Source organism: Ascidia mentula, chromosome 9 (assembly GCF_947561715.1).
Source record: "Ascidia mentula chromosome 9, kaAscMent1.1, whole genome shotgun sequence".
Lineage (NCBI taxonomy): Eukaryota > Metazoa > Chordata > Ascidiacea > Phlebobranchia > Ascidiidae > Ascidia > Ascidia mentula.
In genome coordinates, this window is record NC_138574.1 from 9813321 (window position 1) to 9884988 (window position 71668).

Here is a 71668-nt window from a genome sequence, read left to right on the forward strand (position 1 = left end):
ATTTAAAAAAATCCTATGTCCCGGAAAGGTTTCAAATGTTCGCCTATACAAAAGACCTTGTCGCCAAGGTATAAGCGGGCAATGACCTCTATTTCGTCACAGTCGGTGACCTGCGGTTAAATCCATTTCGCTGGGAAATTTGGAATGAGTTGGTATTTTAACTTATACCACGTTCATCAGCAGGCTCCAGGCCATCCCTGTGCAAAATTTAAAAAAATCCTATGGCCCGGAAAGGTTTCAAATGTTTGCCTATACAAGAGACCCTGTCGCCAAGCTGTACGCGGGCAATGGGCTCTATGCCGTCACAGTCGGTGACCTGCAGTTAAGTTCATTTCGCTGGGAAATTTGAAATGAGTTGGTATTTTAACTTATACCACGTTCATCAGCAGGCTCCAGGCCATCCCTGTGCAAAATTTAAAAAAATCCTATGGACCGGAAAGGTTTCAAATGTTTGCCTATACAAGAGACCCTGTCGCCAAGCTGTACGCGGGCAATGGGCTCTATGCCGTCACAGTCGGTGACCTGCAGTTAAGTTCATTTCGCTGGGAAATTTGAAATGAGTTGGTATTTTAACTTATACCACGTTCATCAGCAGGCCTCAGGCAAGCCCTGTGCAAAATTTAAAAAAATCCTATGTCCCGGAAAGGTTTCAAATGTTCGCCTATACAAGAGACCTTGTCGCCAAGGTATAATCGGGCAACGACCTCTATTTCGTCACAGTCGTTGACCTGCGGTTGAATCCATTTCGCTGGGAAATTTGAAATGAGTTGGTATTTTAACTTCTACCACGTTCATCAGCAGGCTCCAGGCAAGCCCTGTGCACAATTTAAAAAAATCCTATGTCCCGGAAAGGTTTCAAATGTTCGCCTATATCAAGCGACTACACCACTATCTGCCTGATACATGACCGCATCAAATTTACAAGTTTTGTGACCTTAAAGTATATCTTATGTGAACGAATATTGTCAGATTCGATAGCATAGGTATGCTAAAGTTACATTTGATGTTTTTCGATAGTCAATGTGTTCTAATTTGGGTATGTAGTTGCGATTTGTTTTTGATGAATCCCTTGAAGTGGTGTTCATTCATGCGTGAATTATATTTCGTTGAAACAAAAAAATATTTCGCCGAAATGACAGTAGTGAAATGCATGTTGCAAATACACATGTGGATGCGAGCTAATGTCCAATGACAGGTAGACAATACGTTTTGGTGCGTTAATAAACATGAGTAATATGATGCAACATCTTTAAAGTTAATATTCTTAGTTTGCTACCTTAAATTTTTAAATATAACTGTTAGTCTAATAGTTATTTTTATGTGCCGATTTGATTTGAACTGAGCAGCGGTCATGGGATAAACAGTAGCACGTGGGACTGCACCATGGGAATTACCCACGATATCTCCGAATATGAGCTACATGTGCATAATGTCCAATATAACCCAAGTAACTGCGTTTAATAGACCTGTTTATTTTTTAAACCCATATATTTCGGTGTGAAAATGCCATTGTAGTTTTCAATTACGCTTCATTTAGAAAGCAAGTGTTGCGCCATTTGTAATCACGCTCGATGAAGCTGAGTGGATCCTCGCGAAGACTTTGGTGGTTGGGCGTCGAGTTCCTTGGGCTTAGTGAACAATTTAGAGTTTATGATCCTCGACCCTTAGGCCCGAGACTTGGGGCCGAAATTTTTAAATCTCTCTTCTTCTGGCTTAGAAATAATTCAATCTTCCAATTAATATTTACAATTTTATTCTTACCAAGTGCCAATATAGAGACAACGGCAGGCAACGTTAACTTCATTTTTTTTCACATAGCAGTTTACGTGGCAACCGTTAAAAAAATAGAATGCCAGGCACTTACAAGCGAACGATGTTCAGAGAGGAAATGTCCGCGCCGGTCAGTCGTGTAGAACAATGTTGTACAACATACATTGAAGGCAAAGCAAACTTGCGTTGGCATGTTCAGACATGGGCCAATGCCAGCGAAGACCATACACTGGAAATTACACACAACACAACGACCAATTTGGCTTTAGTGACATAACAATATGACCTTTATGCATTAATTAGTTTTGTTAATTATGATTCGTTGCAATACATTTCAATCTTTCACAATAGTGCCAATTTAACTTGCTATTTCCAACAAATTTTAACTTTTTACGTTAAACGCAGCAGTTGAAAACATACACAGTCAAAGGAAGTAGTAGAAGCAGATGTATATTGTAGAAACTAATGGCATTCTTGCATATCTAATCTAAACACGTAACTTCAACACAACAAAAACATCATGTTTGTCTTCTAAGAAAAAAATAATCTATGAACGTACGCATCAGCGATCTTATCATAAACTTTCAACAAAAACGTTTGTAATCCCTGGGACACAGCACAAAAACGTAAACACCCTGATCATATTCAAAACAGCAACTAAAGTTCTTCTATTGAGAGCAGCAACAATAATTAAGACACACTATTCCAGGGCTTCCCAAACTGGGGGTCGCGTAGCCAACTTCAGGGGTCGCAGAGAGTACAACAATTTTACACCAAATAGTGCATATTATACTATTGTACTTTTCAGACGTTTAATTCGAAACGCAGTTATTAAAACTGGTGCAATTGTGCAAAACATTATACTTAACTGAACTGTGAGTAAATAGGCCTAGCCCTAGTACTAAATAATGGGACTTCGTTATCTCAATAAGTGTTTGCTTTTTTGTTTTGTTTCCAGAAGGATACCTACGTGTCAAGTAGTAGGCTTCGAGTACCGGTAGCTTGTTTTTAGTTTTCGTTCGAAATAAGCCCTTCAATAAATATAACAAATCTACATTTCGCACTGGGTCGCAGAAAATTTTAGGAGATTAAAAGGGGTCGCGCGCGAAAAAGTTTGGGAAGCCCTGCACTATTCAACTAATTCAATCTAAACGCTTTGTATCCCAGCAGCTTTTCCGTCCGCCCTGACATCGGAACCAGCCCACAGACCCCCTTCATCATTATCAGAGTCGCTTTTCCATATTTGACGATTGGTGATAATCTGGCCACGACCAAAGATGGACCGCTTGAAACTGCACACAGGGCCGACTACGTCATGGCCAAGCAGCTTTAAGGCTGAAATAACGTCAGGGTGTATTCCTGTTTCAAGGTTCACCCTTCCAACAGCGCCCAGGTGACCAGAGCCCACCAACAACCGAGGGGCATCCAATGCTTCCTGAGGGTCCATGCCGTATTCCAACATATTCAGAAGGACCTTGGTAAACACACACAAAATAGTAACAGATTTAAATAATGGTCTACATGCTCTACATTCTATAACGCAAATATAGGAGGATAAATTACGCTAGAGATAAACGAAAATCAATCTGAAGACAGCCCTTTGGTCTGTCACTACATCGTTTTTTCAAGGTTAAAAGTATCTCCAGGAAGGCGATCGTTCCATTCGCCCCTACAGCCAGTCGCCCAGTGAAAAAAAAACTATATTTACAAATGTCATAATTCCAACAATCTGCTGAAGTAGCAGAATAAAACTGGCCAAAACGATTGTTATAAATCGTACTCAACACAAAATACGTCACCATTAACAAATTTGTTGCATAACAGAAATTACCTGCACATGACCTTGGGGCTGCATAAAGCCACCCATTACTCCATATGACATCACAGCCTCACCAGTCTTTGATTCCGTGACCATAGCAGGTATGATCGTGTGGTATGGTCTCTTGCCCGGCTCAACCACATTCGGGTGACCAGGCTTGAGACTAAAATTGTAACCCCTGTTTTGTAAACAAAACCCACATCCTTCTGGCACAATTGCCGTCCCAAAACCCAAGTAATTGCTGTTAATGAAGGAACAGAAGTTGCCATCTTTGTCAGCAGTTGTGAAATAAACGGTGTCACCATGCGAAGCGCCCGCTTGTTCTTCAGTTGTGAAACACATATTAATTGATGGTTTGAGGTTTTGTACTTTTAGATACATGCATATCAATGGAACTTACAGATGGACTGTGACATATGGTAAAAGCTTTTTTAATGGGGTTTACCAAACAGACAGTTTAGGAACTTGCAGTGTTAGTTGTCAAGCATTATGTGCAAATAATGGGATTAAAACCCACAGTTGTTTAAACACTTTAGGACTTTACCAATTTGTTGATGGTCAAGAGCTTGCCTAAGATTGATTTTCTTGGCTAAGATTTGGCCATACTTCTCATCCAATATTCGGTGGAGGGGAGGGTGTGAAAATTCCATATCTCCACAATACTTCAATGCATCGTTAAAGCTTAGCCTATTTGAGGAAGGCATTTTACAAAATACAATGACCCAAAGCAGAGATAGTTGACAAACCAGAAATTAATTACCTGATGGCTTCAACCAAGATATGCAGATACTCTGAACTGTTGTGTGAAATTGTAGAAAAATCAAAATTTTTCAAAATGTTCAGAGCTTCCAAAGCAACCATACCTTGGCCATTTGGAGGTATCTCCCATAGACGATAACCTGACCATCATGATACACAATTGTTACATTGTACTCATTGCTAAATCATGCCTCAATTTAAATTATATATTCAAGTATAAATATAGTGTATGGTGCAAATAGACTAACCTTTGTATTCAATACTAATGGGGTCAACAATAGTTGCTATGTGACTTTCAAGATCTTTGTTACTAATTACTCCACCCAAATTCTGTACTGTTTTTACAATAGCATCTGCAACCCAACCCTTGTAAAAGCCATCTTTTCCATGCTTAGCAATTGACCTCAACACATTGGCTAATGTTGGGTTTCGAAAAGTATTACCAAGCTGAGGGGCTTGAAATGCAGAAGTGAATCCATCTGTAACAATTTCAAATATTGCAAAAACATGACAAAGTGTGTAGATTACATTTACGTATTATGAAGCAACAAGCCCCTAATTTATTATTAAAAGATTTAAAAAATATTTTCTTAAAACAATTCTGCTGGCATAACTTACAGGCTTGTTGCTTCAAAATACATACCAATTGCAGTAATTTTCTGCCGCAGAGAAAAACAAGCCCAAACGAGGGCCAGATTCTTGTACAGTTAATGGGCAAGTCTACATTACATTTCTAGCAGAATAAAATCAAACTTTCAAACATAGTCATACTTTTTTGTCCACCTTTAATCAGCAATTCTTTTCCATGAGGATTTTTTTTCTCATCGAGTAAAAGATGGGAGTCAGATTCCCAGGCCTGTTGTGTTATCGGACTGATCATTTTAAACCCATCTTCTGCCAAACTAATTGCTGGTTCCAGTATTTCTTGCAATGATAATTTTCCACTGCCAAACTTTTCAACACAATCTACCCATCTGCATTCAAAACATATTACAGCTGTTTGTATACCAAAAAGCATCTCACTTAAAAAATGACCTTCATCAATATATCTTCTGGCAGAAACAGTTTATTTCTTCATTATTCTTATAATTTTACTAAACACGTTTTTATCACAAGAAAGCACTATTACCCAGAACAGGCTCCTGGGACTGTTACCAATAAGGGGCTTCTAAGTGGAGGCTTGTTTTCTTCATCAAAACCCATAGCATTTAAAGCATCAAGTGTTAATTCCTGTGGTGCTCGACCACTGGCATTAAGTCCTTGGATCTTCTTTGTCTTCTTATCATAGAAAAGGCAAAAAACATCTCCACCCAATCCTGTTGAGAACATAATAAATTTAGCAAAGAACATTTGCACATTTTGTACACCTGTAGTATATATCAAACTGTACTTAGAAAGCAACTCATACTTATACAAGTCCCTATGAACAACTTAAAAACACGTTTTTGTTAACATACCAGACAGGAGCAAACAATGCATTTTATCATTTACATATGATGCTGTAGAAATTATAGCTATTACAATAAAAAAACACTTTGTTACCTGTGGAACATGGTTCCATAACATTAAGCACAGCAGCAACTGCCACTGCACTATCAGCAGCATTCCCACCACGTTCTAATATTTTGACTCCAATTTCAGTTGCTAAAGTCTGGCTGGATGCCACGCACCCTTTCCGACATTGCAGCATGGTTTTAGAAGCAAAAGCACTCATTTTTAAGTCTGACAATATGCTAAATACACAATAAACTTGCATGATTTAAAAATTGCATTGATTGCACAACTATTGGGAAATTCAATTCTGCACTTCTAAAATACCATTGTGAGCATTGTGGGCATAGGCGTTATAGTGGATAAAGACCGAGTTAAAAACTATTTCAGCTCAATAATTTGGCAAGTAGTGGTTATAGCCATTTTGGCAACACTGTACCTGGTGTAGCCATAGTTTTATGATGTTAGAAGCAAGTTTTGTTTCTATAATCTTTATAAGCTATGTCATATGGTTTTCCCTCGTTGCAATATTGCACGTACTGTGCAAGGCTTTGCTCAGGGTTGCCCTTCCATGCTCACAGAAGAGAAGTTAATATTTAATCTAGTCCCTGTATCTGTATATCCTATGTTTGTTTCTTAAGCTTTTGAAATGATGTACTGTGTGGGTAGGAATATAGCTTCACCCCCACAAACATCTTGTTCACTTTCACCTTTTATCTTCAAGTTAATTACAGAACTACAGCTAAGGATAAAGTAACTAAGTCGGCAGCAGCAGAGCTCTAATAGTTTTGGAACCACAATGGGGATTTCCCGATACAAACCGTATGTTTCGACCAGCCATAGAAATAGACTTTGGTCTCGACCTGACTGCTTAACGTTACCAAAGGTGCCAACGTAATACATTTAAGTTTTTGAAACATGAATTGTAGATTTGTATGATGTTAAATTGTTTATTTTCCCTCGACAACGATATCAAATGTGTTGTTTTTGATTTGTTTTCTTAGGACAGTGTGATAGGAAGAGCAATTCTAAAATGAATTAAATGAACCCATTTGAATTGTTTTGAGGATTTTTCCAGTAGGGAATCGGACCAGCCGAAATGTTTTCCTTTCTCGAATTGGTTTTGCAATAGGCATTTTTATAAAAATTGACGCTGAATAACAGTAAGGTGTCATGTATTTCAAACCAACAGTTCAATGCGGCGTACATGTTAATAAAATCACTTGTTACATAAATTGACACTGAAAGGAAAACGGACAAAGCACAGATAAGCAAAAAAAGACAAGAATGGGCTGGAAAAGGTAGTATTGGTGCCCACTTAGTGAAAACCGGGTCATTATACACAGCAAATTTTGTAACTAAATCAGAAATAAATAAATGACAACATAGCAGTCAAAATAAAGAAAAAGATACACGAAATAAAGCTTTGGCGGTCTTTATTATAGCAGCAGAGAAGTGATTTTGCATGAAAGGTTTCGTTAAATAAAAATGGAAGTGTTGACTTGCCCATCTACGCACTGGGCTTCGGCTTTCGCTTGAAACAGCTGTTGAACGAGCACCGATTTCTCATGTTCCAATTGAGATATTTTCTCGCTCTGGCGCGCCACCTCCTGGATAAACGATATTTTATGTAAAAAAACAATTCTAACCAGCTATTTATTGCTATCACAAAAGTTATCCAAACACGAGGTCGGTAATAATTGACATTACTTTGAAAAAATAACGATATTTTCCTGCACACAACATGCAATATTCTTACCCTAGTCAGAATGTGGTTTTGTTCTCTTAAGGCCGACAATACAACCGGATTTTCATTGGGAGTGCGACTCGGACTTTTTTCTTTTTCCTACAAGAAAGCAATGGTTGGTGAACAAACATACTAGATAGTAAGGGCATCCACTTTTATTGAAACGTATTTTTTTATTGGTAGGCGTTTTTAACACATTATTACAACAAAGACGTATTACTGTAAGAATTACATAAACGGTTGAAAAGTGTTCCAGGGATAGGCAGAGTATACGCAAAGATAATAAGAGGAAAATAATTTACCTTTGCTCCTGGCTCAGAAATTTCTTTGACAAGCTTCGTTAGCTCGGATATCTTAGTAAGCAGGTGATCGAGCCGAGTTTGCGTAATCTCCGCGTCTGCATCTAAAACGCCGCTACGTGGTTTCGCATCTGTGGCAGTCATTTGTCTCTGGCGTTCTTGGACGTCGCACAGGCGAACTTGGAACCATTCGCGGCCTCTGTCCAGAGTGTCAACCCCTTGCAACACCAAGTCCTTCTCTTGTTCCAGCAATTTCATGCATTTAAGCTGCGACAGAGAAAAATATTAAATATTATTTCATGCGGGTTCTGGTTGTAGGAAAATTGTAATCATAACATTACAGTCTGGTTAGGGCCGTTGTTAGGTATCATGCATTACAATAGAGTTGTTTTTAAAAGTGCGAGATGGTGTCGTCTTGAAACATGTCACTATTACATAGGGTTTAGAATCGATGCCGTCTTGTAATCACATGCATTTAAATAATAAAACTGCAACGCGTGATAATTTTTTGAATGAGATTGTAAAAAAGGAATAGATGTTGGTGCAAACCAAGCAAAAATCCAATATTTTCCAAAAGACTAAAACAGAGCATGGTGTTCAGTTCCCACATACTAACCACGCTGTAATCGATTCCATTGGCCACTGTGTGGCGCCGCGGGTCCCTTCGCTTGCTCGCCGACGTTCGTCTTCTTCCAACTGTTGCGTAACTTCCATCCCCGTCGTTCAACCCCTCCTTCGAAGTGTGAAAAACTAAAAAAAAACAGGAAAAACCAAATGAATCAAGGCCGAAAATAGAAGCTTACAGAGCGCTTCTGGTTAAGCAATTATGGTTTGGCGGTGTTGCGTTTTCTGGTCTGTGGGTGTAGTGGACCGTGCAGTCGCTTTTGCAAACAACAACCATCCACAAAGCGAAAGTGGATTAGCGGTTGGTGTGGAGGCTGGGAAGGTTGGGTTTCGCACGGTTGGGGATACCTTTGACCTACATACAACCAGCCGCTGGGTTGGCGTACAATAAGTCGTTGTTTTAAAGACTTGAGTGTAATTGTAAATACCTAATTCGCTAAAATATGAAAATGCTTTCGACGTGCACCTCGTTGCATACATGTCAGATACATATCAAAAAAGATGTAATAAAGCATTTAATTTCATGTGATGCATGATCGTGAATCACGTCGGTTTGCTGTGAGTAATTCCTAAGGAACTGACACGTGTTGTTGCACCTGCTTATCACCCTATCATAGTTTGTATCGTATATTGCGGTAAGTAATATCGCTTGAAGATAACTATCGCGTCGCGCAGCACAGTTGATAAGAAGCGTTTACTTGCGTATAGTTACATCACTGGTTTAACATATTTCCCACTAAAGCTTATAATTAACTTTAGGGAACCCTTGTCGGAGATTATGATTTCGAAGGCATGCATTTAAATTTTTGTATTGCCTTTGATAATTGGGTAAAATTTGCTCTGTACATCGTGTTTTTTCGATTATCCAAACATGTCCAGTTCATGCTTTACCCTTTAAAATCAACGATTTGACAGTTCGTACAACAATTAGCCAAGAATGGAGTTACTGATCAGTCCCATTGTTACGACATAAGATGAGCTAAACCGAACAGCAATTATAAACCAACAATCGTTTGAAATTTGAAAACAAACAATAGTTGGTGATCGCCGGACAAGTGGCCACTTTGAAGAGATAAGGACGAACTCGCGAATGCGAAATTGAAACAACGGGTGAAACCAGACAGGGCAGATGTCGACAACAACGACTGAACAATTACCCAGGTGCCATAGGGTTTGAATTACGAATACGAAGAGTCGTTCTACCAACCGATAAATCCTTCATATAATCCCGAGGGCCATCGAAAAACATTTGATAATTATTAGACAAAGAAAGAGTCCGGTTTTGATTTCAATCGAGCGCTGCAAACGATGACGCGTCCCTGTTTATGTAAAGAAACATATGCACAAACATAACAATCGCATTGAATTTCGACAATCGTGACTAAATGCCGTGTTTTACAATTGCATGCTGGATTATTCTGATAAATTATTTTCTAACACATTCGACTTTTTCTAACACATCAATATATACAACTTTTAACCGATGAGTAGTTTCTGGCCTCCAATTCAGCAATAATACAACGAGAATTACTGTGATGTCAGGACCAGTCCAGTTTAAACAACAGAAATATTTCTGCTAAAAAATGAATGTTAAAAATTTGATTTGATGAATATTCGAAAGCGAAACAATACTTAATAGCTAAGATTCTGTTACTAGAAGAAGTGCTTTATCGCGAGCCTAGCGTAAAACATGATTTACGTGGAACGATGACTCGCGCCGAGAATTTGTTTATTGCCACCGCAAGGTCATTACAATGAAAGTGCGTTTACGACTGAGCGCAATAATTTATAGCAGCGGGTATTTTACGCCGCTCGCAGGAGAAAAGATCGGTCCGACTCGCAGATATTACGTAAGAAAAATACTTTAATCTTTGTTTGTTTAAAACCTTGGAATATTTCCAATAAAAGCCCTGCAATGTTCACAATACATATATATATATATACATATATATATATATATCACAGTTAGAAATACTAAAAGGGAACTTTTGCTGCAAGGAAACATTTTTAGCATTTTGAGACATTTACAAGTATTAATTATAAAATTTTCTGCACAAGTGTGCGGTACGGTATCTTAACCTATTGCACTGCTACTTTGCATCGGTTGTATGCTGCATTGTTTTCGTGACAAAAACGAAGTAGTTGACAGCGTACCTACAGCTACCATTAATGTCGGCTTTATACAACGCACGAACAAGTAAATACCACCAAATACTTTAAAATAGAAATTCGTTGCATTCAACACGAAGTCAAATTTTGGCGTAAATATTATGACTGAAATTCGACACCAAGCCGCCCTTTCTCTCCTTGCACCCAAATGATGAAATAGCGTCACAGGAATGCGATAGACGGGTTCACTATTCACAAAATCGACAGATAAGCACAGAGATCCGTTCCAAACGTAGACGCGAGTTAGTCACCGGTAGCCAACGCGTCCGGTAAAAAAAGGGGATACTGTTTTAGGGGTTACGCGGCTCGGGGATAAGATCAACTACGAAGAAACGCCGGCAAAACTAATTCGATTTTCGCCGCTAAGTCGTTAAGAACCTGTCGTGATATTTGCGCCAAAGCTAGGTTAAGGGTACTGGGCTCACGCATGGCTACAGGCCCGTGACGTTAAATGATAGCTGGCGAAGGTAACGGCAAAAATGAGTAGATGGGTGGGTTAATTTTTATCAGTCATCATGCTATATGGACAAAAACATCGCAATACATTGCTTAGGATTTCCATTGTCCCGACAAAACTGACGAACTAGGAATTTTCACAATTTCGACTTCTTGGTTTGCTTCATCGGCAAGCGATTGCAATAAAAATGCCGTGGAGAAACACAACAACTGTTTGCACAAGGAGAAAATCGCGGCCTTCAAATTGAGGTATTTCTTTTGTGCTGCGAACAACACGCACCCAGGTTGAACCCACCCGCAAGGTAATTTTGCCAAATAAGCAGCGTTTACATTGACGGGAGACTGGGAGGCGGGACGGACAGGAGACAAATGATTCAACTTCTTACGTGAGACCAGAGACCACGCGTGCCTTGCTAACACCACATGCTAACTGGAAAACGAGAAAACGATTGCCGATTCCACACTAAAATGAATCACTTATGTGCTAAAATGCGTAAACAATGACGTGCATTTAAAAAAGAAAAGTTTACATACAGTTCACCAAATTTGGTTATTCAACATTATAACCCAAACCAAGTCGTTCACTACAGTTCGTCGTATTTTATTTGGTAAGACGTTTGCAAAGGTTAACACCCCGATTATTACGATGAGACGTAAAGCAGAAAGATTATTGGGCAATTCGGCCTGCACACCTGGCGATGGAGTTAACGTCGCAGATCGATCACAGTTTATCAATCCACATTCTTCAAACTTAACAACCAAAGCGAGGGGCTGGCAATAAAACAAATAGGTCACAGTCTCTTTTGAACGACTATTTGAAGACCACTGACACTTCGCACCTCTGTGAAAATTGCGTCACAATCTCGCGCTAGCGAAAATTTACAACAAACACGAAGCATGTGACTTTTGAAGGCTAAGCGTTGCTGCTTCTCCTAATTCCGTGTTGCGTATACAAGAGATACGGGCCGCAGATAAACATACAACAGCGGTGCTGTACCAGGAATCGTTTTCATACAAATAGGGTTTGGGTTTTAACTGCGAAGTCTTGTGTGACAATATTCCACATTATCGGCGAATCTTGTAAACGTTTGGCTGCCGATGATGTTAAAGTTTCGCGGTTGTGCGGTCCCTTATAGCGTGGTACAAAGACTACGTTTGGTTAGCTTGAGAAAAACCTGTTGCGTCGGGTTTCATCACAAAACTCTAATTGGTGATTTGGAGTTAAAATGCGTTTAAGCGTTTTTGCGTCGATAGGTTCAATGGCAATGTCCTTTTACTACACTGCTTGAAATTCTGCGACCAACCTGTGTAAAATGATGGACTTTTGATTTATAATTCCAGTCAAAAGGCACTTTCTTTTAACTGACGAAAAGGAAACACGTTATTTCACGCCCATTTAAAACCGTTTATGTTTATAGCGCAACAGGATATACGGTCTTTCGTAATTCGAGAAAGCTTCCAAAACCGACGGTTGAATGAAACACAAAGGCTATTGGTTCGCTGGACGCAAATACGCCAGCTTTGTAATATTGCAACCGAAACAACTGATGGTTTGTCACTTTGTGTGATATCTTGAGAAATTAGGTAACATTTCCAATATTTGTGTCACCTGACGCTGTTTGTAAATTACAGTAAAATGACTTTTACTTTCATCTATTTAATGGACCAAAATACGGCCTGCTAAAAGAAAAATGCGTTGAGAAACGCTAATGCCATCGAAGAGGCTAGCAATTTTACTTCGGTATTGCCGCATAAAACAATTTTAGCACAAAAACGTCTTTGTCCAACGCTTTAAACCTTCTGCGAACAAGAACGCCCCATCTGTCGCAATTTTCCCCAAATGTATGACATCCCCACGGTCGCTGGTGGTATTAAGCGAAAGTACCAGGAAGCACTGTGCGGTGTCAGAGGTCGTCAAGCTTACGACACCCTGTCATAAACATTGCCAACTGTCTAAATATCACAACAAAGAGGGCGTTTGCGCCCATGCATTGGTTTTGACCGCAGTGACGCACGGTTGCACGTTGAGGGGTTTTAGGGGGTTGAACAGAACCATAGGTTTTGCTGTATATTGGTATTTCACACAATAATATTAATTGAAAACGGCAAAACAAACTTCAACCGTACGATGTTTGGGATTATGGCTAACCAAGGAGAATTTCTTGACGTGCGCACACAAGGCGTGTAGTTGTATAATTTGGGCCTATGGTTTGGTAAAAATCTAATATCCACAATCGATATTCGAATTAAACGAGAAGCATCTATTTTCCCTATCGTTGTGCAAATGATGATGTTCATCACAATCATTATAATTCTTTTACCTGCGGCTTTCGCTGTGGTCTTTCTTGAAGATGAAAAATTCTGTTGCTGACTTTCCGGACTCGTACTCTTCGGGCGCTGACCGAAAAGAATCGTGTCTCTTTCAGCGTTGGCACTCAGATTGTTGGTCACACTGGGACTGGTTGAACTCTTCGCCGTCTTGTACGCTGGCCGGTCAGGCGGGGAAGCACTGTTGCATCTTCGTCCAACCCCATCTGTACTTGCTCGCTCGGCGAACGATTTTGATGGCGATGATTTTTTGTCTCCAGATATTTTGCGCTTGTGCGAATCATCTCCGCTTCTAGATTGAGAGTAAAAACTTATAGGTTATGAGGAATGGTTAGCAGTGCGCTGATGACTGAGTTTGTAGCATGATGTACGCAGCTGCTTAGAAAATATACTTTTTCGTACACGGATTGTGAGATTATTTTTGCAAGCAAATGTGTATAACCGGTTTTGATCTTCTGAGATTGCTGTTAATTAGTATCAAGAAAACACTTACTCTCCAGCACTTGCGTACTGTTGTACGAGATTAGGCGGTGGGCTTTGCTTCTTGCGACCACGGACAGAGCCACGATGACGATAAAGATCAAAATCGCTGGGAGTGCTGAAGCACGATTCCGATGCTGATGACACGGCTGGCTTGGATGACATTGCGGGTCGCCGAAGACTGCCATAGTGGCTTGGAATAGCCGCTGCCGACTTAGCGCGTTGTAGTGTGCCTTGGTAGACAAAATACGATAATAATTTGCTGCTGGATAACTGCGGACCAGTGACTTGAAAGGTTGTTTTGAAATTAAATCTATATCGGAAAAACCAACGTATAGCCATGGGCAAAATTGCCATTTTTTTCTATAAATTTTGCCACATTTCTATATATCATCCAAAAAGGCGATAATTAATATATCCTATAAACCCATAAATTTAATACAATTTAACATTATTAAAATTTAGTGTAACTAGCCGTATATTTCTTGTAATTTTATACAATTTAAACATATTTCAGTGGTCGCTACCTGTGATACCAATGTATTTTCCCGACAAGCCGATCGGTTTATTGAACGAAGTCTTGTTGTCGGTGCTGATGAAAAGAGTGTTAGCAGTGAGACCGTCGAGGTCGCTTTTTTCCGACAACTGGGACGACTGATCGTTGCTAGGGAAACTAGAGTCCACCTGTTCGAATCCCTCCTTTTCCGAGGATGTTTCTGACTTTAGACTCAAAGCAGACTTGTCGCCTGATGAATCGTATCTTTCTTTTGTGACGTCACAGTCGGAAGGTTTTTCTAGATCGTTGTTTTCTTTGTCGGAAGTGTCGGTTTTGACGGGTTGAGCCGAGAACTTGGTGGCGTAACCCATTTTGGTGATTTTTCCTTCTTCCCTTTGGCCCATGTCACCGGGCCATTGGTTCCGTTTGGGGCTGGGAAGGACCTAGAAATACAAAAAAATTTGATTGAACCATACGAGTATTACTGCGTTTTTTTCAAAAGTAAAAAAGTTTCTTGTATAGATGTGTCGTACAGCTGGTTATAAAATACAGTGTTTCACTAATCACATGGCTTTGCCTTTAATGTTGCTGAAGGAATATTGCATTCGACAAATTGATGAACGCATTTCTAGAAAAATCTGTGAAGTTAACGAAAAGTATTTTTTCGGGTCGCTTGGATTTGAACTCCTAGCGGTCCTTGAGTCTCGTCAGTGCTTAACTGATAAAATCTACCTTCTATAAATACCCGGTAACCAGACAGACGGCGTGCTTGGAACGTGCCGTCAGCCAAAACGCTAATTTCCTATCTTAGCGGTGAAATGTTACACAAGGTTTCAAAAATGCAACGTATATCCGCAGGTGTGCTACAATTTGAATAAGATTTAACACGAATCATAGAAAACGCGGTTCCTTAAAAGTGATCGTAATCAAATGGAAGAATTGTCATAATTTTGTTTTTGTGTCTCTCGTATTGTCATTGCACGGAACAGCCGTAATAAACAAAACAATATTTTTTACTTAGTGACTTCAACAACAAATAAGTGCCATAATATCGTTTGTAAAAACAGTGCTTGTTCATAAATACGTCCAGTAGCAGGTTAAGTAAAGCCGCAGGTTATTTATAACTGGTTATGGCATGGGTGTACAGTCTCTGACACTGTTACCATCACGGTTTCTCAACTAATCTTACAACAAACCTTTGCTGTTGTGATTGGACCACTATTTGACCTCCGATGACCCGGTTTAAATCCTCGGCTGCTGGAATGACATTGCTGGAAAGCCTGGATTTGGCCATCGCCCCCAAATGCTTGGTGTTTTTGTTGGTTATGGGCGTTGATTTGATATCGACCGCTGGTCACGTCATCAGGCCAACAGTTTGAAGGGTAAGCCGCGTAGGATTCGCTGTGGAGGCCTGTGCCGATAAATAATGAACGGATTTACAGTTTTATTGACTGCACACACTTTGCAAAACGTCGAGGAATGTTAAATCAACGTATGTAATATTATTCAGTTACTATTATTAACAATACTATAATGGGTTGCTTCAAAGCGTTTAGTCATATTTTAATTTTTTGTACCTTCTGCATCCGAGGCGCCTCTGCCGTTCTGGCGAAAAATATTCCCCACTTTGGAAGGCAACAGGGGTTTTCCCTTTGTCGGCACTTTTCGCTGATAATAATAAGGAGGCAGGACTTCGGCATCGTTTTCCACAGAAGATGACTTAATAACGTTTTTTCGGTTATTGGCGTCTACCATGTTGCGCTCCCGACATTGTCTAGCGCGTCCCAGGGCCGTCCTCAGGCCCCAAACGAACGTTTCAAACGAGAGAAGGCCGTCGGCCGGGGCCACAGATCGCAAACAGTCCAACACCCCAGGCAGATTGGGAACAGCGTCATCCCGCCAGCGCCTTTCAATCTCGGCCAGTGGAACCAAACCTACGCCAGCATCGTCAAGAATGTTAAACAGGGTCTTCATGGAGTTGACAAACTGTCGTGGTAAACCGTTAATAGAAGAGTTCGGGCCGAATTCCTCACTCCTCGACGTTGGCAGGCGTGAGTTACGCGCCGCGAAAAAGCTTTCCATGTTCATGGTGGACATGAGGGGATACGATTATTTTTATATTTCACCTATGCTTTTTGGATACACCTGCTTGAAGATATGTTTCAAGTAAAAATGGTCGCAACAAAAAAATCTATCATCAATGCTCTTTCACACATACTGTAAGCAAATCTACTACCAAAATTCAACATCATAATACAATTTTGTATTGTCGTAAAGCCTCGCTACGCTAAGGAGTCTGCAATTATTCTCTCGTGTTTATAACGATTGAGTGAGTCAGCGATTAATGCGCATTCCTGCATATTAAACTTCTTCATAACGACCGGATGTTCCAGCCATACATATAGGCCAACTTTACATAAAACTTGACACGGTATAATTTCAATCCAATCCGTAACACCCTGCCATTAGGCTCTGCATATTGAAAGCACTATAACCACATGCCGGCGAAACGTTATTACTTGAGAAACCTTCAAGCTTCATTTTTATACGCTTTCGAGGGTAACCGAGAACTACGGCTTGTGTTTGCCTGTAGTACATCAAAGCACTCGAGCAGGCCTTTCCCTTGTTTGCTCTTCGCGATACGATGACATACACGTGTGGAGAAGGCTAACCTCTTATCAGTTTTAACACACTTTATGAATACTTTGGTGTCTTGACAATCTGTTTATCACAGAATACGCGCGAGCTTTCAGATACAGTTTGTTACATGCTTAAGAAGGAACATAACTGATGTAGGCCTAAGCTCAATTCCCAACCAAACACACTTTACAAGTAATCAAAAGCTTGGCTAACGTGATAACTTGGAGAAATTTGTAATAGTCGATCTGTTCGTTCTATCTCTACACAAACCACTGAGGTCCTTATGGCTCATCTCCAATCTGGAAGCATCACACAAAGCCGTAAACCGACCCCGTTAACACTTCCTTACAAATGCGCTTAGCAGGCCATGCGCGTCGAGTCTTAAATGCCCGAAGAAAATAAACCTTCGTCTGTCAATCGGCGCCTGCTAATTGATACCCAACAGGGTCGAACAGCACGCGCTGCCAACAGCAATTTGGGTGCAAGGGCCAAAGATAAAAAGGCATTCGAAAACCTGCAAACGATTTGAGCGCCTCGATAATAAAGACCCGCTGTTTGTAAACAATGCCCATTGTGTTTGAGACTTTGCACCTTTAGCGTCAGATGTTATTTAATTGAGCAACAGGAGCTGGCAATTTGTACACTGACCTCTTCCTAATTTCCGCTGCGCTTTCTAGTCTTGATGATAAACTTTGATCTCGCACAGTAGAAAGTGAGTACACTATACCTGCAATTCCGGTTGTCAGCATAGTCTCAAGCCTGTCTAAGTAAATACAATTTATTGCAAATACCGCACAATGCTGAATTATTAAAAACATAACTGGCCAGAAAAGTGTTCTGTATTTTAAACGCATGTTTTACAACGTAACGAGCCACTAACACACTGGATGACGCCCAGAGCAAAACTGGTACCTTTGAGGCGCGTGGTTCAAATTTGAGTGCGGCGCGAGCAAACACATCACAACGCGACTGCGTTTTTCGGTCTGTTTTTGCCGGGTTGCGGAATTTGAAATGCTAGTCGACCAGTCTGGGAGCACGCTTCACTGCCTGCGTTGATCCGTAGAAAAATGCTGCGGTTTTGTCGGCTTGAAAGACTTTGACCTTATGTAAACCACAGTGACCAAAGCGCTTCGCACGAAGTCGTCATTTGTAGTGGATAATATTACTTTGTGATGAAATTTTGTCAGAAAAATTCCCGTCGAAGCGACTTAACAAACAATACAAAATTTGACGGACTTCCCATAGAGGTAACAGTGAAAGTCAGACCAACTGCAATATCGCACCTATGTACGCAGCACCGTGAGAAAATTTTCGTGTTCAGTGAATAGCGGTTACTTCTCACCCATAAGATCAAAGACACTCCTGCGAATATACTAACTGGCACCAAAGACTGTTTAGAGAAGTATATGTCGTCTGAACTGACAAGCCGAGAAATAAGTGTCTAAAATTGCGAGTCCTTACCTTTATAAACAGAACCATAGTAAAAAAAACTCAGCATATGAACCAACCAGAGCCATGCGACAAAGGGAACTAAGGCGGTAGCTGGCGTAATTTGGTTAACAGCCCCCGGAGGTGCCGGAAACTTAACAGCTAATCGAGGTGACGCCGATTACACAAGGCAAATCCAACGCTTCGCTGCTCCTGTGTTAATGAGTTGTTACTCCAAACGCTGCTAATCCACGAAACAATCAATTAATTCGTGTGGCACGAGGCACTTGATCTTAATACCGACCGAGCAAGCTGACTACAATCTCATTACGTGCAACCATTCGCATCGGATAAGCAACGTAAACGTGCTGCGTGAATAATTAAATTTGGACAAAAGTTGCATACAGTGTGAAGCAGTAAATAGCTGTATTGTGGAGTCTTAAACTCCTTAAATGATTCGTACTTCATACAATATCAATCACACATACAACATTTTGAATGCTGGAATTCGAAACTACACTGGGCAAATATGATTTGATATTCTTGTGGGGTTGCCGGCGCCACTGAACATTTACCATCAATAAAATAGGACCCTACAAAATTTCCCTATCTTTCGCCAAAATAATCTTGCAAATTAAATTTGTTTTCGTTTGAACTTGCCAATCACGTGCTGTGCGGCATGCCGTTACGCATGACTTGGCAGCGGTGCGGCCAATGGGGTGATGTTTAGGTATGTAAGGTGCCCACGGGTATCTATATCAGCAGGGCTTTCAAACTTGGCTTACGTAAGCGCACCTGTGTTGCGGTTCTTTGTGCCAGCCAAAAACTTAAACAAACCCTCGAGAGCCACACTTCCCTTGGATCTAGAAAACCACATTCATTGTTTGAAGTTACCATTTTGCGCTGTAACAATGAATTTGGTTGCTTAAAGCTTGCATTGCGGAATTCCGGTAGGCCTAATATTGAAAGGAAGAGTTTGTAAACAGCTGACATCTGGTCCAGTGAAGTGTCACTGTGTGATTTGGGGGATTCCGAAATCAATACGAACCCCAATTCCAGACAGTTCGAATGCAACAACACCCCAGTGTGTCGTCAAAGGCTTTGTTCAAATAACCTGGTAACACAAAGAGTTCTGTTGTCATCTTGCACTTGTACGGGAATAACCTCTCGTATCGCCGGGGTGTTGTGTAAGTTGTAATGCAAAAGCCTTCTATAACACAATATGTCAGTTGTAGTATTTTACAAAAAAAATTGTCTTATTCTGCCACTAAGTACAACGTGTTATCGACGAATTTTAGTTTTATTTGCCAGAATGTATACACTGGTAACGAGTAATAAACAAAAATCACCAGCACAGCAATAAAATCACATTTGGTCATGCCATAGTCGCTATCGTACCACAGTATACAATTGGAGTTTTTCAAGCAATTTTTGTTATCATATTGTTTAGTAAAACGTGAAAAAAAAAACAGTTTGTGTCTATCTTAAAATTGACCAATGCATACACACACGAGCCGCTGGGGTGCACACGAAGTTGTTCATGCGTTAAAAAACGAAAGGCAAGCAAAAAGCAGTCCCTATAGTATATTATACGGAAAAATAAGCTTTCAAAACCGAAACATCTTTATTTAGAAGTGCTGTGTCAGTCATATGAAATTGAACAAGCTTCAAGTAACCTTTTACGCAACGAAAATACTGCCGGTTTAACAAAATAAACCTCTTTCAAGATATTGTAAACTTCAGCTTCAACGGAAGGTAAAGAACTGAAACATCTTCAGCCGCGCTTCATATTATCAAAGAATTATATGTTCTTATGCATGACAGTGTTTATAACTTTTTTAAGTCCGCGAAAATATTTCTGGTAAGAGCGTTCAAAAACAAAAAGTTTGTTATCAGTAAAATTGTCTAAAATCTAAACATGTGCTTACGAATTAAGTTCCAAAACAGAAGTACTTCGGAATGTGCTTCGTTTCTTAAAACTACCTAAAAAGGTTTAAATTCGGTTTCGAACATGCAACAATGCTTACAGTTACGACAGCACAATATGGAAAAAAGGTTTTACGAACATAGTATGCCACATTTAATGGATTACATGTGAAACGTGGAGTTGAAAATGACGTCATTTTCGCACATGTTACGTCAAGCTGGGATGTGAAGAAATGGGCAAAAACGGAACGTGAATGAGGTCGGTTTAAAAATGTCGTTTGAACCACTTTTGCTTCGTTATTATTGCAACAAATCCGATCTAGTTCATTGCACTTGTTGAAAGCAGGAAAGTGGATCTGGTCATGACCTAATGACAAATTTAACACCGACAACATTGGATGGTTAGTACCATCGAACTGACTCCTACTATAATTTGTTGAAGAGAGACAGATGAATATATAGCTAGATTTGCACCTACAAACAAAACACACAAACGTACGCACACATTTGAACAATATAAGAACATTTAGATTTTCGGGTAAATTCCCGGGACCATATCCACAGCAGCAGAAAAGGCAGACGCGAATAATGGAGCTATGGTGACGTCATCAAGCCTTTAGGTTACAGTTTGACGTTTCGTGTAAGCTTGTGTGACGTCAGTGGGGGTGCGCGACGAGGCGAAGGGGTTTGACTGTGAAGTTGGCGATGGAAGATTGCCCGGAGCTGGGTTTTCGGTCTTACGGGTTGTGAGGCTCGAGAGCGTTTTCTGGAACCACGTGTTCTTGCTCGCCTGCAGCTCCTTCGACACACCAGCCATCTTGTGTTCCACGTCCTGGATAGTTTTAAGAATACGCTTGCGAAAAAGGTTTACCGAAATATTTTTTTGAGTCTAAATGCTTAACAGAGTTTTTTTTTATAAACTATTTAAACTATTGCTTAATACTGCTCTTCTGGCAAACTTTATTGTATTTACGTTTCTCGACGTTTCGGCTATTATGCAACAGCCTTCATCAGGAGGAAGTATCTAAGTCTACCACAGTGGACAATTTGAGGCACATAAACAAAAACGCTACAAAAGAAAGAAGTGAAACAACTTCTTCTTTCTTCCTCCTGATGAAGTGTTGTTTCACTTCTTCTTTCTTTTGCAGCGTTTTTGTTTATGTGCCTCAAATTGTCCACTGTGGTAGACTTAGATACTTCCTCCTGATGAAGGCTGTTGCATAATAGCCGAAACGTCGAGAAACGTAAATACAATAAAGTTTGCCAGAAGAGCAGTATTAAGCAATAAATATGCCTGGCAGCATCAGTAACAATTTATTTAAACTATGTAACAGAGTGAAAAAAAACGAGTATTTATTTTGTCCGTTAAAATCCCTTAGTGGTCTGTAAATAGTACAATCAATATTTAGTACATTAGGTTGAACTATTTTTGCTTGTACAAAAGAAATAACAGTCACAAACAACGCTTTTAACAGACATTATTATTTGGAATTCTGCGCTGTTATATCTAGACGCTTCGCTTTTCGACGTTTTAAATTGTTTCAATGATAGTAGGTTAAAAAACTTTAAATACTTTCCATTACGCACTGACCTGGACTTTGCACTCAGATTCTACGAGCTTCAGCTTGGTTTGCGCAAGTTCAAGTTCAAGATCCCGGATAAGTTTCTGCAGTCTCTCCTTTTCCTCACGTGACTTTCGTTCCGCATCGTCGCCCACATGGATTTTCCCCAAGCTACCGGAGGCACTTCCCAAGTTTTCCTATAGAAACAACATCAAAAATTTACGAACGGCCTTCAACATTGTTGATCGCGAACTTCTGAACTCATTTAACCTTTCGGACTCTTTCCAATTCATCTTTGTGTAGGTTTTGGATGTCCTCAATACGTTGGCTCAACTGGGAGCAGATGGTCTTGTAGTCGCTGATGATGTTTGTCTTGGCAACTAGCTCCTCGTCCTGGCGCGCCATCTCGCGGCGACACATTTCTTTTACCTTGCCGAAAAAGAGTTTATCAACTTGCTGTTCAGGAAAGCACTTTGTGACAATGTTGTCAAACACACGACCTGTTTTGGACAGTTGGTACTTTCAAATACGGAACTTAGACACAGGAAATTACTCTAACTGCTGTGTAGCTGTTTAATATTTAATAGAGCAAGTGGCAAGATATAGTTTCCTATTCAACATTAAACAACTACAGAACTGTACACGACAACTTGTTGCCACATAACCCTGAAGAAGTCTTACCAGATGGTAGACGAAACGTCAGTTTTAATAAAAATCTTGTAACCTTGTGTCAGAAGAACAGTTTTTTAAACTATAGAACTGGTTTAAATATAGAAAGGATTGATAGCTGTCTGCAATATTCGACACAATACACTACCGCGAGACGATGTGCGACCAACAGCCGGTCTCAAAGTGTCTTGGTTTTTTAATAGAATCTAAAATTTGTATTATTCCATAACTACCGGTGCTTAAAACCCTATGTGGGCAAAATTGGCCTAACGCGACACTGCCCTTTAGTATTGCGACAAACAGACAACAGCAAAACTATAGCGTACTTGTTTAGTTTCGACCAGTAGTCTTTGATTTTCATCCGTAAGTTCAGACACTGTTTCCCTCGTGGCACGAAGGTCCTCCACCGCCGTTTGAAGGTCGCACTGAAGGTCATCAGCGTGTTGCATGGTCTGGAACGAAAATGGTCCATAGTTAAGTAACCCGTCTGATATTGATTTGACCTTCAGTACTTTTTCCAGCTGCGTGTGGAGGGTAAGTTTGGTGGTGTTTAGCTCTTGGGCCAGATCATCGTTCTCCATTTCCAAACGCATGTTCGCATCCATCAGTTGCTTGTTCTCACGCTGACGTCATAGAATGATTTAAGGTTATATTTTATGTAAGTTATATAATAGTCTTGTGACGCTACACTGTACTGTAGTGGTTTCGCACTGTTTAAAGACTGATTTTTTTTATTTTCTTGAACACATCTCGCTTTATCAGGTGTAATTACACAATCAGTTTTTTTAACAATGCTAAATCTGAAAAGCACAGTTCATTTGAAACAAGGTTAGACAGAGAAGTGTTTGTGATTGTGGATTACAGTTTACCTCCATTCTGATAACTGGATCTTCCTCCAGAGCCAATTTTTCCTTCACAACTTGATAATCCTTCTCGTAGCGTTTCAACTTCTTGGAACTTACCTAAATTTTTTTAGAAAACAAAATTTCACACAAAACGTTCGAGCAGCTTACATACTATATTGCGGTTTGGCAACTATTGTACACTGCCATTTTTAACAATCAAAATTAGGTGTAAAATAAACATTCAAAGATTTTAACCTTAGTCTGGACAGCTGTCTGTATGAGCAGCTTAGTCTGGTCATCGTTGCGGTATTTCTTGGGCAGCTGAACGCGAAAGTATTTGAGAACCCCTTCGAAGTCTAATGTGAGAAGTTCTTGTCGACAACAAAGCAGCAGACCGAGGGCAACACGGAAGACGACAAGTTCACCCTGAAAAACAGGTTTAATTAATTGTAGAGTTTGACAACCACCGGATGACCATAAAGAAAGCGGATGAAACGGTGTAGAGCAGGGTTTCTCAAACCTTTAGGCTCGCGACACTCGGATCCTCTTAATTAGTTTGCGGCTCACCAAACTTTTTAGTCAGTTCAAGTTATAAAGGAAACTTATAGTTCGTGGCCCTTGTTAGGAAAACGAATTGCTTTGATTTGGGGGCGATTTTACTTCCGAACGTTGTTTATTTTGAATAATTGTCATGAAGGAATCCGACAATTGTAGTGGTATGCCTATTACATAATAAATAAACATTGTCGCGACACACCGGTATGCCACTACACACAGTATTAGAAGCCCTGGTTTAGGGTGCTAAGGAAACATGGGAAAGACCACACATTTAGGATTATTTGCTTTAAAATTCACACATCTAAACATACTAGTTACAGTGAGGCTTATTTGCTTATTATCAGCTGCAAAAGTGGTTTATATTTTATTCAGTTGGCAAACTAACACGTGGATTCAGTAAGTGAATAACGGCAGGCATTACGAAACACCATTATTCCATTATATATTCTCAACATTCAAATATACTTTGTGAAAACAACACGGTGGATTTAACAAAAGTGGGTAAGTAACTGTTACCTCGCTAAGAAAGATGTCGACTACTTGGAAGACCATGTTTAGAGGAAACTTAGCTGTGAAAAGAGTGAGGAACCACTGGCTGGAGAACATATGAACCTCGATCGCCAGCTGTTTGAAGTGATCGTACAGGCTCGGCATCAAGTCCTGTGAACACACCAAGTTACGTTCAGCAAGGTTTAATGTAGTTTATTTATAAGGAGTAATTGTAGTTGACTGGAGCGAAAGTCGATGAAACATTAGAGCTACTTTCGGTGAGGGACATAATATGCGGAACTTAGTGTTAGAATGTAAAGAAGTAACGACAGTTGGTCCATGTTGCAAAAGGAATCATTTAGAAATAAAATTCTTCGGGATGTGATTATTATTCTGACAGTAGCTTTGATTTGATTTTTTTTCATCAAGATGCATAACAACTGCCGACGTGTTTAAGAAAGTTCGGATTTTACAAACCTCCATCGACCTTTCGAGTTGGTAGAACTTTGTGTGTAACGCCTCAAACCCGTTCTTAAACAAATCCCGCATCTTGTAATCGTACATGATTTTGATGAGAACGCAGAACGCTTGCTCTTCGGGCATCTACAGTGACACAAAGAAGATCAAAGTTCAATTTTTGTCTAGCTGGCTCAGCAATGTCAGCTATTTCTTTTGTGACATAAAAAAATGTGGGAGTCAGATGCGTGTTTTTTTTGTTTTGTCAAATACGGAGACGTGGAAAATAACGATGGAGTAAGAATATTATTCTCTTGACATTCAAACTCAGAGATCAACGAAGTAGAATACGCACCGTTTGCTTCCAACGTTTTAATTTCAAACAGATATAAAGTGCAAAACGCACAACACTTTACGCGTGGTTTACTATATATAGTTAATATACTATTTTGAGTTGTTTTTCCGTTTTTCGTTAAATTAAAGAGGACATATACATAAGAAGTCTTGTGTTTTCGCGGACGTAAGTTGTTATTTCGCGTCCTACCGTAATGCGTTACTTGGTTTCAAAGCAGAATTTGCATCGTAAATTTTGCATGGAATTTGCATTGTCAAAAAACATTTTAACCGCAACTAACGGCTGCATTAATTAGCTACTAAAACCGAACACCCCTCCAATTTTTTCCTACATTCGCCACTAATAGTATACGTAACATATACCCATGAACCGCTACTAAAACAACCACAATGTGTCATTCACTTACATGTAGAAGCAATGCAGCAGCCAGGAAGGACAGACCCTGACAGTAACCAACCTCCTGGTCATAGACAGAATAAGCTTTCGATATCCTGTACAGCGAGTCTTGACCCAATCCACCAGTGTCCTTAAAATAGTCGTGGGCAGGAAAAGTGCGGTGTATGTCCCGCTGAATTATGTTCTCTTGTGGTGAATCCTACACACACAGCAGGTGATGTTGTGTTAAGGAAATAGGAGGCGTTAGGAAAAATATTTGCCTGACACTAATCAGCGTGAAAATAAACGGGCGCATCTTGCAAGTCCAATATTAAAGAAAACAGATCAAATTTTGCGAAGTGCGATTTTTCTTTTGTGAAGAGTTTCCTTTTCAAAACCTTTTTTTTTTTAAAAAAACGGTTAGCATAAGGACATATTTGCAACAAAAAAACATAACACATATTGCACTGAACGCAAAAAATCGCATTCGTCCGCCCACCTTCACTATCAAATTCCTGTACTTCTCAAGCATGGCTTCGTTGTCGTGGCAACCAGCCAGCAGCTGCCATACCTCCCCTCTTAAGGCGTCCGGGACGCCCCCGGGCTGACGAACCAACGACCTCAAGCCAGCTGGGCGTTTGGATAAGTCTGCGTGCCATCTGGACAAAGCATCGCCCCAGTCTGAAAGCACCCGCTGCGAACACTCTCTATTCACTTCTCCAGATCCGCTTAGTAATGGCTCGTCTGTGTCTGCATAGAAATGATATTGCACCATGAAAGACATGTAACCCTAGGGCAGAGTTTCTAAAACAGTGTGCCGAGAGGTGGTTTCAGGTGTGCCACAAGAAATTTTATTTAAAATAGCATCGACTACCACTGCAGTTGCCGGTTCCCTTGATCACACTAATTAAAAATAAACAAGGTGGGAACTAAAAGCAGCCAGGAATCAAAGCAATTTGTTCACCTAACCATGCTGACCACCTGTTGTTTCCTTGTTATTTTTGAACTGACTGAAAAGTTTGGTGTGCTGCAAACAATTAAGGATCTGAGTGTGCGGTGTGCCTAAAGAGTTTGAGACACTAGGATAAAAGCTGATAATTCGTTCTTTAGTAAACCACAAAATTCGAAAAACAATCCAACATGGTAAAAGTGACAAATTGCCTTAAAGTCTGCTTCAATAAAAGGAAAATATGAAGTCAAACTTCCTACCATCATCATCTTCCTCATCCTGAGGGCAGGAGGAACTGAGAGCATGCTCCTGATGTGGATGATGCCTAGGACTGTGCATGGATGACCATTTCAATCGAGATGTCTCGCTTTGGACGCTTACCACTTCAAACATCTTTGTGCTGACTTTTTGGTTTGGCAACTGCATAGAAAAATGCTATCAATTGGCAAATTTTTACATTTTACAAAGAACAATTATGTATATTCATAGTAACAGTTTCTTGGCCACTATCTCAGAAACTTTCATTTTAGGCTGAAATCTGTCAGTCTTGTTAAAACAGACAAATATATTTTGCTTTGTTAAAAGCATGAATAGTGTTTATAAAAAAGCAAAGCAAGTATTAAGTTAAAATACAAAAGCTCCCCACTATCTCACAACATGCCCTTCACACAATAGTTTCTTGGGCCAATTTTATAGTGTTAGCTAAACTGCAGTTAGTATCAGCCCCATTTTCTACAGGAAACAATTGAAAATACAGCTGACAGTATGTTGCACACCAGTGACAAAAAACCTCAACATTATAGTTTTTATATAGCTTTTACTTTCATAAATACAACAATTTGACTTAAGTTACACAAAAGAAAAAGTCGACTGTACATTTGAATTACCTCTTACCTCATTAAGCCTTAAAAAAAAGTTTTCATGCAAAATTTTCTTTCCGAAGTACCAGAATTTTTCTGACTGTGGAAAAACTCTGGCTTTAGTTTCAACAAGGAATCGAACAGGTTCCTGAATTTCTTGCACCACAAGGTCAGCAGCGACACTTAGAAATACACGAGTACCTAAACAATATTTCAGAAAATTATATATTTTATTGATACCACATTTGGCACAAATTAAGAAAACTAGCTACTGAACATATTGCTTTATTTAGATTAGGTTTTATCTGTTGAATACTTTATAGATTATGCAAATTTGGCAAATTACATTTGTGTGTCTATTCTCATATCTCGACACATTGCATCTATTTGAAACTGCATCCTTTAAATCCCAATTAAAGTTTAGTATACACAACAATTGGCTATAAATTTACACTGCTTTAAAAATATTTTAGTTACAATTAAACCCATTAGCGTCTTCATGAGGCAATTGTGAAATATACATTTTGACACAAAATGTGCAGTAAACAACTATCGCATCTCTACAACAACAAACTGGCTCCTGACACAATAGTAACAAAACAACCTTACACTGGTAACAAATATCATCAACATATTGATAAAAAAATACTTTTAACACATAGGTCCAGTTAACACAAACAGCAAATGAAGTATAACAATTCGAAAAGAAACTGTTATGTAGTTTCTGAGTACCCTATACTGAGTACTCTATTGTTTGGTACTCATTATAGGGTACCCAACGGATTGACGTTGACCGAACGGTACCACAAAGTGGAAATCAGTGTGCCCGCTAGTGTAAAAGCTAGCACAGTGCCAGTCAACAGCTGCACTGATGAGACCTCACAGGGCGAAACAGTGCGTGTACACCCTGTCTGCAGCTCTCAAACTGTTATGCCTTTATCTAAATTACAAAAAACAAGCAGCTAATAGTTGTTCAATATTTCACTAATGACATTTTGACCGGCCACAAAGCTATTAATCATCACAGACACATAATATTATACACCTTTTTTGTCTTGATTAAATACATGGCACATTAGCCACTGCCTAAACAATGTCAGACCTACAATACTGCTCACAACAACACAAGTCCCACATAAAAAGTAAGAGGTATTTCAACAAAATTGTAAGTGGAGGTTGCTTAGCAATTGCCAGTGTCATATGCCACCTGTTGTCCGTTGAAGCATGATAATATGTGATCAATTCTGAATAACACACAGCACACCTAGGTATTTGCAAAGCTATTTCTATGTATACTGCCATGGCATAAAGACACTAAATGACTTACATATACATTTGCACAGCTTTAAATTTCACCTTTTTGTGTTTCAGTGTTTAGAAGTGCAAAATGGTGGTGGGTGGGATTCCATGTGCCCACTATAGTGTGTATGCCTTGGTTTGGACATTCCTCATCCACTATTGCTCTTTCCATATCGAGCAAGTGCATGTCACTTTGCTTTACATTTCTTCCAGGGGTCAGAAGCAAGCCAAAGCACCTGTCATGCAGATTAAATTGCATCAATATTTTTATTAAATGAACATATTTTCTTTTGCAAACTATTATTGAAGCAGTTTCTTGTGAAAACCTAAACATTTAGTTATATTTATATGTTGTTGCTTGTATATCTGTACTTACACTTTCAGATAAATTTATTTAAAAAAGATTAAAGTTTTTATGCTTAACTTAACCAAATTATCATGCTAAAATAGACATATTGTGATGATACAATCCACTGTTGACAACAACTTACAAAAACGTAAATACAGTCCAGAAAAAACCCACGAATGACAAAATAGTAAAAAATATTTAGGTCCGTCAATTTTTTAAACCATACCTTTCTATGGTTAGTTCAATGTTGCTAGTTTGTGTAACCGTTACAATAACTTTTTTCTCCAGATTTTTTCTGAATTTAAAGCAAGATGATGTTTTATCCCATGGTACAGTAGCATAACCACCCTTTCCGTCATCTTCCCTGCAAAATTTTAAGTCTTCTCTTAAAAAACAAGCGATGCACTTGAAAGTTTCAATATCCACAGAGAATTGCAATCATAGTTTTTTTTACATTAAAATAAACATTATTTTGACATAATATCGCTAGAAATTGGCTAAAAAAAAACATAAATAAAAAAGTAGGACATTTTTAGTTCACACATTTGATTCAAATTCAAATTATAGTTAGGGAAAATAAAATAAGGCATAAGTAATCAGCCTATCAGCTAATCAGGGTTCAATTATTACTTGACATCAGAGAGTTTATAAAATTCATTGCCCAAGAAGCTTGGAACAACACAGTTTTGACTTTTTCGTACATATAGATGCGATCAAATTTACAAAATAAGGTAACAAAATAACTACAGTCATTTGGATTCTGCTACATACTGATATGTAACAAACAACAACAAGATCTAGACGAAGTTGTACTAACTTGATTTCCAGTGATACGGTAAAGCCATAAATTGCGTCATCAACAACTTGTTGCGAAAAATCATCAGTTGCACTTGGGGACAAATGACTGCTGTCGTGGGCAACCACTGATTCCCCCTCTGGGATTTGCGACCTAACAAAAAAAAAACATTTGTTTAATGTGAAAAATGCACCAATGTTGTCCATGCAAATGGTTTGAGAATGACGACTAAGCACATTCTGCCAAAACAAAAGTTTCCATTAAAACCATATTATGAAAATGAAATGTAAGCACAATTACAGATCACAAATACATATATCTGCATGTTGCTGCTAAATGTTTGGGACTTTGTAAAGCTAACAAATGTGTGTTCAACAAGCACAAACCTTTTGAGAAGCTGTATTCCACTAGCAGGTTGCTCGCCAGGACTTTTTGGAATGCTTCGAAAGGCCAGTTCAAAGCTGTACAGCACCTTACGCACCTACAAAGTAAATCTGTGTTGTACATACAGCCACAATGCTACAGTAAACAGAAACTTGTATTTAGCATTTGCAACTATTATCCAACAAAATCATCAATATCAAATATGTTATTCTTATGCATGGTATCCTATATGTCTTACAGCTTCAGGCACATCACATCGAAACACATGGCATTGGAATATTCCAGATTGTTGATGGGATTCAGTGAATGCAAAGCAATCACGTTCAATGCTGTCATCTGTGCCTCGGACACAAAACAGGATGGTATAAAGTTTGAACGAGCCCATTACCACACTGCCTTCAGGCTCCAGTAATCTACAATGCAAGAAAATCAGTTACAAAATGATTTGATCAAGTATCTGGAGTCTATGCACCTTTGCACAGGCTATGCAAACATTGTACAAACACTGGTGCAATTGTACTTTTTCATTGCAAGAATGGGACATAATGTGGCAAGGTAATTTGCATGTTATATTATAGCACCAAAAGAGTGTGTACAAACAATGGACTGTGGCAGTGAATATGTAAATTTTTCATTGGAAGAAAACAATGTCAGCTGGTTGGAGGCAATGAATATTCACTAAGGAATTAGAAAACAATCACCTCACTGTTCCATCTGCTCTGCTGGGAATGCTTAAAACAATCTCAATCTGTTTGTTGTCAGTGTCGGTGTCGCCAGGAAGTTCCACAGATTTATGCAAGCTACTGGGCTCCTGTTGACATCTGAGAATTGAAATGGTGCGTAACGCTTCTGGTTCACTGCGTGGGGCATTCACTGATGCACAGCCCAGATAGTAAACTCCATTAAAAAGTATGCAATCCTCATCTTCAGAAAGAAGTTTTGCTTTCATTTCTAAATAAACATGCCACAAATTTTCTAAATAACAAAGAAAAAACAGGTATATACAAAAATGGTAAAAAATAGACTAATAAGTTACATTGAACCTAGTACAGTATCTTGTGCATTAGAACCAAATATACAAATATATTTACACACATTTTATTGTTCATAAACTGTTTGATAGAAGTTTGCACTTACCATCACTACCAATATTCAGGGAATCTGGCCTGGGTTCTGGTTTGTCTTCAACAGACATACCTGAAAATAAGGCCCATTAGAAAAAAATTATACCTGTTTTTGAACACTTATTTTTTAAAGTATAATATTTTTTGACTTTGATTTAAATTTCCAGGCACCATGACAGGGTAGGTTCAATTAATCACAAGAAAATCAATATTCATTTAAAATTACAAAACAACATTGATTAAAAACAAACTGTTCTGTTTGAATTATAAATTGCAGATAACAAAAAAGCTTGTAGCCAAATCACAACAAAGAATTAATTGGTCAAAATTACATCTCCATTTATTATTATTTCAGGGTTTAAAACAGTGCAAAATAGATTCTAGTATTTATGGGGCTTTTACTCCACCAACTCATCTATTGTAAACTTATTCATGCAGACATGATCAGAACTTCACAACAAAATCTATTGCCTTATGACACTGCAGCATTAAAAGACAAGTTTTAACTAATAGAGTAAGATTGCCCATTATACCAGTATCATTGGAGGTTATGGTTGTTTGACTATTGTCCATTGTTTCCTTTAAACTCTGCTTTAGATCTGATTCATTTCCATTTCCAGCTATCTATTATAACAAGAGAACAAATGTACATAATGACTTGAGCACAAGTAAATCAGATTGGAAAGTTTGTTTCATGCGCGGAGGATTTTGTTTCGGCGATTGTTAATTGCGCGGACGATCGCAACATTTTTTCATATGTTAATGCATTAGCTAATTAATATTGCAAGGATTATCGGTAAATTTTTGCAGAAGTGTGCGAAGAATAGCCTATATCATTTGTTTCCAATCTGGCAAGTAAATGAGAAAAGGTTGTAGTGGAATAAGTTTATTTATAAAATCAAAATTTGGTGTAAAGGCCTCTTTGTGAAATGCCATTCCTAAGATATTTTCCTTCAACACTATGTTTACAGAAACCCGTGTATGTGTAATCACAATCTACAAAATAAAAACATCATAGAAACATTATTATCATTATGTTTAGACACATTTTGGCAGGTTCATATCTGGACCAAATACTTCACACGATTTGCAAGCTGGAATGTAACCGAATAAAAACCCACCTTCAATCCAATTTCCATTCCTTGTACGACCTCAAACTCAGAGGAAATGTTGTCTGATGAAGCACTGTTAACTGACAAATGGTCCATGGCCCGACATGAAGTATGCTATTTGTAACAATTGCAGTTATACTTCAAGCTAATTGTTATAAAAACAAAAAAAGATGTTCACAGTGAACTCGCAACTCGCAACATACATTAAAGTTTAAGACCAAACCAAATAGCAGCTTTTGTGTATTCTGTTCTGCAGCGAAAGTGCTCAAACGACATGGTTTGGTGAGCAACATAAACAACATAATGTTACACCACTTCAGGGACAAAAAATTCAAGCAATTATTAACGGTATAATTCAGTATTGTTTTTTTTGTTAAAAATTACTAATAAAAAATGGTTGCGTCGGGTGGTTGTTACACATATGGTTGCGTCGTTAACACCTGGCCGTTAGCGTTTACACAGATTTCCATGTTACATAGACTCATATGTGGATCAGTTTTTGCGAACTGGCTATCCCGGTGTATTGCCATTTTCCTTCAGGTTATCATGAGCATAGACTTTGAATGCAACAACAATGCGATGCATGGTACCTAGCTGAGGTAAATTTGGGAGATCGTCAGTTTGAAATTTGGGAGATTCGTCAGTATGATTTTTGCCTAATTTGCATAGCTTATGTGTATAAGAATATCGTTGAACAAAACCAAACATCAGATTTGAAGATATAATAAAAAAGAACAAGCACAATTAATTCCCCAAATGGAATATTTGCACTCAAATCCCCTTCAATGTCCTGTTGCCTTTTTCGTGGTGGTTTGTTTTTAAAAAAAAAACAATACGGATCGAATACAATCAGTGCGATACATAGTATGCATCAAACGAAGGAAATTTAAATTCCCAAGGATCCTTACATCGTGGTTACTTATTTATTTTGCCAAAATTTGTTCGTTAACAAACACCCCAAAAGGTAAACACACCAGCCTATTCTTTTCTGATCATGAACTCAATAACTGTGATTTATTATTCACAATGTGTGCACCCGTACGACCACAGTTACTGAAATCATATGTTAATGGGCCCAGGTGTTCTTAAAGTTTCACATATTAACAATAATGTATCGCAAAGAACGTGCGATCACTTGTTTGACGTTTTCATCCAAGTTTTCACGCTTTTATTTCACCTATTATTCATTTACCTTTCACCTGAAATGTTTCGTGTTAATTTATATTTGTCTTCACGTAATTGTCTCGAACGCACCAGTCACCGCACGTTGATTTTACATCGCAGCGCTAGCTCCCTCCCTCTCACGTGACACCGTTGGGCCAAAAAAGACTGGTGATATGGAAGATAGAAACGGGACTAACGCGAGATTTTATTTGAACAAGGATGACTGCCAGACTGCTTTGTAGATTGTTATTCGTCTGCTGGTATTTTAAAGTTTGATGAACAAGATTTAATCTAATTTGAAAACCGTTGTGCTGAAACAGGCTTGTGTTTAGCCGTTAATGCAGCGTCCTGAGGACTAAGGAAAGCGTTTGTTTAAGAAACGTAACAATAATAAAGTTTTTATTGCGTTTTGCGTATCTGAAAACGTTTTCATGTCTTCTTCGTGATGAATTGATTTTTAGTCAACAATAAAAACCGAGTACAATCTGCGGTGCCACATACAACATGCACATATTGTTGGCACCAACCTTAGCAAATACAAGTACACGAATATTTTTTGCGTGTTTGCAATATTTGTTTCTGACGCAAATATAATGAGATGATACTGATTATACCGTGCAAAATGTCGAAAATACTTGTTTGTTGAATTAACCACAACCAGCTTTGCTCCTGATTATGTATTGAAGTTATTATTTCGGCTGTAGAGGAACGTAAACAACTCTATTCTGTTCCAATGATAAACTCCATATACATGATTCAATATCCAGGATATGTGCATCCGTACGAAGACAATTACAAATACCACATTGTTTTCTTTGTTTGGGACCTTATTGCATAGTTGGCCTTCAGATATCTACCAGCAAGAACTTATGGTTGGTGCTGAAAACAGAAGGAATATGTTCAGGTCTTTAATCTTACTTGGATTCGCCATTATTGTGGCAAGAGGTATAATTACACTATTGTAAAGATGTGCTGATTTTAACATGACTTTCTTCATCGATTAACGAACGAGTTTGTTTGAGACTTAACAAATCACGCACAAATAACGATACAGAGGAAATACGTTGGATCAGAATTTAAAGCACGAAATTTTAAACTTTTCTACACGTTTAAGGATGCCACGATAAAAAGCGTCGACGCCGCGAAGTCGGTGCCCTCAACTTGTTTTTCGACAATTGCATGGCCAACAATTCCATCAATGACTTTACTTGGGCTAGTGTGGTGGATTTTGTGATTGAACAGGGATCGTGGTACGACGGAGAAAGTCTTCGATGTACAAATGGCGGGTATGCTCTAAACAAGTTTGAACTGTTGAAATGTGCTAAACACAATTGGAAAAGTTTCGAAAACATCTTGCTTGAAATATTCACAAACTTTCTATGAAGTATTTTTGACTTGACAAAACGTAATCTGTTCTGTTTTCATCAAGTAGCCGTCGTTAAAAGTATTGTTTTATATTCGTAGTTTATAAAAATGTGTTAATTGCAAACAAAAGTTTTTATTTCCATTAAGTGATCTTTCTGCCGAGACTGACTGCTGGTTGAATGCACTGGAATCTTTGCTTACCGAACCTGATCTCGATGTAGCTAAACAGTGTGTCTGTGACTATCTTTACGAGACAAATGGCGTTGGTTGCCCTTCAGGTAAGCGAAAGGAATAGATGGAAAAACAGTTGCCACATAACTCAGCTGTAAACTAGGCCTCCCACAGACTTGCATTGAAGAAAAGTGCACCCTTATCTTAATATATTAATTTCTGCGTTTTTTTTTTATTCACAGCACGAAGAAAACGCTCCGTGCAAGGTAAGTGGTGTCATCAATTTTTTGATAAAAGTTTAAAAGTTTAATTTATCTTCGTGCAGCAGCAAGGGCTTTGCAATGTCTCCTTGTACATAAGACACAAAGCGCTACAACATTAACGACAAATTCACAAAGAATGACACACTGACATATACGAATGTCTTCGACCAGTTAATTTCTGCAGCAGTAGACATGAGTTCCAAAATACCGAAGAACTTGTTTTTTTGCTGCTTCTAAAATTTTGGGGTTGCAAAATCCTTCATGGGTAACATTGGAATTGACGAATTGTGCTTGTGCTTTTTCAACCGCTTTAAACTCGCTGAAACCGAATAAGTCCCTATTGGCCTTACATTGGAATTTCTGTTTTGACCAAAGTATTGTATGCAGCAAGCGCTCATGCGCGTTCACTTCGGTTGTCATTTGCACTTAAATGCTGCTTTCGTCATAACTTAATATCCTTTTTGATATTCAGGCATCTTTATTAATGGACCGTGTAACGAACCAGTACTAAACGATGAAAACTGTCCATACGTTGACGAGGAGGAATACGCCAGAAAGCTTGCCGGCTTGATTACACAAAGTAAACTGAAATCGAATGACAGAACGGCCATGGACCTTCTATCCATTGTGAAATTCGTGCGAAAAGAAGGCCTGTGTCGGAGGTATTGTCATTCTAACGCAGTGTTTCTCAAACTTTTTTCAATCACGTACCGCTCATTTGTTTTTTAATACACTGCGTACCACCGTATTACCAATATCACCAGTTGCTTGGTTTTCCTTATTGTGCATTTGTGACGGAGTAGTATCAACGTGAAATTGTTGCACAGTTGAATACACGACGTCAGAATTACTTCAACAGTGCAACAATTTCACGTTGATACTATTGCGTCACAAATACACAATGAAGAAAACCGACATCATGTATTTGCAGCGGTTTTGGCTTCTGCAAAGTGCGGCAAATTGTACAGAGTAGACTAAATCGCGTACCACTGGAAAAGCTCTCGCGTACCACTAGTGGTACGCGTACCACAGTTTGAGAACCACTGTTCTAACGTATTTCTAAAGAAATAGACATATATGTATTACGAGTATTTGCGAATCGTTGTATTTATCAGTGTGTGCAAAGTATTGAGCCTAAATAACGTCAATTACAAACTTTGTACAATAATACAGAACGGGCAAGGTTGCAAACCTTGTACTTTACTACATAAGATCAACACAGTAAAGATTTGTGTCAAAACAACTTCAGAAAACAAAATTACAAACTATTTTAAGCAACTGCACTTGTGATCTCAAATACACAAGCACTGCTAACATGAGAAAGTCGTTATCGTGTGAATCATGTTGGCCAACTCGGCTTTATGCGATGATAAAGGCAACTTCGCCCCTGAAAGAGCTTGCATTGAACGTTGCTGTGGAATTGGAGACTGCGGGTGAAACTGTGATCTTTCATAAAATATTATTTCCTGCAGTTTTAGCATTGATATACTGTGTAATACCCGTCTTGAAATCAATGTCAGGAAGTAGCAATTTCATGGTATTAAAACTAAGCAGTCAATATTTTTAAGTGATATACATTTTTATATTTTGGGTTGTTCTGTTAAAGGTGCTGCCCCACCCCCAGTGTGCAGCCATGATTCTGTGCTTGTGAAGTAGGTATATATGGTAACATTAAAACGGTGTTTATGCTACATACATAACATATTCGGAATTGGCATTTTGGCAGCTGGTTTCGAGTGAGTCGCAGAACACACAAATCAGAAAAGCCACTTGTGGTGTATTGCTTTAAACGACTGTAATATTAACAATTTTTAAATACATACGTTTTCCTGCTGACAGCACAGGGCTTAATCAACACGCATATACATTCAATATCGCTTATTTTGACTTTGACATATGATGCTGAACTTTAGCCATTTGTATATACTTACGATGATAGTCACAAATAAAGTTGCAGGTTTTACGGACAAATTTCTGCCATCGATACGCAACAATTAAATTCCATGGTCCAGGTCAATGTTTTTCACGGGCAAAAAAGACGTCTGGTTCAGGTGAATTCCAGCCCCGTACTTTTTCGGCGATATTTGCACAATGTTGTCGTATTTTGTAGATGATCGACTGCTGGACTACTGACAAGCATGGAGATAATCTCGGGAAAATGTATCCGCTGATTACTTCAGGGTGAGTTTCGCGTTATGTTTCATATAAATAGAGATCGAGAAGAGGGAATGTGTATGTCATGACTTCTTAAGGCCACTTCTTTGTGCTGTAAAATCCCAAATCCACAAACACCCAGGAGTTGAGACCCCCCAATAAATTTAAACTCGAAAGGACGAACTTCACGGAGTTTGGCTTGTGACTGATGTTTCATTTTTATCAGACTGAGCTCATCCATTGTTGAGGTTCTTACAAAGAAAACTATTATCACAAAATGCATGTTGTATTTATGCACAGGTTACCACTATGTGTACAACACAATCGCTCTCCTGTTGTTGAAGTAATGAATAATGGCAAGTGCATGAGGGCAAAGTTCCGCTCCTTTTTGTGGCAAGACGATCGCCAGGCTGGCATCCTTGTTAAATGCAAAGTCCGTAAATGTCACCCTCGGTTGAAAAACTGCAATATGAAAATACAATCCTCTGATAAAGTGCTCTCCGTTTTGTCCAAAGCCATAAGAGTTGTTCCAGGCGATAGCTGTTGTCTTTCAGTAAGTTTTTAAACAATAGAAATCATAATGCAACAACGAATATGATGTTGTTGCACGGCAACAAAAGTGTACCAAACACAATAACTCCTGTAATACTTACCTCGTGCTTTACAGATGATATCTCCATAAGTAGACAAGAGAAGAGGAGTTTTGAAACATGATTGAAAATCCGGTCATAACCATCGGTCGTTGGATATAAATGTGATTTTGATGCGACCCGTATAATATGCATGATGTGTTTGTGTTATTCTTTTGTAACCGTAAACAATAAAAAATATGTGCAAATTGAACATAAGTTTGTTTTAAAAGGAACTCCGAGGTAAATTTGCGACTGCAGAAAAACAAACGATAGATTGTCGACCAAACCCTTCGAGGAAACAATGGCGTGTTTCGGTGGCGCACATATAATCCAGTCCATCAACAAGTTGCGGCATTTTGTTGCCACAACGGAAATCGAACCTTGGTTATTGTCCTGGAAAGAATCCTGATCGAGTGCGTTTGCAAGGGGTAAGCAAACTACATCCCGTCGCCCCAAAAGAAAAAAAGAATTGGGGGTCATCTGTGGCGAAAGTGCACAAACGACATGGTTTGGCAAGCAACATAAACAACATAATTTGTTTTCTTCAAAGCACTGTGTCAGTCTCTGATCGATAACTACAGTACTTGTTGCTTGCAGCAGTTGAGGAAGCGAGAAAGATGGTGTAACGCTTCTTCAGGGTACAATGAACATACTGTGGTAACGAATTCAAGTAATTGGTATTACATGAAGAGTAACTTGTTCTGGTCCTGGTATACAACAACAATGGGATGCATGGCACCTAGAGTTTGCTGGAATCCATTGCATGCAATGTGGACGGTCTACGCCTAAATCAACTTTAAAACCATTGTCAAGCACTTATCTTTGAATGTTAATTACTTGTGTGATGCAATGTGACAAAACCAACAAAACCGGACAGCTAACACCCCTTGCATTCTTCTGTTCTCCAAGTGGATTCAAAGCGCATCAAATATGCCTTCTACGAACGGATTGAGCGCTTCGTTGCTCTTCTTGTGCAAAAAACGGGAGCGAAGCGCATTCGAATTAGCTTTAATTGTTCATGTGGAGCTTAATTGTTTACAACAAGCGACGGAAATTTATATCCCGCAGGATGCCGACATCCTAGTTACACATATTCATACTGCCGTAATGTGTTCGTTAACAAACGTAAACACACCAGCCTATTCTTTTATGATTATTAACACAATAACTGTGATTTGGTATTCACAATGTGTGCACCCTTACGATCGCTATAACTGAGATCATATTATGGGCTCAGGTGTTCTTTAAGTTTCACATATGAACAATAATAACTTTTTTGCGTTTTGCGTGGCTGAGACGTTGTAAAGTCATCTTCGTGATGAATTGATTCTTAGTCAACAATAAAAGCCTATTGCAATGTGCGGTGCCACATACAGCATGCACATATGATTTGCACCAAGCGCAGCATATTTAAGTTCCGCGTTATGCTTACATCTTTTGTAAATTAGGTTACATTGTCTCAGATATTTTGCAAACAGGCAAAAGAGGATGACTGTTAAAAACTTCATGGAAGTTAAACAATCTCCCGAATTTGTTTTTTGTATGTTTGTAACATTTGTTTCTGACTCAAATAGTGAGATTATACCAATCCGTGCAAAATGTCGAAAATACTTGGTTGTTTAATTAATCAGGACCAGCTTTGCTCCTGATTATGTATTGAAGTTAATATTTCGGCTGTAGAGGAACGTAAACAACTCTATTCTGTTCAAATGATAAACTCTATAGACATGATTCAATATCCAGGATGTGTGGATCCGTACGATATCACATTGTTTTCTTTGTTTGGGATTATATTGTTGGTTGATTACATTGTATAGTTGGCGTACAAATACCTACCAACAAGGCTTGGTAATTTAGTAGTAGTGGTTGGTACTGAAAAGAGAAGGAATATGTTCAGGTCTTTAATCTTACTTGGATTCGCCGTTATTGTGGCAAGAGGTGATCACATTAATGTAAAGATGTGTTGTGATTAACTTGACTGTCTTCCGCGAATAACAAACGTGTTTGTTCAAAAGTTTAAACTTTTCTACACGTTTAAGGATGCCACGATAAAAAGCGTAGACGCCGCGACGTCGGTGCCCTCAACGTGTTTTTTGACACTTGCATGGCCACCAATTCCATCAATGACTTTACTTGGGCGAGTGTGGTTGATTTTGTGATTGAACAGGGATCGTGGTACGAAGGAGGTAGTCTTCAATGTACAAATGGCGGGTATGCTCTAAATAAGTTTGAACTGTTGAAATGTGCTAAACACAATTGGAAAAGTTTCGAAAACATCTTGCTTGAAATATACACAAACTTTCTATGAAATATTTTTGACTAGACATAACGTAATCAGTTCTGTTTTTATCAAGTAATCGTCGTTATCGCGTAAAAATGTATGGTTGAATGCTCTGGAATCAAATGCTCTGGTTAATTGCAAACAAAAGTTGTATTTCCATCAAGTGATTTTTCTACCGAGACTGACTGCTGGTTAAATGCACTGGAATCTTTGCTTACCGAACCTGATCTAGATGTAGCTAAAGGGTGTGTCTGTGACTATCTTTACGAGACAAATGGCGTTGGTTGCTCTTCAGGTAAGTGACAGGAATTGATGGATAAACAGTTGCCACATAACTTAGCTTTAAAGTAGGCCTACCACAGACTTGCATCAAAGAAAAGTGCATCGTTATCTTAAAATATTAATAACTGCGTGTTTTTTTAATCACAGCACAAAGAAACCCCTCGGTGCAAGGTAAGTGGTGTCATGAATTTTTTAATGAAAGTTTAATTTATCTTCGTGCAGTTGCACGGGCTTTGCAATATCTCCTTGTACGCCATAACGCACAAAGCGTTAAAACAATAACGACAAAACTCACAGAGAATGACACACCGACATATACGCATGTCTTCGACCAGTTAATTTCTGCAGCAGCAAACACAGCGACGAACTTGTTTTTTTGCTGCTTCTAAAATTTTGGGGTTGCAAAATCCTAAATGGGTAACATTGGAATTGACGAATTTTGTGATTTTTAATAAATATTGAACGGATTATCAAAAGAGTATTGAACGTTGGCAATGCATCACGCACGTTATCACGTTAGGTGGAACCTGATCACTTTACTGTTTCGTAAATATTTTATAATAACAGCACCGCAAACTGGACCAGTACTAAACGATGAAAACTGTCCATATGTTGACGACGAGGAATACGCAAGCCGGCTTGCCGACTTGATTACAGAAAATAATCTGACATTGAATGACAGAACGGCCATGGATCTTTTATCAATTGTGAAATTCGTGCGAACAGAAGGCGTATGTCTGAGGTATATTGTCATTGTCATTGCAACGTATTTCTTTCTAGTATTGATTGGAAAAAGATGAGTCCAATATATCAATGAGACATGATAAGGTTTTTATTTTAATAACTACAAACTGTTTAAAGCAACTGCACTTGCGATCTCAACTACACAAGCACTGCTAACGCAAGTGAATCGTTATCGTGTGAATCATGTTGGCCAACACGACTTCATGCGATGTTTAAGCAAACTTCGCCCCTGAAACAGCTTGCAAGGAACGTTACTGTGGAATTGGAGACTGCGGGTGAAACTGACCTTTTCATACATCTGTCGCACGAGTTTAGTGTTGAAAGGTTTAAAAGCTATATGGCTTTATGTTGACGTAGAGAATGGTGTCTGTAAAGTGTATTGCATAGCGCAGTCATATTCCACAATAACAATTGACTGGGCTGCTGCGAAGCCTGCAAATGTATTGTATACATAAGTAATTCTCCGTGTTTGGTTTGTTTATTTATAGGTGCTGTACAGCCCACAAGCATAGAGTGCAACTTCGATGGTGTAGCGATACAGTAAGTATCTGTTCAAACAGAAGATTACCACCGCGAGACTGCGGTTGGTCGATCACAGAAACTCAAATATTAATGCTATATGGCATTTGCACTTTAATTTTGTTTACTGGAGATTTTCACAGCGTCATTCGGTCCTACTAATTTGTACGGGTCGGGATTCGAATCACGTGGTTGGCAAAATACCAAGGAACAAACTTTATTTTAATAATTTTCAATGTCTTTTCCAACAGCATTGCTGACGCCGACATGGACCACGCATCCGATGATAGGCTGGTTATGTCGAATGAGGTTGTGTACGACGCAAGTTCAGTGGAAGCCAAATGTGTGGGAAGCAGCAATAACAACTTCAATGTTGGGTTTGCTGACTGCGGAGTTGACATCAGAGTATGTTGCAAAAAAAAACTGGGAATAAGGTTTTTCTATGACAGTGCCTTTCATAAATACGAACAGTGTTAATATTATAGGTACTTGTTGTACTGTTGTAGTCTCCCGTTTGCTTTTTGGCCCAAAGAACGCAAGAAATCAACAAAATGTTTATTTTCGTACATACATAGTGCTTATCTTTCAGAAAAACGAGACGCATTTCGAATTCACGTTTACCATCTGGAAAGTGACGGTACATTCTGAAGTCGTAGCGAGATACACATTGAATTATACGTGCTTGACGTGCGTTTATACTCGACAGGTCATGATTGAATCGCAAAGGTTGCTGCCAATGCTAAGGTAGGCTATACTTAGATTTTATAACTGACCACAGACTTTGTAACTATTTGGCTGGCTAGTAAATCCTAAAAAAGACGCCACATAAGTGCGAATGCTACATAAAAAGATTGTTCTTTTAACATTAATTGATTGATGAAAATCGAAAAACACGACAGGAAAACAATTCAGTGAAAAAGGAATGTTATGTCATAAAAAAAGAAATAAATAATTTAATTTGCTGTGAAATACGATGACCTTGTCAACAATAAAACCGCTTGAAATTGTTCGGAACAGGCGTCAATAGTTATTGCGCCAAACGAGTGTGATATTCACAATTGACTAGATTATATTTTCTTTAGATTGGTGAAATTGAATGGATCGCTGGAACAAGGAAGGTTTTTAACTACTATCGGGTTTTACGACGATATACAATTTGCCAACAAGTTACCTCAAAATTCCATGGTAAAGGTCCCAGATTGTATTTACGTTAATATTGAAATGCACCTGGATGGAGCTTACGTAACGGAGGTAAAATAAAATCTGTGTGAACTATATCGTGCAACATTGTAGAAATGTTGTCTTTCCTGTAGATTATCGACTGCTGGGCCACTGACCAACCTGGGAACAATACCAGCAGAATATATCATCTCATCACGTCTGGGTAAGTGCTGCGATGTATGTTAACAAAACCGTAAACAGTTTTCGGATAACAAAACAGCAGAGGTAGGCGTACAATAGATGCCTTTCACACTTCAACAGGACCGCGCGAACTGACGAGCTTAATGGCTCTCCTGTTGTTGAAATAATCCAAAATGGTTTCTCCTCAAGTGCAAGGTTTAAGTTCCGCTCATTCGTTTGGTCGGGCGATATCCAGGCTGCGATCTTCGTTAAATGCAGAGTTCGTGCATGTAACCCTGCTATGGAAGATTGCAACGAGGTATGAATTATTGGTGTCAGTAAAAACTGCTTATTGCATATCAAGAAAAAGTAAAGTCAGACAATTTTCAAATATGTTAAACTCAGCTATAATTCGTTGATTTTCGATAAGTTTCTGTTTTAATGATAATAATGCTTTTGTCATACAATATACTCTTATGCTGGTTTGATAAAACGTAGAATTCGGACAAGAAGAAAAGATCATTGTTATCCTCTGAAAATATGCTGACTGTTTCCTCTGGAGCAATACTAGTTGCAGCTCACACCAGATGCTTAGAGGTACCTTCATAATTTAAATACACACGTTTTGCGGCAACAAACAATAACGTTGTGAAATTAACGGATGGTAGCCAACATCAGGCTGACAGCAAATTTTTGAACTGGATTGTTAACAACCTTTTACCTTTCTAGGGAAATGGAGGCTGCAGCGACCTTTGTGACGACACAGTGGGTGAAGTTGTATGCAATTGTTTTGGTGGACGAAGGCTGGGAAGAAACAGGCTGACTTGTTACGGTAAAGATTTAACTCATGTCTTGACATGTTGTGGCGGTATTACGTTAGTTGTTCTGTAAAAAAGAACATAAAACCCAATGTAAACACTGCTCTTGATTTGAGAAAAATGCAGTAAAACTACCGGTGCATATAAAGCGATTGCAACTTGAATGGGATTTACAAAAAAGCAAGTCTGCCGATTCTGAACGACCCACATACAATGCGCTAAGACCACATAGATTTTGAAACCCAATAATTCAGACGGCACTCATATTATACCAAACTGTTTTTTTGTAGATGATTACTTACATAGCAGCCAAGCAGAGAAGAGTGTTGGAAGCGTGATTGCAAACCCAACGATCACCATCATGCTCCTAATTATTATCTTGGTCCTTTTGTTTGTTATCATTACCAAGCAAAATGGATTGAAGTAAATGTGATTGTCACTACTGTCACTACTTCGTGTGCGTGGATGAAAATACTTATACAGATAATTTCCTTCTGTTTGATTTGGAAATGTAATTAATAAAAATGTGTGCTGAAATGAATTGAAACTTGTTTTGAATTCAGTTGCGAAAAACATGTTAACTATACGAAATACAAAAGCCAGAGCTAATATGCTAGTCATAGTGGAGCAAACGTTTCGAACGATGCTGTGTTCATTATTAGTGCTGTAAAGTAACTAAACTGCAACAAGGCGCGCACAGAGAGGGCAGGCAACTACAGGGACGTGCAATACAACATAACTGAAACACATCACGTGACAATAACTATCCTCGAAAGTCCACCGCGGTGACGTCACCATTCAAGATGTGCCGCACTATGGATGAGAACACATTTGCTACTGCATGAAACTGCAGGTTTAGCTTCAAACGTTGGCTTTAATCGAACTTTTAGTAGCTTTGTTCGCCAGTCTGTAGTTATATGTTCAAGTGGGAAAAAACGTGCGATTTCAAGCTCCAGTCCATAAAATCCAAAGGCCAAGTAAAACGGTTAATCAGGCAGAGTGTTGTAAAATTCGATTAAACTGTCTAATTCCCGTAGCTAGACTTAAAAACATATACTGAACACGACCAACATTTTTAAACCATTGTTTGCGTTGGCAGAAAACCGATCTTGATTGGTTTTCTCAACAGAATATTGTGAGTTCGAGCCATTGGATGTGCTTTGTACAAGATTTATTTCAGAAAAAATGGAGTGGCTATAACGACAGCGAAAACACAGATGATCACAAATATTGACATTTTCGTGAGGACAATGGTTGTCACGGGCGAGGAGGGAGGCTTCTCATCTTGCAATTCGTCTGTCTGAACATCTGCGAAAATATGACGTGTTCAAAATTATTTTCAAGTTTGGGTTTGGTTACAACAGGGCAGTTGCTGTTTTTGTTTATGAGTTAGTATTTGCATGTACGATCTGCGTGCAAACCAGATTCTGCAACAGTGTCACCAGTTACTATTAGGATATCGAACTTTACCTATTGCTTTGTTTAGTGTCACACTCTTGAAAAAGGTACGTGTATATTGAATTAAACATAAAAAAGTACGTGGAGGAGCGATAGAAGCCATAATTTAAAAAAAAAACAATCTTGCAATATGAAGTTACCATAACAAGTTAAGTTATTCCAGCTCAAACGACGCCCGGTGTAACATCTGCATGCCACGTGTCCATCTGTGACTTCGCATAAGTCGCTACATCCTCCGTTTTTCTGAACATAAAAAAAAACAGTAATGCGAAACACCACAACAAATATTGATGCTGTGTACTGCTATGTGTCCTAGAAAATCAACGTAACAACAGGTGTATTTTACTGAAAACAAATGACAGCGAATTTAGATCGAACGAAAGAGGTCTTAAGTTACTGTTTTAGTTGATCACATACGTCATTGCAGCTAGGTTTATCGGTCACAACCCGAATGCCGGTGAAGGTCACCATGCCGTTTGTGTGCATGGATTGAACCCTTCTTTTCACCCTTTCTTCTTGCACATATAAACTCTGAGAAAAAAATATTTTTGTGATAATCTGTTTTGCTTGGGTTTCCTAAAATTCAATTGAGCAGATCTTTCAAATGTTGTACAATAATTCCTTCCAACTTAAAGTTCTATAAGGAGTAAAGATATCAGATTTACAAATATAACAATTTAACGATATATTATTATTATTTCTCCACAGTTTGCCCTATACCTCGGATGATGACACACCTTTTTTAAAAACATTATGTTGACAGGGATTAAAATTCTCTTAAAAAAGTCAAAAGTTCAAAATAAATTTAAGTTTAGTATGAGCAAAATGCAGTTTCTCCGGGAGTAACGCCCAAGGTGAGATAAGCAAAAATTGGCATTTTACGTTTGGTATTCTAAATCAAATCGCAATTGCAATATTGGCAATAGTACTCACGTATAGTTACCAGTCCCAGTTACCCGTGTGCATAAAATACAATACGAAACCTGCAGTAGAACACAAACCATTGCGCAGTTGGTAATTGCTGGAATGCAAACGCGGACTTTACAGAGGACGTACACCATAGCTTCTCTTTTTCTTCCCCACGCGAATGAACGAAACTTGAAACAAGATTTACTAGAATTGGCGTTATTGAAGATGGTCACAACCGGTTCTCCTTCATACTCACCGCCAGCGGGCGCCCTAGAGACATACGTATGCTTGTAAAGCAGTGACTTGCTTCAATTTACTAACGTATAACACTGTGACTGAAAAACAAGCACACAATATACAATAAGATTACAATAAACTGCAATATGAACTGCAGTACCTTGTGAGAACAATTTGGCGGGCCAGGTATAAAAATTACAAGAAAATCTGGTAAACGTCTTGAGGTCTAAATAGTTTTTTTTATAGGGATGTCGAGCGAAACGACAGGAGGTCACTGTACGTACCCGCACTTTATCAATTCATACATCAGCCCAGACGCGTTGTTCATGTCATCCGTTGCCCAACAGTTGATAATCTACGTAAAGAAATTGTGTCGGTGAATGTTTGTTTGGTGCACCGGTATTTTAAACCGAAAAAAAAAATAATACATGGGGAATATGCGGTGGTCAGCCCTGTTTTAGCAAATAACAACGCAGCTATCATATTATTAAACGTACGCTATGTTCCCCACAAAAATTTCGTAGAAATGCCTTACCAAGAACATGCGGTGCATTGACAAGAACACAGCGACGCTAGGATTTTACAAAAACCTGCCTTAGTGTTTAATACCTGAAGTATGTAGTCAGAGTTCACGTATAGGGTAGCGCACGTGTAAATGTAACCAGGAATAGTTACGTTGGATTCATTAGGCAACTCCGTGACAAAATCATTCTCGTAGAACTTGAGTGTCACGTTATAGTTTCCCCACACCGGCAATTCAGTTTTTTTTGATACATCCCTAAAAAACGCAGCAAATACCACATCAAAAGCATGGAATAAAATGACATTTTTGCCACAAAGAAGGGTGGGTACGTTTACCATCGAAACACAATTTTGTTTACATCGATATAGTTGTTCCGTGCCAATCACCTTAGGATCGAAGTCAACCTTGGCGAGCGAAATACTTCCTCCGCGGAATACGTACACGCAGCTTCGAAATTCGTGGCACTTGAAACCACTGAGGAATTGCCTAAAATTTCCACTTTCCACATGGTAAAGGTAAAGGCCAAGTGCGTAAGATTTTTCTGCAAAAGCAATTTATGGATTTTTCAATTAGAGGCACCGATGTGTCGCGTGTAGCCTACAAATGTTAAGGATTATCATTTTATATTGGAAGATTTGTAATGAAATAAAGCATTGAAAGGTTTGCCGAAGATCAAATTATTCTTTGAGCCATTGAAGTAATAATGATAATTGTTAACCAACTTTTGCCCCTAAAAAAATTTTCCTTTTTCCCCCTGCGCATTACCGTACCGCAACGTTCGCTCCACAGTCAGTTACTCCGAAGCGAAAATTATATTTCTTTGTGCCAACGCATTTATGATCGACGTCTCCAATATTGGTCACTTCCCCTCCCGATATGACCACCATGGTGTCGGATTGAATTCCCATTTCAAGTCGATCTTCTTCACCAACGCTGCATTAAACATACAACATCAGTTATAACAGTTTAAAAGACAACAGTGCTCATATTAGGCACTCATTTCGCCAAATATTCTAGATCAGTTTGTGTTTAATTAAATAAAATTTATTTACAATTAACACGGGACATTTTTGTATATGACATAGAAACTTACTGAATCGTGACCCACACATCATTGCAAGTGACACTAGATGGTCGAATCCGGTCTATATAAATAATGATGTCCATTACTTTAATATATCAATTTTATACCGTATATTTGTATTTACTTGAACCATCCATTTCATTTGTGACGTGCAGTGCTGCTGCCTTCAAGGGTGACGTGTCCATGATCATTGAAGCAAAGCGAGTCGACCAACATGATTGACAACTTAATTTTGTACCGGCACTGACTGTACTCGTGTGATCAACGCCGCAGTCGCACAACCTAAAGATGGTAGTTACATCATAGCTTGGCCAAAATACCTAGACTTATATCGCACATTCGCGTAAGGCAGTGATTCCCAACCTTTTTGTGGTAGGGTACCACTTGGAGGTAAAACAATTTCGACGCGTACCACATGGTTGAGTGTTACAAAGTAACCTAGGGGATATGGTAACAAACATTTCGAGATAACTTACGATTTATAAATTCGAACTATATCCGCAAATTACGGAAAGGTGCTCGCGTACCACCTGAAATGCCGTCGCATACCACTAATGGTACGCGTAACACCGGTTGGGAAACACTGGCGCAAGGCAACAGAAAAACGAACCAAATAATACATTTTTTATGATATTGTTATTGCCATTATATTGGCGTGTCTCATATAAGAAGTGGATTTTTGTAACTTACAAGTTGCACACGCCTTCCGTTCGCACGATATCAATAACAGACAGATAATCTTCAACACTTAGGTTACACCCTGGTTCAAGATCCATAAGTTCAACTAGTCGGTCGGCGTAAGCGTTTGGGTCGACGTAAGGACAGTCATCGTCCTCAATGGGCGGTTCTGGAAAACAAATATCAAAGATTTATAATTGAATCATTGACACCACTATCAATCGAGTTAACCAATGCAACCGCACTAGCAAATCTTTCAATTTATGGGTGCAAATGAAACTTTCAACGCACTCTTGGCGTAGATTGTCAGACCAAGCGGCATAAAATGTTACCGCGAGCATTATAGAGCAATATGGAATGCATGGCAATCCAAGGTGCCCTAAACAATAATTTTGCAATGCTGTACTATATATTTATCTGTTTTGGAATTCAACAAAATTTTTTTTTGCAAAAATGACATGATGAAGCCAAAAACGAAAATCATACCCAATATTTCTCTGCTTCTTTCCAAACTTCCTGTGAATACAGTAATATTTTGGCAATCATATAGTAAAACACATCAGTCTATATTTCACTCATTTTTTTCTGCGCACTAGAATTTATTGCATTTTGACCACATCCAAGCTAAAGCGAAATTTCCTTCGCTTTACATAAAGCTTTCGTGTATAGCACAATATAATAAATCAAAATAAATTCCAACTTAAATTCATAAAATTATGTGCAACTTTAACCCGCAGAAACACAAAATCCAAAAAGTATTTTTGTTGTAGATTTTTGCATGATAATGTCAGTGGGCAGTAACCTGCTGGGCAATTTCCCAACCCTGTTTCGTTGAAGTATTCGCATACGCAATGCTTTATGACGTCAACATCCGGCTCCGTAAGCAAATGTTCCAATGCGCTAACCCAGCATCCTACTTCCATCGTGAACATGCTGCTTACGCTGCACGTTCATACATATTGTAATCAGCAATGCAAATCGAAAACAAGTCTTGTACATTTTCACGTTATAATTGCTTAGTTGCGTAGTTGATTCGCAAAAAATGACCACAGTGAGTTCATTTCAAATCAGTGGGAATTATGTACATGTTTCTGGATTTAAACAAAAACAAGCAAATGCGACAATAATGACCTTGACGCGTCGCATACACGCACGCTTCTGCTAAACCACGAGCTGTGCTCAACCACAAACTGCACAATACCGCTCCACTCGAAGTCGTTGAGAGAGCGAGACGTCATGCATGTTTCAATGAAATGTTCCATGTTTTCCGTTACTGGTCTCGTAGACCCATGGCTTCTGCATCCTAAATTATCACAGTTAGTCCGTAAGCTTAGATCCAGCATTAGTTTTATTTTACTCAGTTTGAATGACAATATTTTAAGTTTAACAAATAAGACTTTTTCTGTTACCGGTCTAAATAGAGCTCGTGTAAATTCATTTATTGGAATTTTGGCGCAGTGTCCGTATGGTTATTGGGCCGATTCTCATAAATTTCGCTACTAAACTTACCGTATGTGCTCACGAAAAATAAGCTGAAAATCACAAAATGTTTTGACATCTTTTAGGAATACTGCTTCTTAGTGTTCATTTACACCTGCTGTACACAACTAGCACACGCAAACAAACCACTTCGCTGTGTTCACATAGCACTACAATATAGACCTACAGCCCAAAACGGATGTTATTGCCCCATTGTCTGAATCGCGTATTGTTTTGCAACTGAGATAGCAGAGCATATCAACAATGGAAAAGGATTACTTCGTCAGGAAGTGTTGTTTGTTTATATTTGTACTTTATCAGGCAACCATTGCCATAACTATGACTTAAATCAAGCACAAAGTGTAATGACATATTCACAAAAGATCACATGTTGTAAGAATATGATGTATTTTGTGGCAACCACACAAAAAATAAGTCGAATTTAGCGCATTCTTAGTGGCATCATATTCGAGTAATGCTAAACATCACGTTGTGGTCGTACTATATTCGTGTCATGCTGACTTACACAGTATCTTTTTTCGTATGACTGACAGCATTAGACCCTTCTCTGCATTATATTTCCACCCGTCGGCCAGCATCAATACGTTCGTTGTCGTGACTCTTCCAAACGGGTGTGCCCAATATGAGTCATGTCATTCAGAGAGGTACTAACTATTATAGCTTGATGCTGGAGAAGTCAGCAGTAGTGCAAGACTGTGCGACGTAAGGGTAATATGAAGAATAGTTGTTGGCATTTATGTGGTTTTATATGTGCGTACTTGGTTGTAAGTTCTGTTGAAATGATACCTACCGAACACTTGCATCACCAAGGTAAGTAAGTTAAAACTGCACGCTATTCTTGTATGAGGTTTAACAGGAGCTAATGAATGTTGTCTGTATAGAGATACAAGAGGCGTGATTCAGACCACAATTTTAAATCCGCACACACAATGTGTCAAAATAGTGCAATTGCGCAATTTTAGCAGGTAGCCTACATACAGTACAACACAATTCTCGTTGGCCTATCACGATTAGTTTGACACAAATTCGTTGCTTCAAAATATGCCAACTCCTAATCATGAACGTTAATCTTTTCATTATCAATTACATTGTCATTTTTAATATACCTGACCTTCTGGCACAAAATTAACTCACATATTTAACCAACTTTTCGCCTATCAGAGTCGACAAGGCTTAGACAGGAGGTATTATCACGCAACAATTTAACCATGTGTCACACGAATACCAAAAAAAGAACAGGATAAAGGGTACGCTGACAGTGCTTGCAGCGTCACATAAGGGACGGCTTAAGCGAAACATTTACAACAAGTTGTTGCAAACTGCGAAAAAACAAACACATTGAATCTTGTTGTTGACACACCGATTGTTTACATGGATTTGGAACGTTTTTGGAAAATGACTGTTGGTGTTATACCCACCTCTTTCTCTCAATTTTTAAGGCTCGTTGAAGGCCTTGTTGAATACACTCTTTTAGTAGCTCTGAAGACTTCGTTCAGTATCTATTTGTAGCTCTTTTGGTTTCGTTTAAAGTGCATTTTTTTAATGCATATTGTTTATACCAGTTATTTATGGTGCATTGTTCATTTGGACGTTGTGGTTAAATGTTTCCGTAAGTTCTACAATTTACAGCAGTTGCCCAACGCCGAGTAGACGATCACTGGTTTTTAGAACCCCATAGTTACGGAAAGTAACAACGAACAATTCACGAAGTGAGTAAAGCAATGGTTCTGCATGAAAAGTCCATAATCTTCAAACTGACTTCTTGAAAGTGGGACTTTCAAACGACCAAAAGCATTTCACAAAATATTTCAGAAATTAATTAGGGATGATGTCTCCTGCCTGATTTCAACCTATTGTCACACCAAAACCATCATATTATAAAAGCGGAACAGTCGTAAAAAAAGCGTGACTGTCAACTATTGTCACAGTAAAACCATCATACAAAAGTGACACATAGTTTCGCAAACCAATTAGTAACAGAGAAGGTCATTGACAGGGATAAACTCCGGCCCTAGAGGTAAATCTGGTCTGTTATAGGAGTTGGTACAAATATATGTCGCTTAAGAACACTCTTCTTACTGTATCTGAATGTAATCCTATAGTAAATTTGATTTGTTTTTCGGTTTCGTGTTTCAAAATTTATTTTGCGAATAGGTAAGTTAATAAACTGTAGTGTAAACATTCTTCATTCTCGCTTAGACCATTGCCCACCAATCAAATTTTTATAAATTCTGGCCTGTTAGTCGAAAAGTTAGTCTAACTCTACAGCAGTGGGTGTTGCTTGAGCGTGCATTATTTTTAATTTGATTTCTGTATACTTTGGAATCTTTTATTGGTCATTAAAAACCTTAACTTTTCTTTACCAACATTAACAATCATTGATCTATCCGCAAAACTCATTGAATTTATATGCAAGCATAGTCCAAAGACAAACACAGGCTGTTTTTAGATAATACTAATAATAATAATAATAATAATTTTTTTTTCAAAGGGGTTTTAAACAACAGCACAAACGCAAGCGAATGTACAGCAAGGCAACTGCACTTCGACCGCGAATTTCTCGAAGGACGACTACCTCTCTCCGTTCATTTATCCAATCTCAAGTCTTTAAACTGCTCTCAGTTTCTCAACGAATGCAAGAATCGTCGATTTGACATCAACCAGTACACAACCCTTCTGTACGACCGATTTTGCAAACCGACAGACTATCAAGCAAAATGCGGAAGCATATTAAACACCACTTACGACAAATTTCCAACTGCATTTAACGTAACTGGATCTGGGGATGACGTATTTATAGACAGGGAAACACTACATCATCCTTGTGTCCAAGTAGCGTTGTTTAACGAAGGGCGGAGTTGCGAATATGCGGAAGTATTCATTTATGACCAGTTTCCCTTGTGTGGTTTTATTCAATGTGGGATGGACTTTCGACATGCAGACAAGTACGGATTATCACCTTGGTTTTGCATGAATTTGCCGTAAGTATGCTACACGTGTAGTTTAACTTGTGCAACGTGCTGCATTTACACGGTTTTAAAAAAAATCATTTGTCAGATTATGGTGTAACAATATGATGTCAAGGTGATACAGGTGCTAGTCATAGCCAGACCCCTCTAATCTACAGATGCCCAATTCTAAAGTATGTTAAATAATAATCACTTTGCTATATATTGTATATCCAGATGCAAAAGAACGTTGGAAGCCGCCACAACGCTGATGGTGCTGTTTGGTCTCTTCTCGTTGATTTGTAATTCGATGATTCACAGCGTTTATGCTCGAAACAAAACATACCTAAAAAAGCTCGGAGGACAAGGCATCTATCGGTTAAGTTCGGCCACTGCGGAGATTTTCATAGCTGTTGGAATTGTTCCGTTCGCAGTTTATAATTCACTTAGAGTAGGGACGTTTGGCTACTTGACTGAATGCGAACATGAATCTGAATACAGCTATCACTCGTTGCTCCCCTTCAATAACAAGCGTTCGGTGTTTGATCGAGCCTACTTGGATGTTAACGGCGTTTATGTGATGACCTTCGTTCTGTCAAAATCCGGTATATTCATCTTTGCGGCATTGGACATGCTGTACTTGGTATGGCGCCCTCTTAAATACTCCCACTACACTGCAACAAAGCTGGCCAAACTTGCCGTGGCCTTTACTTTTGTTACCTCTTTGATTGGAGCCATTTTACCGATCGTAGTACCAAATTGGAGCTTTCGAGTTAAAGAGGGTGTACTTGTAATACCAGACGACCAGGCCTCACCCTATTTCCTTGCGTTCTTTATGATAGGACAGGTAATACTTATATGGGGCATTACCTTGACGGCTATTGTCGTTATGCTGAAACACGCAAGAGAAAGAGAGGCAACCGAACTGGATCATGAAAGACGTATTGCCCGAATGTTCATAATGTCCGCAACCGTGTACACCATCCGATGTCTTCCTCTGATCGCGCTGGCAGCTCAAGGCATTTCTAGAACTATTGTGACTGCTGAAAATTTTCGCGACAGACTACATTTCTTGGGTGTGAGACAGTTCAACTACGTGTGCGTACTATTGTATCTTCTTACAGGCAGCATAGACTTCTTCCTGTACAGTCAACGCTGTAATCAGTTTCGACAAGCAAGGAAAGAAGCCAACCGTAAGACCTTGGAGAAAATAAGACGGTGGCTTGGGCGCGGAAGCGAATAATTTTGGAGAAACATTGTGAATTGTAACTTTGCACAAAAGCCTGCTGTGTAACGCGTTTTTGTGAACGTCCAATGGAGTAAAATAGTTCATTAAAGCAGTTTCATTGTTTGTTCAAGTGTTTTTAAGTCGTGTTTGTATTTCCTAATTCTCGCAGCTTTTATCATACACCCAGCATTTAGGAAACGAAAAGGTAAAACATTGGACCTGAGTCAACATAAAACAAAGCACAAATAGTCTGAAATGCGGGCGATTTATGCATTTACGAATACTTCTTTGAACAAATATTTCTATGCTCGTAATAAACGTTTCAAGACCAGAAATAAAAGTAATAACGTACATGTGACCAAATATTATTTGCCTTCACCATCGTCGACCTACGTAGGGTGCTACAGTTCGCACGACTAAAGCGAATGAATAGCTTGAGAATATGTGTAATTGGTTTGTACACGAGACCCATATCTTAAATACCACACAAAATAACGCTCCTCGCGTCAAAATAGGCGAAACACCTATTTCATTGAATATATAATAACTGTTGTTAAAATTCAGTGACAGTTTGTCCATCACAAAAGCAGGAAGCGCAATGGTCGTTGTATTTATGTGGCATTTTGACGTACTGTATCTTTTTCGCAGGACGGGCTTCCATCTGTTGTATTAATTTCAAACTACCGTCCACCATCAATACCCTTCTTGCTATGAGTCTACCCAGCGCGTTTTCCTGGCAGCTCTGAGTCATGTCACTGTATAGCCTAGGTTTATACACAATAAGTTAGCAGTGGTGTAAGTCCAAAGTCAGAAGTGTGAGAGTAGAATGGAGAAGAGCTTTTTGTATGTGTGTGTTTTTATCTTTATCAGCGTGGTTGTCAGCTCTATGGGAATGATGTCTGCTGATACTGCGCTCCGCCAAAGTAAGTTAGTTAATATATGTACAAGAAAGCCATAATAATTGAGAGCTGCAGACAGGGTGTACACGCACTGTTTCGATCTGTAAAACAAGCAGTTCCGTTTGGCCATAGTGCGCTTCACGGTGGTTCGTCTCTGTTGTTTGGTACTCAGTATAGGGTACCCAACGGATCGACGTTGACCGAAAGGTACCACAAAGTGGAAATCAGTGTGCCTGCTAGTGTATAAGCTAGCACAGTGCCACAATCAACAGCTGCACTGATAAGATCTCACAGGTCGAAACAGAGCGTGTACACCTTGTCTGCAGCTCTAAGTTGGTTAAATACCCCATATTTCGGGGAAGGTTTTAAGTGATTAAAAATGCGTCGTAGTGGCTGAAGAATTTGATTTAAACGTTATATTACGGTCTCTGTTAAAGCTGCATAACGACGGCATGCACGTTTAGAGGCTTTTATCATGTAAACAAATAGGAAGCATTGCAGCGTTGTGGTGCACTTAGATGTTCCTGTAGGTTTCGCAAATTCACTGAAAACGTGCGGTGACGCTTATTATGTTCGCGTGCGTTGCAAGGTAAAATTAGTCTCCGCCACTTTAGGTTTTGCAGTTCCGAACTTGTTTTAGCTTAGTGCAAAACAATGTAACTGGCTCATTGCATGTCACTAAACCTCTGGGCCTATTTACAAGAATTAGTCTTTAAATACAGTGTCTGTTCCACTAAACATGTAGTTTATGTCAGTTGTTTACGTTGGATAGTAACTTCATAATAGCGCAGTTTGCAGCATGGCATACAGTCGGTCAGGCATTCGCCTCTTGGCTGTCATTGGTTCACAAACCAGGTACAATTTGAGAGATGGGTGCAATGGTATTTTTCCATCAGGGAGTCTCATAACTTTATGTGTTTTTATAACGATGGGAAGATCTGATTAAATTTAATTTTTAATCAGTTTACATTGAGTATATCGAAAGCTCTAGTGGAAGTTGCTCCAATGTGTTTGAATTTGATTTTTTCGCAAGTTTTAATTTTTTTCCACGCATACAATGTTAAATTGTATTTTTTTTTCAACCATAGGATTTCTTAACATCAGCATGGAAGCAAGTGAATGCGCAGCAAGGCAACTAAGTTTCGACCGCGAATTCCTGGAAGGAACACAACCTCTTTCCGTTCATTTATCCAACCTCAAGTCTTTAAACTGCCCTCAGTTTCACAAAGAATGCAAAAATCGTCGATTCGACATCAACGAGTACACAACCCTTCTGTACGACCGCTTTTGCAAACCGACAGACTATCAAGCAAAATGCGGAAGCATATTAAACACCACTTACGACAAATTTCCAACTGCATTTAACGTAACTGGATCTGGGGATGACGTATTCATAGACAGGGAAACACTACATTATCCTTGTGTCCAGGTGGCGTTGTTTGACGAAGGGCGTAGTTGCGAATATGCGGAAGTATTCATTTATGACCAGTTTCCCTTGTGTGGTTTTATTCACTGTGGGATGGACGTTCGAAATGCAGACAAGTACGGATTATCACCCTGGTTTTGCATGAACTTTCTGTAAGTATGCTTCTCATGTAGTTAAACTTATGCTAAGATGCTGGTAAATTTCAAGCATGCTTGTTTTCAAATTGTGCCATTTGCGAGGTGGGCCAAACTTTAACGTTACCACTTTTACGAAAAAAAATTGAAGCAAATATCCCGTATGTCCCGTTGTAACAAGATAAGATTTTTAAAATGGACAAATTAATATGAAAATCTACAAACGAAAGATTTTTGTTTAAATAACCCATATAATCTGGTGGCACTTATTCATCAATCCACAAATACCTTTTTTTTAGTCAAACGTTTTAAATAACAAGCAAGTATCCTTTGTTGTTGCTAAATAATTTGTTTTATATGCAGATGCAAAAGGACTTTGGAAGCTACCATAACTCTGCTGGTATTATTTGCCTTTTTCTCTTTGGTCTTCAATTCAATAATTCACAGCGTTTATGTTAGAAACAAAACATATTTAAAAAAGCTCGGAGGACAAGGCATTTATAGGATAAGTGCGGCCACTGCGGAGATTTTTATGGCTGCTGGAATCATTCCTTTCGCAGCTTTCAATGTATATAGGTTGGGGAAGTTTGGCTACTTGACTGAATGCGAACATGAATCTGAATACAGCTATCACTCCTTATACCCAGAAAAACACAAGCGTTCGGTGTTTGATCGAGTCTACCTGGATATTAACGGCCTTTACGTGATGACCTTCGTTCTGGCAAGATCCAGTATATTCATTTTTGCGGCATTGGACATGCTGTACTTGGTATGGCGCCCTCTTAAATACTCCCACTATACTTCAACAAAGCTGGCCAAACTTGCCGTAGCTTTAGTCGTACTGACGGCAGTGATTTACGCCAGTTTGCCGATCGCATTACCAGAATGGCGATTTCGAGTGAAACAGGGTATACTGGTTTTACCGTACGGAAAGACCTCACCTTATGTACTTACGTTCTTTATGATAGGACAGGTGTTACTTATATGGGGCATTAACTTGACGGCTATTGTCTTTATGCTGAAACACGCACGAGAAAGAGAGGCAACCGAATTGGATCATGAACGACGTATTGCCCGAATGTTCATAATGTCCGCAACCGTGTACACCATCCGATGTCTTCCTGTGATTGCAATGGCAGCTAGAAGTATGACGCGAGTGGCAGTGACTGCTGACAATTTTCACGACATGCTGCACTCCCTCGGTTTGAGACAATTCAACTACGTGTGTGTACTTTTGTATTTATTCACAGGCAGCATAGACTTCTTCCTCTACACCTTGCGCTGTGAACAGTTTCGGAAAGCAATGTGCGAAGCCAACCGAAAAACGTTGGATAAAGCAAGACAGTTGTTCCAGCGAGGAAGCCATTAAATTTTGGATGTATTTTTAGATGTCACTTTATACAAAATGCTCATGTTAGCGTGTTCTTTGTAACAGTTCTGGAGAGTAAAAAAGCATTTTGCGTTTTTTATTTTTAATGTTTTTAGCGTTCAGCTGTGTTTGTATTTCTTGTTTTCAAAACATCAAATATTCTTAGAACTACAAACGTTTACAATGTAGTTTTCAATATCTCTTAACTAAGTTTAGTGAACTTAATCGACATATAACGATTTCTAAAGTACGGTTTTCTATGTTATGGAGTGAGGTTTGTAGTCGTGGATCATATTTATTCACTATGCAGCCTTACAGTTAAGACCATAATTTTTTCCAAGTCATTAAATAGTTGATATGTAATCGTTTTTTGATCGGTAAACTTATTAACACAAAAGACTCAAACACAGAACTTTAGTCGACAATGAAGCAAACAGTTTTACAATGACTGGGGTTTCGTATTCCACAGTACCAGAACATCACAAACAAAAAAAACGATCAAAACAGAGCTCAATAGAAATTTGATACTCCATGTGAAACGAAAAAAACTTTTGAAACGTCGTGTGACACAAAAGGCAAGTTTAGTGACGTCAGTGCCTCTTGCACCAATCAAGGTTCCCCGCTTTCGGCGTGGAGAGGCAAATGTGCGCGCGTTTTTTTCCACTCTGGAACAGATTGTTGTTGATGGTTGGTTGGTGTGCATGTCTTTGAGGTTCAGAGGTTTCTAAGAAAAGTTCGGTTGATATTTCTGTGCGTTTTGGTATACCGAAAGGGACATTGGAGTTACAGTGATGGTTTCAACAGTTGATAGAATGTTTGTAGGAAACGGCGTGAGATATGAACGCTCGCCATAGTGTTTCGGCAAGTTCCCTTGGTAGAAGGCGTCTCTGCGGTTAGTGGTTGTTTTTCTTGTCAGTTACATTTCGGTTAAATGTTTACATTAGCATCTGTTGTTCTACTGTTGGCGTTGTCTTGCTGTTATTCATCCGGGGTTCATGGTCATGTCGCTCCCTGGCAGTTCCGCTGTCGATCGCCTTCGGTGTGAGATATGAACGCTCGCCATAGTGTTTCGGCAAGTTCCCTTGGTTGAAGGCGTCTCCGCGGTTAGTGGTTGTTTTTTTTGTTAAATTTCGGTTAATTGTTAACATTACCATTTGTTGTTCTACTGTTGGCGTTGTCTTGTCGTTATTCATCCGGGGTTCATGGTCATGTCGCTCCCTGGCAGTTCCGCTGTCGATCGCCTTCGGTGTGAGATATGAACGCTCGCCATAGTGTTTCGGCAAGTTCCCTTGGTTGAAGGCGTCTCCGCGGTTAGTGGTTGTTTTTTTTTGTGAGTTAAATTTCGGTTAACTGTTAACATTAGCATTTGTTGTTCTACTGTTGGCGTTGTCTTGTCGTTATTCATCCGGGGTTCATGGTCATGTCGCTCCCTGGCAGTTCCGCTGTCGATCGCCTTCGGTGTGAGATATGAACGCTCGCCATAGTGTTTCGGCAAGTTCCCTTGGTTGAAGGCGTCTCCGCGGTTAGTGGTTGTTTTTTTTTGTGAGTTAAATTTCGGTCAATTGTTAACATTAGCATTTGTTGTTCTACTGTTGGCGTTGTCTTGTCGTTATTCATCCGGGGTTCATGGTCATGTCGCTCCCTGGCAGTTCCGCTGTCGATCGCCTTCGGTGTGAGATATGAACGCTCGCCATAGTGTTTCGGCAAGTTCCCCTGGTTGAAGGCGTCTCCGCGGTTAGTGGTTGTTTTTTTTTGTGAGTTAAATTTCGGTTAACTTGTTAACATTAGCATTTGTTGTTCTACTGTTGGCGTTGTCTTGTCGTTATTCATCCGGGGTTCATGGTCATGTCGCTCCCTGGCAGTTCCGCTGTCGATCGCCTTCAGTGTGAGATATGAACGCTCGCCATAGTGTTTCGGCAAGTTCCCTTGGTTGAAGGCGTCTCCGCGGTTAGTGGTTGTTTTTTTTTGTGAGTTAAATTTCGGTTACCTGTTAACATTAGCATTTGTTGTTCTACTGTTGGCGTTGTCTTGTCGTTATTCATCCGGGGTTCATGGTCATGTCGCTCCCTGGCAGTTCCGCTGTCGATCGCCTTCGGTGTGAGATATGAACGCTCGCCATAGTGTTTCGGCAAGTTCCCCTGGTTGAAGGCGTCTCCGCGGTTAGTGGTTGTTTTTTTTTGTGAGTTAAATTTCGGTCAATTGTTAACATTAGCATTTGTTGTTCTACTGTTGGCGTTGTCTTGTCGTTATTCATCCGGGGTTCATGGTCATGTCGCTCCCTGGCAGTTCCGCTGTCGATCGCCTTCGGTGTGAGATATGAACGCTCGCCATAGTGTTTCGGCAAGTTCCCCTGGTTGAAGGCGTCTCCGCGGTTAGTGGTTGTTTTTTTTTGTGAGTTAAATTTCGGTTAACTTGTTAACATTAGCATTTGTTGTTCTACTGTTGGCGTTGTCTTGTCGTTATTCATCCGGGGTTCATGGTCATGTCGCTCCCTGGCAGTTCCGCTGTCGATCGCCTTCAGTGTGAGATATGAACGCTCGCCATAGTGTTTCGGCAAGTTCCCTTGGTTGAAGGCGTCTCCGCGGTGAGTGGTTGTTTTTTTTTGTGAGTTAAATTTCGGTTACCTGTTAACATTAGCATTTGTTGTTCTACTGTTGGCGTTGTCTTGTCGTTATTCATCCGGGGTTCATGGTCATGTCGCTCCCTGGCAGTTCCGCTGTCGATCGCCTTCGGTGTGAGATATGAACGCTCGCCATAGTGTTTCGGCAAGTTCCCTTGGTTGAAGGCGTCTCCGCGGTTAGTGGTTGTTTTTTTTTGTGAGTTAAATTTCGGTTACCTGTTAACATTAGCATTTGTTGTTCTACTGTTGGCGTTGTCTTGTCGTTATTCATCCGGGGTTCATGGTCATGTCGCTCCCTGGCAGTTCCGCTGTCGATCGCCTTCGGTGTGAGATATGAACGCTCGCCATAGTGTTTCGGCAAGTTCCCTTGGTAGAAGGCGTCTCTGCGGTTAGTGGTTGTTTTTCTTGTCAGTTACATTTCGGTTAAATGTTTACATTAGCATCTGTTGTTCTACTGTTGGCGTTGTCTTGCTGTTATTCATCCGGGGTTCATGGTCATGTCGCTCCCTGGCAGTTCCGCTGTCGATCGCCTTCGGTGTGAGATATGAACGCTCGCCATAGTGTTTCGGCAAGTTCCCTTGGTTGAAGGCGTCTCCGCGGTTAGTGGTTGTTTTTTTTGTTAAATTTCGGTTAATTGTTAACATTAGCATTTGTTGTTCTACTGTTGGCGTTGTCTTGTCGTTATTCATCCGGGGTTCATGGTCATGTCGCTCCCTGGCAGTTCCGCTGTCGATCGCCTTCGGTGTGAGATATGAACGCTCGCCATAGTGTTTCGGCAAGTTCCCTTGGTTGAAGGCGTCTCCGCGGTTAGTGGTTGTTTTTTTTTGTGAGTTAAATTTCGGTTAACTGTTAACATTAGCATTTGTTGTTCTACTGTTGGCGTTGTCTTGTCGTTATTCATCCGGGGTTCATGGTCATGTCGCTCCCTGGCAGTTCCGCTGTCGATCGCCTTCGGTGTGAGATATGAACGCTCGCCATAGTGTTTCGGCAAGTTCCCCTGGTTGAAGGCGTCTCCGCGGTTAGTGGTTGTTTTTTTTTGTGAGTTAAATTTCGGTCAATTGTTAACATTAGCATTTGTTGTTCTACTGTTGGCGTTGTCTTGTCGTTATTCATCCGGGGTTCATGGTCATGTCGCTCCCTGGCAGTTCCGCTGTCGATCGCCTTCGGTGTGAGATATGAACGCTCGCCATAGTGTTTCGGCAAGTTCCCCTGGTTGAAGGCGTCTCCGCGGTTAGTGGTTGTTTTTTTTTGTGAGTTAAATTTCGGTTAACTTGTTAACATTAGCATTTGTTGTTCTACTGTTGGCGTTGTCTTGTCGTTATTCATCCGGGGTTCATGGTCATGTCGCTCCCTGGCAGTTCCGCTGTCGATCGCCTTCAGTGTGAGATATGAACGCTCGCCATAGTGTTTCGGCAAGTTCCCTTGGTTGAAGGCGTCTCCGCGGTGAGTGGTTGTTTTTTTTTGTGAGTTAAATTTCGGTTACCTGTTAACATTAGCATTTGTTGTTCTACTGTTGGCGTTGTCTTGTCGTTATTCATCCGGGGTTCATGGTCATGTCGCTCCCTGGCAGTTCCGCTGTCGATCGCCTTCGGTGTGAGATATGAACGCTCGCCATAGTGTTTCGGCAAGTTCCCTTGGTTGAAGGCGTCTCCGCGGTTAGTGGTTGTTTTTTTTTGTGAGTTAAATTTCGGTTACCTGTTAACATTAGCATTTGTTGTTCTACTGTTGGCGTTGTCTTGTCGTTATTCATCCGGGGTTCATGGTCATGTCGCTCCCTGGCAGTTCCGCTGTCGATCGCCTTCGGTGTGAGATATGAACGCTCGCCATAGTGTTTCGGCAAGTTCCCTTGGTAGAAGGCGTCTCTGCGGTTAGTGGTTGTTTTTCTTGTCAGTTACATTTCGGTTAAATGTTTACATTAGCATCTGTTGTTCTACTGTTGGCGTTGTCTTGCTGTTATTCATCCGGGGTTCATGGTCATGTCGCTCCCTGGCAGTTCCGCTGTCGATCGCCTTCGGTGTGAGATATGAACGCTCGCCATAGTGTTTCGGCAAGTTCCCTTGGTTGAAGGCGTCTCCGCGGTTAGTGGTTGTTTTTTTTGTTAAATTTCGGTTAATTGTTAACATTACCATTTGTTGTTCTACTGTTGGCGTTGTCTTGTCGTTATTCATCCGGGGTTCATGGTCATGTCGCTCCCTGGCAGTTCCGCTGTCGATCGCCTTCGGTGTGAGATATGAACGCTCGCCATAGTGTTTCGGCAAGTTCCCTTGGTTGAAGGCGTCTCCGCGGTTAGTGGTTGTTTTTTTTTGTGAGTTAAATTTCGGTTAACTGTTAACATTAGCATTTGTTGTTCTACTGTTGGCGTTGTCTTGTCGTTATTCATCCGGGGTTCATGGTCATGTCGCTCCCTGGCAGTTCCGCTGTCGATCGCCTTCGGTGTGAGATATGAACGCTCGCCATAGTGTTTCGGCAAGTTCCCCTGGTTGAAGGCGTCTCCGCGGTTAGTGGTTGTTTTTTTTTGTGAGTTAAATTTCGGTCAATTGTTAACATTAGCATTTGTTGTTCTACTGTTGGCGTTGTCTTGTCGTTATTCATCCGGGGTTCATGGTCATGTCGCTCCCTGGCAGTTCCGCTGTCGATCGCCTTCGGTGTGAGATATGAACGCTCGCCATAGTGTTTCGGCAAGTTCCCCTGGTTGAAGGCGTCTCCGCGGTTAGTGGTTGTTTTTTTTTGTGAGTTAAATTTCGGTTAACTTGTTAACATTAGCATTTGTTGTTCTACTGTTGGCGTTGTCTTGTCGTTATTCATCCGGGGTTCATGGTCATGTCGCTCCCTGGCAGTTCCGCTGTCGATCGCCTTCAGTGTGAGATATGAACGCTCGCCATAGTGTTTCGGCAAGTTCCCTTGGTTGAAGGCGTCTCCGCGGTGAGTGGTTGTTTTTTTTTGTGAGTTAAATTTCGGTTACCTGTTAACATTAGCATTTGTTGTTCTACTGTTGGCGTTGTCTTGTCGTTATTCATCCGGGGTTCATGGTCATGTCGCTCCCTGGCAGTTCCGCTGTCGATCGCCTTCGGTGTGAGATATGAACGCTCGCCATAGTGTTTCGGCAAGTTCCCTTGGTTGAAGGCGTCTCCGCGGTAAGTGGTTGTTTTTTTTTGTGAGTTAAATTTCGGTTACCTGTTAACATTAGCATTTGTTGTTCTACTGTTGGCGTTGTCTTGTCGTTATTCATCCGGGGTTCATGGTCATGTCGCTCCCTGGCAGTTCCGCTGTCGATCGCCTTCGGTGTGAGATATGAACGCTCGCCATAGTGTTTCGGCAAGTTCCCTTGGTAGAAGGCGTCTCTGCGGTTAGTGGTTGTTTTTCTTGTCAGTTACATTTCGGTTAAATGTTTACATTAGCATCTGTTGTTCTACTGTTGGCGTTGTCTTGCTGTTATTCATCCGGGGTTCATGGTCATGTCGCTCCCTGGCAGTTCCGCTGTCGATCGCCTTCGGTGTGAGATATGAACGCTCGCCATAGTGTTTCGGCAAGTTCCCTTGGTTGAAGGCGTCTCCGCGGTTAGTGGTTGTTTTTTTTGTTAAATTTCGGTTAATTGTTAACATTACCATTTGTTGTTCTACTGTTGGCGTTGTCTTGTCGTTATTCATCCGGGGTTCATGGTCATGTCGCTCCCTGGCAGTTCCGCTGTCGATCGCCTTCGGTGTGAGATATGAACGCTCGCCATAGTGTTTCGGCAAGTTCCCTTGGTTGAAGGCGTCTCCGCGGTTAGTGGTTGTTTTTTTTTGTGAGTTAAATTTCGGTTAACTGTTAACATTAGCATTTGTTGTTCTACTGTTGGCGTTGTCTTGTCGTTATTCATCCGGGGTTCATGGTCATGTCGCTCCCTGGCAGTTCCGCTGTCGATCGCCTTCGGTGTGAGATATGAACGCTCGCCATAGTGTTTCGGCAAGTTCCCCTGGTTGAAGGCGTCTCCGCGGTTAGTGGTTGTTTTTTTTTGTGAGTTAAATTTCGGTTAACTTGTTAACATTAGCATTTGTTGTTCTACTGTTGGCGTTGTCTTGTCGTTATTCATCCGGGGTTCATGGTCATGTCGCTCCCTGGCAGTTCCGCTGTCGATCGCCTTCAGTGTGAGATATGAACGCTCGCCATAGTGTTTCGGCAAGTTCCCTTGGTTGAAGGCGTCTCCGCGGTTAGTGGTTGTTTTTTTTTGTGAGTTAAATTTCGGTTACCTGTTAACATTAGCATTTGTTGTTCTACTGTTGGCGTTGTCTTGTCGTTATTCATCCGGGGTTCATGGTCATGTCGCTCCCTGGCAGTTCCGCTGTCGATCGCCTTCAGTGTGAGATATGAACGCTCGCCATAGTGTTTCGGCAAGTTCCCTTGGTTGAAGGCGTCTCCGCGGTGAGTGGTTGTTTTTTTTTGTGAGTTAAATTTCGGTTACCTGTTAACATTAGCATTTGTTGTTCTACTGTTGGCGTTGTCTTGTCGTTATTCATCCGGGGTTCATGGTCATGTCGCTCCCTGGCAGTTCCGCTGTCGATCGCCTTCGGTGTGAGATATGAACGCTCGCCATAGTGTTTCGGCAAGTTCCCCTGGTTGAAGGCGTCTCCGCGGTTAGTGGTTGTTTTTTTTTGTGAGTTAAATTTCGGTCAATTGTTAACATTAGCATTTGTTGTTCTACTGTTGGCGTTGTCTTGTCGTTATTCATCCGGGGTTCATGGTCATGTCGCTCCCTGGCAGTTCCGCTGTCGATCGCCTTCGGTGTGAGATATGAACGCTCGCCATAGTGTTTCGGCAAGTTCCCCTGGTTGAAGGCGTCTCCGCGGTTAGTGGTTGTTTTTTTTTGTGAGTTAAATTTCGGTTAACTTGTTAACATTAGCATTTGTTGTTCTACTGTTGGCGTTGTCTTGTCGTTATTCATCCGGGGTTCATGGTCATGTCGCTCCCTGGCAGTTCCGCTGTCGATCGCCTTCAGTGTGAGATATGAACGCTCGCCATAGTGTTTCGGCAAGTTCCCTTGGTTGAAGGCGTCTCCGCGGTGAGTGGTTGTTTTTTTTTGTGAGTTAAATTTCGGTTACCTGTTAACATTAGCATTTGTTGTTCTACTGTTGGCGTTGTCTTGTCGTTATTCATCCGGGGTTCATGGTCATGTCGCTCCCTGGCAGTTCCGCTGTCGATCGCCTTCGGTGTGAGATATGAACGCTCGCCATAGTGTTTCGGCAAGTTCCCTTGGTTGAAGGCGTCTCCGCGGTTAGTGGTTGTTTTTTTTTGTGAGTTAAATTTCGGTTACCTGTTAACATTAGCATTTGTTGTTCTACTGTTGGCGTTGTCTTGTCGTTATTCATCCGGGGTTCATGGTCATGTCGCTCCCTGGCAGTTCCGCTGTCGATCGCCTTCGGTGTGAGATATGAACGCTCGCCATAGTGTTTCGGCAAGTTCCCTTGGTTGAAGGCGTCTCCGCGGTTAGTGGTTGTTTTTTTTTGTGAGTTAAATTTCGGTTAACTTGTTAACATTAGCATTTTTTGTTCTACTGTTGGCGTTGTCTTGTCGTTATTCATCCGGGGTTCATGGTCATGTCGCTCCCTGGCAGTTCCGCTGTCGATCGCCTTCGGTGTGAGATATGAACGCTCGCTATAGTGTTTCGGCAAGTTCCCTTGGTTGAAGGCGTCTCCGCGGTTAGTGGTTGTTTTTTTTTGTGAGTTAAATTTCGGTTAACTTGTTAACATTATCATTTGTTGTTCTACTGTTGGCGTTGTCTTGTCGTTATTCATCCGGGGTTCATGGTCATGTCGCTCCCTGGCAGTTCCGCTGTCGATCGCCTTCGGTGTGAGATATGAACGCTCGCCATAGTGTTTCGGCAAGTTCCCTTGGTTGAAGGCGTCTCCGCGGTTAGTGGTTGTTTTTTTTTGTGAGTTAAATTTCGGTTAACTTGTTAACATTAGCATTTTTTGTTCTACTGTTGGCGTTGTCTTGTCGTTATTCATCCGGGGTTCATGGTCATGTCGCTCCCTGGCAGTTCCGCTGTCGATCGCCTTCGGTGTGAGATATGAACGCTCGCCATAGTGTTTCGGCAAGTTCCCTTGGTTGAAGGCGTCTCCGCGGTTAGTGGTTGTTTTTTTTTGTGAGTTAAATTTCGGTTAACTTGTTAACATTAGCATTTTTTGTTCTACTGTTGGCGTTGTCTTGTCGTTATTCATCCGGGGTTCATGGTCATGTCGCTCCCTGGCAGTTCCGCTGTCGATCGCCTTCGGTGTGAGATATGAACGCTCGCTATAGTGTTTCGGCAAGTTCCCTTGGTTGAAGGCGTCTCCGCGGTTAGTGGTTGTTTTTTTTTGTGAGTTAAATTTCGGTTAACTTGTTAACATTATCATTTGTTGTTCTACTGTTGGCGTTGTCTTGTCGTTATTCATCCGGGGTTCATGGTCATGTCGCTCCCTGGCAGTTCCGCTGTCGATCGCCTTCAGTGTGAGATATGAACGCTCGCCATAGTGTTTCGGCAAGTTCCCTTGGTTGAAGGCGTCTCCGCGGTTAGTGGTTGTTTTTTTTTGTGAGTTAAATTTCGGTTAACTTGTTAACATTATCATTTGTTGTTCTACTGTTGGCGTTGTCTTGTCGTTATTCATCCGGGGTTCATGGTCATGTCGCTCCCTGGCAGTTCCGCTGTCGATCGCCTTCGGTGTGAGATATGAACGCTCGCCATAGTGTTTCGGCAAGTTCCCTTGGTTGAAGGCGTCTCCGCGGTTAGTGGTTGTTTTTTTTTGTGAGTTAAATTTCGGTCAATTGTTAACATTAGCATTTGTTGTTCTACTGTTGGCGTTGTCTTGTCGTTATTCATCCGGGGTTCATGGTCATGTCGCTCCCTGGCAGTTCCGCTGTCGATCGCCTTCGGTGTGAGATATGAACGCTCGCCATAGTGTTTCGGCAAGTTCCCTTGGTTGAAGGCGTCTCCGCGGCTAGTGGTTGTTTTTTTTTGTGAGTTAAATTTCGGTTAACTTGTTAACATTAGCATTTTTTGTTCTACTGTTGGCGTTGTCTTGTCGTTATTCATCCGGGGTTCATGGTCATGTCGCTCCCTGGCAGTTCCGCTGTCGATCGCCTTCGGTGTGAGATATGAACGCTCGCCATAGTGTTTCGGCAAGTTCCCTTGGTTGAAGGCGTCTCCGCGGTTAGTGGTTGTTTTTTTTTGTGAGTTAAATTTCGGTTAACTTGTTAACATTATCATTTGTTGTTCTACTGTTGGCGTTGTCTTGTCGTTATTCATCCGGGGTTCATGGTCATGTCGCTCCCTGGCAGTTCCGCTGTCGATCGCCTTCGGTGTGAGATATGAACGCTCGCCATAGTGTTTCGGCAAGTTCCCTTGGTTGAAGGCGTCTCCGCGGCTAGTGGTTGTTTTTTTTTGTGAGTTAAATTTCGGTTAACTTGTTAACATTAGCATTTTTTGTTCTACTGTTGGCGTTGTCTTGTCGTTATTCATCCGGGGTTCATGGTCATGTCGCTCCCTGGCAGTTCCGCTGTCGATCGCCTTCGGTGTGAGATATGAACGCTCGCCATAGTGTTTCGGCAAGTTCCCTTGGTTGAAGGCGTCTCCGCGGTTAGTGGTTGTTTTTTTTTGTGAGTTAAATTTTGGTCAATTGTTAACATTAGCATTTGTTGTTCTACTGTTGGCGTTGTCTTGTCGTTATTCATCCGGGGTTCATGGTCATGTCGCTCCCTGGCAGTTCCGCTGTCGATCGCCTTCGGTGTGAGATATGAACGCTCGCCATAGTGTTTCGGCAAGTTCCCTTGGTTGAAGGCGTCTCCGCGGTTAGTGGTTGTTTTTTTTTGTGAGTTAAATTTCGGTCAATTGTTAACATTAGCATTTGTTGTTCTACTGTTGGCGTTGTCTTGTCGTTATTCATCCGGGGTTCATGGTCATGTCGCTCCCTGGCAGTTCCGCTGTCGATCGCCTTCGGTGTGAGATATGAACGCTCGCCATAGTGTTTCGGCAAGTTCCCTTGGTTGAAGGCGTCTCCGCGGCTAGTGGTTGTTTTTTTTTGTGAGTTAAATTTCGGTTAACTTGTTAACATTAGCATTTTTTGTTCTACTGTTGGCGTTGTCTTGTCGTTATTCATCCGGGGTTCATGGTCATGTCGCTCCCTGGCAGTTCCGCTGTCGATCGCCTTCGGTGTGAGATATGAACGCTCGCCATAGTGTTTCGGCAAGTTCCCTTGGTTGAAGGCGTCTCCGCGGTTAGTGGTTGTTTTTTTTTGTGAGTTAAATTTCGGTTAACTTGTTAACATTATCATTTGTTGTTCTACTGTTGGCGTTGTCTTGTCGTTATTCATCCGGGGTTCATGGTCATGTCGCTCCCTGGCAGTTCCGCTGTCGATCGCCTTCGGTGTGAGATATGAACGCTCGCCATAGTGTTTCGGCAAGTTCCCTTGGTTGAAGGCGTCTCCGCGGCTAGTGGTTGTTTTTTTTTGTGAGTTAAATTTCGGTTAACTTGTTAACATTAGCATTTTTTGTTCTACTGTTGGCGTTGTCTTGTCGTTATTCATCCGGGGTTCATGGTCATGTCGCTCCCTGGCAGTTCCGCTGTCGATCGCCTTCGGTGTGAGATATGAACGCTCGCCATAGTGTTTCGGCAAGTTCCCTTGGTTGAAGGCGTCTCCGCGGTTAGTGGTTGTTTTTTTTTGTGAGTTAAATTTTGGTCAATTGTTAACATTAGCATTTGTTGTTCTACTGTTGGCGTTGTCTTGTCGTTATTCATCCGGGGTTCATGGTCATGTCGCTCCCTGGCAGTTCCGCTGTCGATCGCCTTCGGTGTGAGATATGAACGCTCGCCATAGTGTTTCGGCAAGTTCCCTTGGTTGAAGGCGTCTCCGCGGTTAGTGGTTGTTTTTTTTTGTGAGTTAAATTTCGGTCAATTGTTAACATTAGCATTTGTTGTTCTACTGTTGGCGTTGTCTTGTCGTTATTCATCCGGGGTTCATGGTCATGTCGCTCCCTGGCAGTTCCGCTGTCGATCGCCTTCGGTGTGAGATATGAACGCTCGCCATAGTGTTTCGGCAAGTTCCCTTGGTTGAAGGCGTCTCCGCGGTTAGTGGTTGTTTTTTTTTGTGAGTTAAATTTCGGTTAACTGTTAACATTAGCATTTTTTGTTCTACTGTTGGCGTTGTCTTGTCGTTATTCATCCGGGGTTCATGGTCATGTCGCTCCCTGGCAGTTCCGCTGTCGATCGCCTTCGGTGTGAGATATGAACGCTCGCCATAGTGTTTCGGCAAGTTCCCTTGGTTGAAGGCGTCTCCGCGGTTAGTGGTTGTTTTTTTTTGTGAGTTAAATTTCGGTCAATTGTTAACATTAGCATTTGTTGTTCTACTGTTGGCGTTGTCTTGTCGTTATTCATCCGGGGTTCATGGTCATGTCGCTCCCTGGCAGTTCCGCTGTCGATCGCCTTCAGTGTGAGATATGAACGCTCGCCATAGTGTTTCGGCAAGTTCCCTTGGTTGAAGGCGTCTCCGCGGTTAGTGGTTGTTTTTTTTTGTGAGTTAAATTTCGGTTAACTTGTTAACATTATCATTTGTTGTTCTACTGTTGGCGTTGTCTTGTCGTTATTCATCCGGGGTTCATGGTCATGTCGCTCCCTGGCAGTTCCGCTGTCGATCGCCTTCGGTGTGAGATATGAACGCTCGCCATAGTGTTTCGGCAAGTTCCCTTGGTTGAAGGCGTCTCCGCGGTTAGTGGTTGTTTTTTTTTGTGAGTTAAATTTCGGTTAACTTGTTAACATTAGCATTTGTTGTTCTACTGTTGGCGTTGTCTTGTCGTTATTCATCCGGGGTTCATGGTCATGTCGCTCCCTGGCAGTTCCGCTGTCGATCGCCTTCGGTGTGAGATATGAACGCTCGCTATAGTGTTTCGGCAAGTTCCCTTGGTTGAAGGCGTCTCCGCGGTTAGTGGTTGTTTTTTTTTGTGAGTTAAATTTCGGTTAACTTGTTAACATTATCATTTGTTGTTCTACTGTTGGCGTTGTCTTGTCGTTATTCATCCGGGGTTCATGGTCATGTCACTCCCTGGCAGTTCCGCTGTCGATCGCCTTCAGTGTGAGATATGAACGCTCGCCATAGTGTTTCGGCAAGTTCCCTTGGTTGAAGGCGTCTCCGCGGTTAGTGGTTGTTTTTTTTTGTGAGTTAAATTTCGGTCAATTGTTAACATTAGCATTTGTTGTTCTACTGTTGGCGTTGTCTTGTCGTTATTCATCCGGGGTTCATGGTCATGTCGCTCCCTGGCAGTTCCGCTGTCGATCGCCTTCGGTGTGAGATATGAACGCT

General features: G+C 40.3%; 4 protein-coding genes across 5 annotated transcripts; 1 reads left to right on the forward strand and 3 right to left on the reverse strand.

The window, feature by feature from the left end:
* Window positions 1-1789: 1789 nt before the first annotated feature.
* Window positions 1790-6104, reverse strand: LOC145913146 (glutathione hydrolase-like YwrD proenzyme). Of its 2 annotated transcripts, none has more exons than XM_083000702.1 (8): window positions 5891-6104; window positions 5478-5664; window positions 5132-5322; window positions 4597-4827; window positions 4350-4488; window positions 4134-4276; window positions 3602-3912; window positions 1790-3244 (listed from the first exon to the last, which is right to left on the reverse strand). In XM_083000702.1, the coding sequence occupies exons 1-8, from the start codon at window positions 6102-6104 to the stop codon at window positions 2918-2920; spliced, it is 1743 nt and encodes a 580-aa protein (XP_082856828.1). In that variant the 3' UTR covers window positions 1790-2917. The 2 variants fall into 2 exon arrangements, with proteins under 2 accessions (XP_082856828.1, XP_082856827.1); XM_083000701.1 differs by having other exon boundaries at window positions 5120-5322.
* Window positions 6105-7043: 939 nt separating this feature from the next.
* LOC145913745 (uncharacterized) lies at window positions 7044-16583 on the reverse strand. The gene is made up of 9 exons (XM_083001494.1): window positions 16016-16583; window positions 15635-15849; window positions 14470-14881; window positions 13956-14175; window positions 13456-13754; window positions 8502-8635; window positions 7889-8152; window positions 7599-7685; window positions 7044-7449 (listed from the first exon to the last, which is right to left on the reverse strand). The coding sequence occupies exons 1-9, from the start codon at window positions 16533-16535 to the stop codon at window positions 7318-7320; spliced, it is 2283 nt and encodes a 760-aa protein (XP_082857620.1). The 5' UTR covers window positions 16536-16583; the 3' UTR covers window positions 7044-7317.
* A 3210-nt stretch (window positions 16584-19793) lies between these two features.
* Window positions 19794-32778, reverse strand: LOC145914297 (rab GTPase-activating protein 1-like). Its single transcript, XM_083002105.1, has 22 exons — window positions 32624-32778; window positions 32036-32126; window positions 31516-31575; window positions 31080-31329; window positions 30617-30791; window positions 30381-30475; window positions 30016-30147; window positions 29425-29562; window positions 28907-29085; window positions 27585-27751; window positions 26951-27110; window positions 26241-26491; window positions 25773-25961; window positions 25033-25158; window positions 24583-24726; window positions 23764-23934; window positions 23533-23625; window positions 23176-23286; window positions 22990-23115; window positions 22265-22423; window positions 22024-22191; window positions 19794-21264 (listed from the first exon to the last, which is right to left on the reverse strand). Exons 1-22 carry the CDS (start codon window positions 32708-32710, stop codon window positions 21049-21051), a joined length of 3288 nt encoding a protein of 1095 aa, XP_082858231.1. The 5' UTR covers window positions 32711-32778; the 3' UTR covers window positions 19794-21048.
* A 20557-nt stretch (window positions 32779-53335) lies between these two features.
* LOC145914564 (uncharacterized) lies at window positions 53336-54928 on the forward strand (the record flags this gene model as incomplete). The annotated part of the gene is made up of 2 exons (XM_083002386.1): window positions 53336-53718; window positions 53923-54928. Coding segments are annotated over 2 exons (1389 nt in total), but the record flags the coding sequence as incomplete, so codon positions are not given.
* Between the last annotated feature and the right edge of the window lie 16740 nt (window positions 54929-71668).

Bases quoted from the DNA above. Each gene is read 5' to 3' on its own strand.
- LOC145913146 (XM_083000701.1), bottom strand. From the start codon at position 6,104: ATGCAAGTTTATTGTGTATTTAGCATATTGTCAGACTTAAAAATGAGT. The intron at 5,665-5,890 runs GTAACAAAGTGT...TGTTCTCAACAG, and splicing joins TATGGAACCATGTTCCACAG to GATTGGGTGGAGATGTTTTT. The intron at 4,277-4,349 runs GTAATTAATTTC...TTCCTCAAATAG, and splicing joins ATCTTGGTTGAAGCCATCAG to GCTAAGCTTTAACGATGCAT.
- LOC145913745 (XM_083001494.1), bottom strand. From the start codon at position 16,535: ATGTCCACCATGAACATGGAAAGCTTTTTCGCGGCGCGTAACTCACGC. The intron at 14,176-14,469 runs GTAGCGACCACT...TTGTCTACCAAG, and splicing joins AAAATACATTGGTATCACAG to GCACACTACAACGCGCTAAG. The intron at 7,686-7,888 runs GTAAATTATTTT...GCTTTCTTGTAG, and splicing joins TTTCTGAGCCAGGAGCAAAG to GAAAAAGAAAAAAGTCCGAG.
- LOC145914297 (XM_083002105.1), bottom strand. From the start codon at position 32,710: ATGGACCATTTGTCAGTTAACAGTGCTTCATCAGACAACATTTCCTCT. The intron at 31,330-31,515 runs GTAAGTGCAAAC...ATGTTTATTTAG, and splicing joins CCTGAATATTGGTAGTGATG to AAATGAAAGCAAAACTTCTT. The intron at 25,159-25,772 runs GTAAGTGAATGA...GTGTCACTGTAG, and splicing joins CTGCTGCATTGCTTCTACAT to ATGCCCGAAGAGCAAGCGTT.